At 38.1% G+C, this 55721-nt stretch overlaps 3 protein-coding genes across 5 annotated transcripts; 2 read left to right on the top strand and 1 right to left on the bottom strand.

Annotated features, from left to right (window-relative positions):
- Positions 1-8125: 8125 nt before the first annotated feature.
- mau2 (MAU2 sister chromatid cohesion factor) lies at positions 8126-18157 on the bottom strand. 2 transcript variants are annotated; one of them, XM_041804360.1, is made up of 19 exons: positions 17835-18157; positions 17648-17665; positions 17449-17520; positions 17178-17273; positions 16784-16878; positions 15588-15615; positions 15262-15417; positions 14909-15055; positions 14707-14797; positions 14524-14627; positions 14323-14400; positions 14006-14071; positions 13837-13920; positions 13688-13737; positions 13527-13604; positions 13323-13434; positions 13128-13218; positions 10944-11071; positions 8126-10851 (listed from the first exon to the last, which is right to left on the bottom strand). In XM_041804360.1, exons 1-19 carry the CDS (start codon positions 18066-18068, stop codon positions 10777-10779), a joined length of 1803 nt encoding a protein of 600 aa, XP_041660294.1. In that variant the 5' UTR covers positions 18069-18157; the 3' UTR covers positions 8126-10776. The 2 variants fall into 2 exon arrangements, with proteins under 2 accessions (XP_041660294.1, XP_041660295.1); XM_041804361.1 differs by having other exon boundaries at positions 17449-17514.
- A 514-nt stretch (positions 18158-18671) lies between these two features.
- armc6 (armadillo repeat containing 6) lies at positions 18672-22117 on the top strand. 2 transcript variants are annotated; one of them, XM_041802529.1, is made up of 8 exons: positions 18672-18787; positions 19007-19136; positions 19735-19820; positions 19899-20460; positions 20552-20697; positions 20792-20923; positions 21091-21228; positions 21324-22117. In XM_041802529.1, exons 2-8 carry the CDS (start codon positions 19016-19018, stop codon positions 21534-21536), a joined length of 1398 nt encoding a protein of 465 aa, XP_041658463.1. In that variant the 5' UTR covers positions 18672-18787; positions 19007-19015; the 3' UTR covers positions 21537-22117. The 2 variants fall into 2 exon arrangements, with proteins under 2 accessions (XP_041658463.1, XP_041658464.1); XM_041802530.1 differs by lacking the exon at positions 18672-18787 and adding an exon at positions 18799-18933.
- A 478-nt stretch (positions 22118-22595) lies between these two features.
- Positions 22596-34160, top strand: LOC121520184 (mitochondrial coenzyme A transporter SLC25A42-like). Its single transcript, XM_041803541.1, has 8 exons — positions 22596-22938; positions 26765-26947; positions 28296-28407; positions 28598-28623; positions 28726-28892; positions 29073-29189; positions 30910-31061; positions 31163-34160. Exons 2-8 carry the CDS (start codon positions 26855-26857, stop codon positions 31486-31488), a joined length of 993 nt encoding a protein of 330 aa, XP_041659475.1. The 5' UTR covers positions 22596-22938; positions 26765-26854; the 3' UTR covers positions 31489-34160.
- The last annotated feature ends 21561 nt before the right edge of the window (positions 34161-55721 follow it).

The following is a 55721-nucleotide window of genomic DNA, read 5'->3' as shown; positions in this document are numbered from 1 at the left end:
GATGCATGTCTGACTAGATGAGCACATCACATTGGATGATTGTTCTATTGCCCAGGGACTATTGTGGGTGTGAAAAAATCCTGTTTTCCCCTTGTTAATTTGTTATAGGTAAATTAATTAACTGTAAATCAACCAGGGATGCAACACCATCAACACATTAGCAAATATGGATCCTGTAGTTTCCATAATCATTGTTCCTTATTGTATAATGGTGGTTGTGTCTGATTAAGATCTTAAAAACAATACCATATGTCATAAATACCACAAATAACATTGTGTAACATCAAGAACTGATTCAAAGTAGAGCCAGGTCATCTAAGTGGAGGGCACATTTGTGGCACCATAGTGTGTAAACTTACGATAGAAAATGCATTTTACATGGAGTCAACAGGTTTACAACTGGGTTACAAAAGGTCAGCAGTATCTCAAGATTATATGAACTCAGGTTAGGAACTGAGGGTCACCAGTTCAAGACCTGGCATAGACCATGTATGGAAATTTAGACTGGTTGCTTGAGAGGTGCCAGTTAAATAATTTATGATCAACATATATAATCAATAGTGCTGAGGTACCTTTGAGTAGGACAATAAATCTCAGACTGCGTGGGTTGCCAGTCCCTGTGAAGCCCCTTCACACTGATACATCTAAACTCATTTTGGGCTTCAGTGTTTTGCATGTCTCAAAGTAACAGAGAAAAAAGTTGTAATCAACACACTGAATAACATCTTGTTATATAAGTTTGGCTGTGTGCTGGTAACTTTAACATGGTCAACATGGATATGGTTAAATTACTGTGAATATGAAGTATAATGTATAGCTATTTTTGCACATGCACACCCAAAAATTTCTGGTAAATTTTTTGAGGACTGCCTGGAAATTTCAGGGTAGTCTGGGTGAAAAACTGTTGTTTGCATTCACACATCCATCCATCCAGGTAAATTCAGGACATTTACAGGAGTTTTGTGCAAGTGTGACTAGGGCTTAACCTGTAGGACGGGAATAGGGACTGTCTGAGGAGGCTGCACATGACATAATAAGAATTACGCTGAAGTGGCAGACAAAGCAACAGAGTCCAGTTGCCTTTATATAAATGCTATTGATTGACACAGTTAAAACCATTAGAAGAGCAAAAGAACGTTCTGGCAAACAGAAAACACTAGAACAAGTTCCTTACATGGACAAGACTGTTCTAGTCCATCACTGAAAAGTCTGTGGTATTTGGTCCTGGAGGTAAATGTCATCACCTCCACCTGCTCACTTGCAGCAAATTGTCCTAAATATTTCTGCCTTAGCACACCCTAACTTCACATGGAAAATACTGTTTACAAGGGAGCTTGTACTAAAAGTCTGGGGTAAATGTTGAGCTGAAAAACTCAGGACATTTTCAGGAGTTTTGTGCATATGTGAAAGGTATACAGGTACATCTCAAAAAATGAGAATATCATGAAAAAGTTCAAGATTTTTTGTCACTCATTTCAGAGACCCATACATTATATAGACTCATTGCACATAGAGAGAAATATTTCAAGCCTTTATTTCTTGAAATGTTGATGATTATGGCTTACAGATAATGAAAACCCAAAAATGTAGTGTCTCAGAAAAATTAAAATATTGTGAAAAAGTTCAATATTGGAAAGTCATGGTGTCACACCCTAATCAGCTAATTAACTCAAAACGCCTACAAAGGTTTCCTGGGCCTTTAAATGGTCTCTCAGTCTGGGTCAGTAGGCTACACAATCATGGGAAAGACTGCAGACCTGACAGATGGCCAGAGGACAGTCATTGACACCCTCCACAAGGAGGGTAAGCCACAAAAGGTCATTGCTAAAGAAGCTGGTTGTTCTCAGAGTGCTGTATCCAAGCATATTCATAGAAAGTTGAGTGGAAGGAAAAAGGGTGGTAGGAAAAGGTGCACTAGCATAAGGGATAACTGCAGCCTTGAGAGGATTGTCAAGCAAAATCCATTCAAGAATTTGGGGGAGCTTCACAAGGAGTGGACTGAGGCTGGAGTCAGCGCATCAAGAGCCACTATACACAGACCAATCCTAGACATGGGCTATAAATGTGGCATTGCTCGTGTCAAGCCACTCCTGAACCAGAGACAACGTCAGAAGCGTCTTACCTGGGCTGTGGAGAAAAAGAACTGGACTGTTGCTCAGTGGTCCAAAGTCCTCTTTTCAGATGAAGTACATTTTGCATGTCATTCAGAAATCAAGGTCCCAGAGTCTGGAGGAAGAGTGGAAAGGCACAGAATCCATGTTGCTTGAAGTCTAGTGTGGAGTTTCCACAGTCAGTGATGGTTTGGGCTGCCATGGCATCTGCTGGTGTTGGTCCACCGTGTTTTCTGAAGTCAACAGTCAACGCAGCCATCTACCAGGACATTTTAGAGCACTTCATGCTTCCTTCTGCTGACAAGCTTTATGGAGATGCTGGTTTCATTTTCCAGCAGGACTTGGCACCTGCCCACACTGCCAAAGGTACCAAAAACTGGTTCAATGACCATGGTGTTACTGTGGTTGATTGGCCAGCAAACTGGCCTGACCTGAACCCCACAGAGAATCTATGGGGTATTGTCAAGAGGAAGATGAGAGACACCAGACCCAACAATGCAGATGACCTGAAGGCCGCTATCAAAGCAACCTGGGCTTCTATTACACCTGAGCAGTGCCACAGGCTGATCGCCTCCATGCCACGCCGTATTGGTGCAGTAATTCATGCAAAAGAAGGCCCAACCTACGTAGAAATTAACATACTTTTCAGAAGCCTGATATTTCTGTTTAAAATATCCATTTTTTATTGATCTTATGTAATATTCTAATTGTCCGAGACACTGAATTTTGGGTTTTCATTATCTGTAAGCCATAATCATCAGCATTTCAAGAAATAAAGGCTTGAAATATTTCACTCTATTTGTAATGAGTCTATATAATATATTGATTTCACTTTCTGAAATGAGTGACAAAAAATATTGAACTTTTTCATGATGTTCTCATTTTTCAAGATGTACCTGTATAAGACATTTTATCCCTCAACTTACAACAGCAACCCCAGCTTTATGTTGACCCCATCAAGTTATGGTCCTGCACTGATATTCGGGTTCTACCTCCAACTTTAAAGAATCATCATTAGTTATAAATCATTGATTCACTCAAAACAATACATCATGTCTCTGGACAACTATCCTCATATGAAACAATGTGTCTCATTGTAACTCAACAAAGTAACAGTCCAGCATCCACCTTCAGAAAACAGTCTGCAAAAACCCAATTTATCCGTAACTTTAACATTTATTATCAGTATTTTTTAAGTAAACTTAGGTTAAGAGGGCTGAATTAGATTTTTATTGGATTTAGATCTTGAGTCCCATTGCCATAGCAGGGTTAACATATCAGCAGTTGCAAAAATGCTTCCATAAAGGATCCAGCTGGCTGTCTCTTTCATGACAAGACCTTCAAAGCATCCTGTGAACTGAACTAATCCTCTGCTATCCACAAACACCCAGAGAAATGCACATACACACATATGTATTTGAAACACTGTGATCTAAGAGAAGTCGTCCATAAAGATTGAACTGGGTGTACAGGCTGCTGTTCTCTAACAGCTGGGGGGGGGGGGGGGTTTTGAGTGCTTCATCAGTGTTATCCTGCTGTTCTTTAAACGACACAAAAAACTCCCTCTTGATGATGCTGTGTCATCAGGTCTGATTGTTTCCACCCTCTCATCACTACATCTCCTGAGGCTGCAGACAGTCTCGTATAAACGCAATCAAATCTGTGCCAGGGGGCCATCTTCATATAATCACCCAGCCCAGGGCAACGCTTAGACAAGATAAATGTTTTTATAGGTGGGACTTCAAAGGTAATCATGAATCTTCCTGTTAATATTGACCCTCTTCCTGTAGACCCAGGGACACGTAGATGTTACCCAGGTCTATAATAACTACTGTAGATTAATAAACTGTCAGGACCAGCTGCATCTGAGGACACAGAGGTCATGTTTCCCGTGTTTCTCTGGGGATAGTTTTGACATGATAGAAACCAATGCTAATGTTCAGCACTTGTGGCCGTGTTTAATCAGAAATACTGTTTTGGTGGATCATGTTTTAACGGCCCTGAAAGACATGAATACCATCTTGCACAATTCAGGTCAGGCCAGTTGCAACTGTTCAATGAATATGGCTAACTTCCTGTAGCACTGATGACAACCAAGATGGCTGCCAATGCCAATGACTGTTTTGTTATTGCTATAAAGGCTGGTAAACTGACTGGGCATAAGTTTACTGACAACAAGACAAGACATCACAATGGAGTATATACATGTAGGCTGCCTCATAATGTGGCTAAAATGTATCAGTTAACATATTAGGCTGCACTGAACAAAGTTACCATTCATATTCTGATGGCATGAAGTAAAAGGAATAAATGACCAATCAATAGGGTAGTACGTGTGCAGAGGAATACAATAGCCCAAATAATAAAAAAGAACCTGTTGTTTGAATAGCAGGGTATGTGAAAACTTTTGGCTGCCAGTTGTTTCATGGTTCAGTCATTTTGTTATAAAAAAAATCTTTGCTTTGGTCCTGCCAACCAGCTGGAGGCTTAAAGGTCTTTTAGTATTTTTATAGGAGTGGAACATATGACAGGAACACCTGGCTCTGATTACAGCCTTCAGTGAATATCAGGTCTTAAATCATGTAAATAGTGCTTATTTGAAATGATTGATGTTTATTGAGGCTGAACTGTGTGATGATAGCTGGAATCAGAAGTAAGGTGAGTCTCCACGCAGCCTTTCTCCCGTCTCTCTCGGTGTGGAGGAGGCTTAATGGCCGCCCTTTACAACATGACAGCTTCAACTTAATCCTCATTAAGACCTGTAACAATGCAGGAAGTAGCTGCAGTCACCATTAGACGGGCTCACTATTTGGCAGGAAGTGGCTCCTGTCAGCAGCGTCGAAGATGACACAACCGTCCCAAAAGTTTTGCTCTCTGACTTACCGTCTTGTGTGTTTTTTGGTGGGGGTGGAGGCTAGTTTCCTCACAGCAGCGGACATGAGTGACGAGATAGGACAAGTAATAACACGATGGAATAATGTCCTTTACATGTAAAGCAGTCCTCGCGGGGGGGGGGCTCCAAATAATAGCATTAGCACCACTTTATACTATCTATGCAACAGAAATTTGGCCCGTTTTTATGTATGAAATTATAAATATCTTGTGTTCTGGAGTATTGTCTTTCATTGACTGGGCTTTATAATATTTTGTTTTTCTTTATATGTTCTATTAGCCCCAAATAATATACAATAAAGGTGTGACCTAAATGGACATCTTCCAATTAAGTGTTTAAAAATAATTATTAAGACATATTAATATCAAACTGAAAGACAATGAAAACACAGATAAACACTCAGTAAAGTTGCAATTATGAGCTCTTTTAACTTCTTTGCTTCCATCAAATCCAACAGTGTAGCCTAGGATATTTTTACCTACATCTTTGCATCTACTTATTGATTTACAGTGCATTCAGACAGCATTCAGACCTTCCCTTTTTTCACGTTACAGCCTGATGATACATTTGACAAAAAATATTCTTATTAATCTACACTCAGTATCCCATAACAACAAAGTGAGAACATAATTGTAGAATTTTGTGCAAATGTATTAAAAATAAAAAAAACTTGAATGCCACATTGACAAAAGTATTCAGATCATTTGCTAAAACATTTGAAATTATGTCAGCTGCCTCCCATTTCCCTGGATCTTTGCTGAGATGTTTCACCACCTCATTTGGTCAGTTAACCTGTAGTAAATTAAACTGGTCAGTCATGATTTGTGAAAGGCACACACCTCTTTATAGAAGGCCTCATAGCTGATGATGCACATTAGAGCAAAAACCAAGCCATGAGCCATGGTGGTGGCAGCATCATGCTGTGGGGGTGTTTTTTAGCAGCACGGACTGGGAGACTGGTCAGGGTTTAGGGAAAGCTGAACGGAGCAGAGTACAGAGATACCCTCAATGTAAACCTGTTCAACTGTGCTCAAGAACTCAGAATGGCCTGAAGGTTCACCTTCCAACATGACAATGTCCCTAAGCACACAGCCATTTCTCTAACAAGTTAAGACATCACACTGTTGACACAAAGGAGGACAATAAGAAATAAGTGAAATGATTCAAAGGTGAAGTTTTAGACTGAGCAAATCAGGACTACACAGAATTTTCCCATAGCGAGAGTATTGTTTATTCATGTGTCATGGTCTACAGAAGCCCCTCATAATAAGTGTACACTTGCATCATTGTATGGCATTAATGCAGGGCAAATAATAAATGAAAACATAAATCTAATGTTATTGGTGTCCCTCTCTCCCTTTATTGCAGGACTTTGCAGGATCATCACAGTCCCAGGTGTACCATACCGACAGGCCAGCCAAAGAAATGGCCGAGTCCCTGAAAGGCCCTCTGAAATGTTCTCTAGAAAGATATGAATTGATAATATCAAGGCGTGTACATCAGATCAGCAGTGTTGGTGCTAGTCTTTTAGCTAATTTGCATCTTTTAGGACTGGAACAGATACAATTTTTGACCTGAGTGGAAAACAAGTGTCTCATCAAGCTATTGTTGTCAAATGAGTGAACCAGCTCCTTACTTTTTTTCTCCTTTTTTTTTTTTTTTTTGGCATCTTGATATTTTTGAGGTTCTGGCATGGCACTACACAGTTCAAAACTACTGCCCAAACAGTTCCGTTTGAAAGACTGGCCCAATATGTTACCTTTACAAAAACAGGATCATACCATTTTACAGAGATGGGCTGAGACAAATAGGATTTTTTGAAAGGGTTCCTGCAAATTATGGCGTAATAGTCAAGCAAATCTATCACCTTAAATGATCTTTAACATTGTACTATGGCCTGATGGCTTATCTTGTGTTCAAACAGCAAATATCTTGTTTTCCATTCAGAATATTGATGTTGAAATCAGTGGTGACAAACATAGCAAATCATCCCCTTCACTCAGCAAGTGCTCATATTTTTGCATTGTATCAGAATTTTTCAGTTATTTAAGTTCATATCAAGCTGTTTCTTACAATTTGTAAATGCTGCTTAGTAAACAAGACATTTATTTTTTCTTTGCTCTTCCAAATTTGCCCTCATTACTACCCATTTCTGCATGCTATGAACTTTATGTACAGATACTTTAAACTTTTCTTTGAATGCTACTGTCCAAACTGAAGGCACTACAGACAAGGCTAAATATTTAGTGATTGATGTAAGTGATATGAAAGAATTTAACCTGAGACTCAAAGGTTGGCCAAATATTCCTGAAATGTCCAGGAAATGTAATAAAATATTAAACCAGGGACATAAGATATAAAATGTTTCACACTGATGCAACATTTGGGGAGGGTTCTGAACTAAATGGCTAAAACAATAAAAAGTTATTGTGTCTTTTCTGGTCACTTTAAGTTATGGTTCCATTTAAAATGCAAAAGAGTACAGAACCAGCACTAACTAACCCAGAAATCCCATCTCTAACCCTTTTACTTCTGTGATTGTCATACAATTCATTAGCAGTTCTTGGTCTTGTGTTACTTCAGATACATAATTTGCACAGGTGGAAGGTATAAAATCACAATTACTCATGTTACTGCTATTGGGTAACTTTTTGTTCTTGAGTACTTTTGAGAAGTTTTTTCCTGAAAATATCTAATGGGAGTTTTTTTCCATTTTGAATAGTCTCAGTTACTGACAACAAAATAAAAACTGAAATAAAAACTAAAAAGGCAGAAAAAGAGGACAACGCTTTGCATCATCTACATACAGTGGATAATTGGATTTGAAATTTTAACCCTTCAGACATAAAACTAACCTTTGGAACTACTTTTTAAATTACAGTCAACTTATTTTACTACAACTCAAGTCAAATGTAATCAGAGTATCAATATTCCTGCTCTCTTCCTACCCCTGATAGTTTGTCATACCAAAGCAAACAGCTTCAGCACCTCCTTGTATTCTTAACCTTTGCAGCTCCTTTAAAGATCTTTAATGGTGTTGAAGTTCACTTAAGTATGTAAGAGGAACGTGTATTTTTACATTTTTATTCATAAAGTCATACATGTGTAAAAGTTTAGCACAGTTAAAACAACAAATCAAATTGTCAACTTTCACAACATCCTGTAAAATGCCACTACAATAAAAGCATTCCATATTAGTTTGAGTTGAGTTGCAAATACCAAACTTGAGAGTTTATGTAAAATGATAAAAACTATCAGAGCAGGAAGCGGTATCACAAACTGTCCTCACTAAATAAACAAAACCCAAATGTACCTTTCCCTCATTTGAATAAGGGAATCAACAGTCATGCCAGTTATCTGAACCAATGATAATGGCAAGCAACAAATGCATCTGCTACATGGCTAAGCAATATAAAATCAATATTTATTCAAAAACAGATACATACTGCCACCATCTGGAAGATATGAATAAAACAGCCACAAGGAAAAGAACAAAGAAAACAAAGTCTCTAAATTGTGTAAATAACAAAAAAGTTTTAAAAAAAAGTGTTTGATCATGAAACAGCATATGTGCAAAGGTGTAACAGTCAATCTCATCACTATCACATGTTCTAATCTTCAAGCAAATTGTTCACAATATTAACAAACACTGCAGTGAAATAGAAAGGGAAAAACAAGCCAACTAAAAAAAATGCCAGAAAACTTTTCCAGATTATATTTTTGTGCTTCACTGTCTTAAAATGTGTAAAAGAAGACTTTTCAACCTTCAGTACATTTATAAATAGCAGTAACAGTCAAACAAGCCACTGTGTCGTTGTATAAAATCATCAGCATCATCACACCTACTAAAATGTGTTTTTAATCTCAAAAAATTCTCACAGTTGTCTTTAGTGAATAAACTACAAATACAATCCCTCATTTGCACATCTAACATACACTGCACTAATTTACAGGTAAATAACATACTGTCATTTAAGTGCATTTTAAATATGTTTAGAAGATGAATACTGAGTTCATGCATAACAGCAGACTTACAAAAAATGTGAAAGTCTGTTCAGCTGGTAGATAGTTTCAAATGAATAAATACTGTTAACTTTTTTTTTTACCTTCCATTTTCAATACTGTACTCTTGAAAGAGTGGATGTGTTTGTTAATTAAAATCTCTTCTGTCAGTTATAAAGCCCTCAAATATCTGAGGACTCTAAACCAGTGGTTCACAACTGGTCGGGCATCAAGACCCGTGGTGGGTCCTTATGAGAAATCATGACCTGAAGTTTGAGAAATGTTTACTCCCTCAAACGATTTCCTGGTAAATTTTGCCATTTGGATCCTAACTTGAAGAAAACATGACTGAACGAAAAGACAGGATAAATCAAACATGTTTTCAAAGCCCATCATTACAAAGGGACGGGCATGCATGCATTCTATTTCACTCCATTTCCCAATACAGCATGAATATTTGGTAAGTTCTTGAGGAATTTTCTAATTATCTTGGGAAAATAAACTTTTTTTGTCTGGTAAAATATAAGTTGAAAAAAAATAGACTTAAAAATCTTTAAAAAAAAAGAGAGAGAACAAAATTTACTCATCAAAGGAAACCTCAAAAAATGTATGGATGCACTGTGTGTCTACTTTGGGCTTCCACACATTTTTTTTCCTCACACACCTTTGCAACCCAATGGAAATAGTACTGTAACCCACTTTTGAGTCCTGACCCACCAGCTGAGAACCACTACTCTAAACTATAGATGTTCATATAATCTATAGCATTTAGGGTGCTTAGAAAAAAAAGGGCTTCATGTCGCCACCTACTGTAGCAGAATGAAACACACTTCTGCAAAAAAATCAATTATTTCCCAGTGCTTTTATACAGGGCTAATGGATTTTTGTTCTTCCACTACAAACAACATGTTTGTTTGATCACAATAAAATTCCTCTTACACTTTGAGAAAAATTACTAATTTGCTTCATGCTGACTGCTGGTGTATAAAGTGGATTATCTGTCTCCAGTCTGTACGATAGAAAGTATTAACAGTCATGGTAACATCCGCAATTCATGAGTGAGCTTCAGTTTTCAAATCTTCACTGTGGCGTTTTGGCCTTTACCATCTTTTTATCTAAACCAGAAGTGACCATATTTGGACCAGAATCTGTATACCTATGACATCTTGATTAACAGGTCACTGTAAAAAAGCACATACCAGATGTTTCCACACCTATAACATATACAGCTCATTATTTACTTTAAATGCCACAGTAATTCACCATGTTGTATTGGAGATTCTGTCAACTTCTTTTTCACCACATAAGGTCTGTATTGCAAAATATATGAAGCTCCCACTGGCAGCTAGCTAACTTAGCATGCCACAAAGAGTAGAAATATGGTATGAGAGGAGCCTGACTGTCTAAATGCAATCAGATTTCCCTGCCAGAGTCTCTAGTGGGACAGCACAATGGTGCATTTCCAAAGATGTCTAACCTTTTCTTTCATTTGTTTTTAAAAGGTGTGATAATGTATCACATGAACTCTGAAGTGTGTAAGTGTAACCTGAAATGTGCCCTTGACTTGTTATGCTTTTAAAGAAACTGTAACTGTTTAAAATCCATTCATAATGCCCCAGTGTAGAAATGATCTGACGAAAAACTGCCAAATGCTTCACTATATTGCTTTTTCTTCATCCTACCCTCCAATCAGTTGCTTCTTTTCTCTTCATCTTTAATGTAATTTTCTCTTCTTTGCCTCTTTTTCCTCTTCTCGGTAGGATTTTGTTCTCAGAGCAGGCTGGCAAGGCTGGTTGTAGGTCCATTCTGAGGCTGAGACTGCACAGGAGGAAGGCCGTCTGTCCACTGCGACACAACACATCATACAGTAGGTCCTCTTTAAATCCAAAAAGGTTTGACTCATTGATTATAGGATTAATGATTAAAGGTGTGCTTACACTGATGAGGTTGTGTTCAGGGAGGCTGCAGGCAGCGATGTGGTCCTGCAGAAGCTGCTGGGAAAAGTTCTGGTGCATCTGGGCAGCCTCGTGGGCCTCCATGGTGTTTCCACATGCTTTGTTCAGATCTGCAAAGAAAAGACAACTGTGAATACTGATGGCCACAACTGAAGAGTTTTCTTTCACCCAAAACAAGCTCTCTTAAATCATTTTGTTGTAGTGATGTTTCTTTACTACACTCAGGAGTTCCCCCAAGTCTCATCTACTTCTAATTCAGTTGTGGCTTTGTTAAATAAAAAACTGAGTGCCTTTGCCTTCTCTTAAAGGGAATCCGTTCTGCTGGTTGATTAATGGCTGAATAGTTAAGCAGAAAAACAAGGGGATTAACATTCATGAATGCATTTTTAGGGGCTAAAAAGACATCTAATGTTTTTTTTTTGTTTTTTTTTTTTGGTATACGAATGATCTACAGAGGAAAAAAGCACACACATATAATAACAATAGCAATTTAGTGTTTAATTTAGTGTTAAATTAACACTATTAGCTAGTATACCAACAATATCAATGCAATCTTAAGTCTTTTTTTAAAGGTTATTGTGCCGCCTTCCTAGCTAACTAACATGTTCCCTTGGATTGATGACCTAAAGGAAAAAAGCCAGAGTTAGCAGTGCTGGATATCTGGATGTTAAAAAGAGGAACTTTGACTTTGTTATCTTCACAATATTCTCACTATGATTCAGACTGTTGCAGACTTATCCAGTCAATGTTATTTCTTATTCAGACTGTTTTATTACAGCCCTACAGAGCTGGCCAGCCAGTTTGCTACACAGCATGTGCAACCTTGTTAATCTTTACCTATCTATGCTATCCTTGTGCAATAATACATGCATAAACACGCCTGTACATACACTATGTGCAATTATACCAGCACTTAAAATAAACTGGCTTTTGGAAAATACGCAATTGACAATAGGACATTTATAATTATGCGCAATGCATCAGCACTTTACCATCTGCCTTATGCACTTTAACTGTAATGTTCAATGTATTCCTTGTCAGTCTTAATCACAGTAATACCTTCTGTTTTGTAATATGACTGTCTCTGTATTATACTGTACTGTTTATGGTGTTTGGTCGCTGTTTGTTGTCTAGTTTTATTCATATTTTTTAATTCTACATGATGTAAATGCTCGAAGCACACTTTAATATGTACACCATAAACCTGCTGGGGACTACGTTTGGAAATTAGCCTATGGATAAAACATGGCACATTTACATGTCCATGCTCATTAATGTGCCTTCAGTTGTGTTATAGGAAAGAGTTCAAGGAGTAACAAAGTAACGAGATAAATATCAGAGAAAATGTGACTTTGCAGTAAGGTTAAAATATTTTTGGATTTTTCAGTTTAAAAAAAATTTATGTTTTTACCTTTTGTTTTAAATTTCATTTTGGTTATGATAAGATTCAACTTTTAGTTCAGTTTTTATTAGTTTTAGAATTAATTTTAGTTTTTTTTCTGCAATATGGGATACCTGTCAGGGATGAGACATTTCACTTTTCTTTTAAATTTATACAATTTTGAAGTTTGTATACAACTCAAGACCTAAAATTACCATTGTGTGATGCCTTTTTTAATCAATTCAGGAGGCTATACTTTCTCCAGGCTTTGGTGTACATGTGTAGATAGTTTTGTTGTTTTTGTAAAGCTTAGTTTCAGTTGACTAAAATGATTTTTACATTTTAGTTTTAGATATTTAGTTAGTTTCAGTTAACTACAATAACCTTGCTATACAGATGCCCAAATAAAAATTAAACAGTCGTGGCTTGTTAATTGTACTGTGTGAATCTGCAGACATTTTCATAGCAATGTTAATGCCTCTGAAAACTAAGTCACACTCAATCTCTGTGTATGAAATCTAAAATTCTGTCACTGTCATATTAATGGTTGCAGGAGGGTTATGGTGGGCTTCAGAAGATTTTCAAGTTTCAAATTGGGCCACAGCATACTCATGTTTGGGAAAAGCTGCAATATAGGACACCCCATTAGCTTTGCAACAGCACCCCCATCAGGCTAAATTATCTCCATCATAATTAAGTGTATTCTATGAACATTATTCTCTGAAACACTAACATTAAATCGAATACTGACCTCAGTGTTAGATAGAGCAAAGTGACTACTGTACCTTTAAGAAGTGCGGAGGACCACAGCTGCACAGACATGTCAGGAATTTTACTGGCGAGCTGCATGGCAGGAACCACCATGTTGTTACTTTCCTGAAAAAATATGGAAAGAGAAAAATTTAATCACGCAGCTTTAAGATACCTACACTAGAAAAGATGATCAAATGGGGAGAATATTTAGGAAAATGTAGACTTACCCTGTGGTTTCCTAGGACAAAGAAGATGTGGCCCAGCAGGACTAAAGAGCAGGCGGTCAGCCTGTTTAGATCCTCCGCATTAGACATCTTCAGAGTCTCCCTTAGAAATCTCCTGTTGATGTAAGTTATCACATTAAGCTTTCTTGCCCAAAATGTAAGGAGAGAACTTTTTTACTTTTTAAAACTTAAGCAAGGAGTTCTTACTTGGCCTCACTGTATCGTCCCTGGAAGAAAGACAGGAGTCCTCTAATGTAAAATGCAGCTGCTCGTAGACAGTGAGAGCTAAATGAGACAAAGTTATACCAGTTTGAAAGTCAGCAAAAACATGGAACAACCTCAAAGTTTTATTAAATAACTGAAGTTACCTGACAGGAAAGTTGTGATCAGGATTAATCCTCTCTAGAAGGCTGTACAGCTGAAGAGGAAAAAGGTTAGAATAGCAAACAAATAAATAAAAACCTATAGAAATATATTTCTACATCTTCAAATGGTTAGAAAGTTCGCCTTTACACACCTCTTGATGTCTGTTGCCTTCTCGGATGTAAACGCTTGCCAGGTTGGTCACTATAAATGTCCACAGCTCTTGGTGTGTTGTCATCTAATAGGAAGAAAAATATCAACAACATAGAGTCATCCAAGATTCACAGAGCCATAGCTTTTACACCCAAACATTTCAAAGTCACCTGTAGAGCAGCAGTGAACTGCGCCTCAGCATTATCCATGCAGTTCACCGAGATACAGTAGAGACCCTGACAAAGAAAGGGAAGAAACAGATGTGAGTGGTTCATATTATGCAGGGCAGATGCAGCTTGTCAACAGTGAGCAGCTCAGCAGCTGCTGAACTAAAATACCAGTTAAACAAAACCATGACCAGAGAGAGAAAATGTCAAACAACACATGTAGATACAACGCTGAAAGGAAAATCTTGACACGTCCTATTTCTATTCTTGAAACCATGCCTTTTTTCCTCACGAACTGTTATGTGTGTGTTCTCTCTCACCAGTAGTGTGTGAAGCTGGGCAGCATGGTTTGTAAACAGTCGGGGAGACTGCTGGCAAAGCTGACAGACCTGAGAAATCTTAACACACCCACACAAGAACTTCAGAGTTAATTGGTGCAATTGAATCTGTGCTTTCATTCATAATAAGCATCTAACTCTGGTAGCATGCAGTTTACTCATTTAAATAAAGGTTGTTGGTACCTCTTGTAAAGCCGTGGCCTTGTGTCCAGTGACCAGCCGGCACATGATGATGTGTTCAAGCAGGATGACTTGAAATGTTGACAAGATGGGACTGCTGTCCAGCACTTTGAACACAAACAGAAGGATACAGAGGTGACTGTACAGTTAACAAGACTAAAAAGTAAAATCTTACAAATAACGTACTTTTTAGCTTCTCCAGCTGCATGAGAGCTTTGTCTGTGTACTTCTGCGCCTTCTCTAAGTAACCCGCCTGCATAGAGTGCATCACCGTCACCTGTGTACAAAAAAAAAAAAAAAAAAAAAAAAGGAACACCACTTTGTAATGGAATCAAATTGAAAATTCTTATTGGGAATTATGAATAATAACACTTTCATGTTTGCTCACCAAGTACACAAGCACACACATGTGCTCTTTGGGCAGCCAGTGGAAGAGAGCAGCTGGATTATTGGGAAGAATCTCATCATCATGGAGGGTGGAGATGGTCTGGATACACTGTTGAAGCTGCTTAAGACAAGGCTTCACACTCTTTACCTGTAACCAACATACAGACATACACTACATACACTTTTCAATTTACATTTTATCCATTACTTAGCAAATTTTATTACTTTTTAAATTATGATTTACAAAATTATTCTTCATTCATCTAAAATATCTAAATGTTTATGTGAAAATAATATAAAAAATAGTTTACTTTTACAGGCAGCTCTTGGTGTTTGATATGGATACTGCTGTACCTGTCCAGCATCCAGGTAGTGTGTAACCTGCAGCACCAGGAAAAAAACTCGAAGCGACTCCTTCTGAATGGGGTTTCCCTGCCAGTTTTCTACAATGGTCCCACACAGGGTCAGCAAAGGATGCACCTCACTCAACTTCCGCTCCATTAGCAGCAGCTGCAGACCACAAACGTGTACAGATGTTAGGACTGAATGGCGAGAACATGGATAGGATTGATGGGATAAATGAATGGATAGATGGTTTAGTGATCTAAGAGGACATTCAAGAACACAGCACAAATAATACATGATGTCCCACTGGGTAAGAGATAATTCTTTAAGCTTACCATTCCTTTACTTAGTAAAAACAGAGCTCTGAAAGAAAAATGCAAAAATCTCAATTAGAGATGAGGTGCAATAAAGCATCGATTGATTGCACATTTTACAGCACGATCCACATGCAGTGCCAATATAAAGTATTCACCCTTTTGGATGTTTTACCCTTTTATTGATTTTATAGATCAATCATGGTCAATACAGATTTCTACAAAGTAATGTCAATTAAATAAAAATATGTAATGTAAAATAAGTGACTGCATTAATAACCTCTTCAAGTCAGTATTTCGAAGATGCATCTTTAGCTGCAATCACAGCACTGAGTCTGTGCGGATAGGTCTGAATCAGGCTTGCACATCTGGACACTGCAATTTTATTCTATTCTTAGAGGCCTGGCAGTAATACTGTATATCCTGGTAAAATTTGGGGAAGGTTTGACGGGAGTCTCGGATCATGTGAACCATTTCAGACCATCACGCCAAAGATCTCTGTTGGAGCAGCGGTCAGATCAGTTTGTGACGTCCTACAAAAATGGTCTGATCAGACCCCAGATGTCACTGAGGGAGCAGAAAATGATTCGGACATCTCCTCTGAGAGATAAGCTTCCGTAAGCTTCCAGTCAATAGTAATAGTAGTAATAATGCGCAACTTCATCCGAAGGCACAGACCCCAGACAGATCCATCAACTCAGACACATCTGGTACTTACACCAGGTTCACTTTGGAAGCACGTGTGCTGCCTGGAAGTGACACTGGAGCACATGCAAATCATAGGACCTATACAGGGCAATGCTGAAGTGCCTTTTTCAGTGCATTTCTCCCTCACTGTGAGAAATGTGTGAAAGAAAAAGGCACTCCTGCATTGCACTGACCCTCTTAAAGTCAAAGGTGAGCATGGTGGAAGTAAATTAATAACACTTAGTTTCACTAATTTTGTGAGCATCAATTAGCTGGACCTCTGTTGAATTAGATCAGTCACTTTAAAGAAGGAATATTTATGCAGTCGCTTGTTTTGCCTTACATATTTTTGTTTAATTGACATTACTTTGTAGAAATCTGTTTACTTTGACATTAAAGAGTTTTTTTGTATTTTCTTAGTCAAAAAAGTCAAATTACATTGGCCATAATTGATTTATAGACTCAATAAAAGGATAAAACATCCAAGAGGTGAGTATTTTTTATAGGCAGTGTAAATCTGATATGTTTACCTGGTGTATTCTGAGCCCATAACTCTTGCATACTCTGCCCCGACTCCAAGGAGATCACAGGCAGATACCAGGTCCTTCTCCAGCGCATGGAGTTGCTGAGGGAAAGTAGGGCACCAATAAATAATCAATAATCATCATGAAATAATCACCTTTAAGAATAGGCATTTTTTCAAGTCATTAAAAAAGTATTTTGGATAGGTAGCAAAATATTTCAAGAAGTAAAATTTCACAAAATAGTCAAGTTTGAGAAAAAAATTCAATGTCAACAGTGTAGTCAAAAAAGGCCAAAATATGCATTTATAACGACATACAACACAATTACACAACACTTATTAAAACTATATATAACAAGCACTTATGAATATGTTTTTTAAAATAAATGATCGCTTCTTACTGCAAGCTGGAAAAGCAGTCTGCAGTGCCAGTACGGAGTCTGCTGTGAAATCTGGATGGCTTTTCTCAGGACTGGTTTAGCTGAGTCCACCAAGTTCTTGAAAACATAAAAGTAATGGAAGAATTACAACTATAACAACTCAAGCATTCAACATCTAAAAATGATATATTATTATTTGGGAGGTTGCACCTTGATGTGCATTTATCTCTGTGTAGTTACCACAACTTTTCCTGTATTCTATTAATACAAGATGAAGGGCTGCTAAGCTTACCTGTTGACAGTAGAACTCTGAGAGGATACTTGCTGCTTCAAACTTCACATCTTCAAACTGAGAGATCTGATACTAATCATTAAGGATTTTAAGTATCTCATTCATTCATAGGTTGGTGCCTAGATTAATCTGAATGAACGCATGTATAAGTTGCATTAATGCTGAGGTGACACTTTGTGTAACATTTCAAGAAGGATACTTGTTGTGACATGAACCACTGTGGAAAAAACAGATAATGTTAGTTTCATTATCACTGCGTATATGAATTTCAGAATTGATCGGTTGCAAAGAAATGCAATGCATTGCACAGTGGGGGACATGTTTGTACTAACTATTTAATCATTCATTGTACTAAAGTCTGGTGTCAGACTCTGGCTGCTGCTCACCGCTTTCTCCAGGTGAGTCTGGGCCAGCTCGCTGTTCTTAGTGTGTCGGTACAGCACCGAGCCCAGCTGCAGGTGAGTCCGGGCCTCGACTCTCGGAGGCGGCTTGAACTGAAACACCGCCTGCAGACAGTGAACGCACAAGCGGATCTTTGGAGGACTCGACGTGCGAAAATGTTCAGCGAAACCCAGCAGGGCTAAGTACCAGGGCTCCGGGGCCTCTGTGCTCGCTGCCATCTTGATAAAACTACAATATTTACAAATTTACCGGGAAACGGTCTACTAGCGCGCTCTACCAAAACATTTGTATGAATCTCACTACTACGAGCCCCAAGGCAGCGGGAGTAAATGGAACTTCCGGTTTTGTTTTTCAACGTTAAACTGCAAGCTTTAAAAACATGGCGTACTTTAGCATTTATTCAATTTCGTTTTAGTGACATAGCTGAACAAGCAATACAGTATTAACATTTATTATTTCTAAAAGTGTGCTAAACGATTCTTTCCCGCCAGACATGACATATAAATGAGAGAATGTTTTAAAGTATGTAAATATCTCCTTTATTTTGAAGGCACTGCCTAAAAATACTTTCATTTTGATATCAATTTGTCTCATACAGCGGTTACGACTAGCTTTCCCCTCTTTTTATTAAGAATAACAATAGCTTTTCATTTGCATTGTTTTTTCACATCTCCTTTCCCTAACGATAAAACAGCCGGTTTCAGTAAAACTTTTTAAGGCGGAACAGTTGTTCTGCAGTTTATGTTCCAACCGAGGATATGTGTGTGGGAACCTTTTGCGTAGTTTACTATTCACTTAAAAATGTTCCGCACAATTCACGCCCCGCGCGGACTGCAAACACCTTCACAGTTAACTACGCACACTGCGCAACTCAATAGTCTTGCTCGGTTCATTCATAACAGTGGAGCAAATTTTCTGTGACTGAGCGGTTTTCACAGTTAAGTGATTGTACTTGTTTTTATGTGATTTTGTTTATTATCAGACAAATCCTGCTTAGGAAAGCTGGACTTTGTTCATTGTATTTTTACAGCTATAGCCGTCTACAAGAGCAGTAACAGAACATCTCATAGCTAATGATAGCCAGTAAGCTGCGTGATATTACGGATAAACAACACAGCTGGTGCTTCTTTTGGTGGTTAAATTTTCTTAATTGTAGACTGGAGATATGGCGAGGCGGAGGATCACACAGGAAACCTTTGATGCTGCTGTCAGGGAAAACATGGAGGAGTTTGAGATGGATCCTGAGGAGGCTCTGAGGGAGGCTGTGGAGCAGTTTGAGTCTCAAGGTAACGGAGATTGAAATGAATAGAAACTGATGAATGTACAGTCTTGTCAACTCAGATTGATAAAGCCAAGCCAGTTACACAAATAAAAATCCAGTCATACAAGTATGTCTATTTCCTTTGCATTTATACAAATACTAAATACGTAATGGTCATAAGGCAGATGCACTACCAAAACCTTCAAAATCTTTTATCAATGAAGAGAGATGGCCAGGGTTCAACATTTTCGCTACTTTGTAAATTTTTCAATACCATGTGTTTAAGGAAGTACAATCTATGTTATTAAAATGATTTACAAATTTGTCAAGTACCAACGCTTAAAAGTACACACAGACAAGGACAAAAATATTTTTTTACTTTTCCGTTTAAACTATGAATCTGTCATTCATTCAGTCCCTAAACACTTCGGACTTTCAAACTAATGCCACAGAATAACTTTTATTTTTTTAAGGAACCTCTTTTGAAAAACTTATCCCACTCTTTACACTTATTTTTTTGTTCTCCCGTGTAAGCACATTTATCTGTTATCACATTTACCTTTTCTGTTTTTGAATTCTTTTCATTTTCAAAGCATTAACCCTTATCTTACAAATGGAAACAGGTGTGGACCTCAGTTGTATAGTAAAAGCTGTTCCAGCTGTATCGTCCGAGGACAAACAAGAGGAGATAACACATGAAGTCTTACAGGTAAATCTATAGCTCTTCTGCATAAACGTTCTCCTTTGTAAACATTATACTCTGACTCATGCTATTCTTCACTTCCAGACTTTAGATTCCCTCCGTATTGGTGAAGACACTGCAAGCGTTACAGCAGACCTAAAATGCTTCACTGAGCATTGCTCTCTTGGATTTGCTCAGCGGTATCTAGCTGCCCAAAAAGACGCCTACCCTGTCATCCTTTCTCACTGCATGAAGAGTGTGGAGGAGCGTGATGCTGTTTTGACCGCCCTGTCCGCTCTGGCTGCTCTGACAGATGGACAGCCTGACCTGCTGGATGCAGAGGGTCGACAGTTTCTTTTGGATGTCCTTAAAAAGTACCAGACAGACGCCTCTGTGTTGTGTGTAGCCATTTGCGTTGTTCGTCACTGCTGTTTGAAACATGAACAGAACAGGCAGGATTTGGTGAAAGATGGAATACTTCCTCTGCTGACCAGAGCAACTACACAACACAGTGGGCATAATGAGCTGATTAAAGAGGCCTCTGCAGCTCTCAGGGTCATGACCTTTGATGATGATGTGCGAGTTACCTTTGGGCATGCTCATGAGCATGCCAAGATGATTGTTCTGGAGCATAATGGACTAAAGGTTTTGATTGAGGCTGCAAAAGGTAAATCTAGCAGGTAACACTCTAACCTCTTTTGAATTTAAACCCCTGATTTAATTCATGGAAATCTTATTTTTGTGTTCTTCCCTCACAGCTCACCTCAATGATACTTCTGTCCTGAGTGAGCTGTGTTCCACTTTATCCCGCCTGGCTGTAAGGAATGAGTTCTGTCAAGACATCTGTGATCTGGGAGGGCTGAAACTCATGATGACACTGCTTGCAGACAGCTACGAGTCACCGGTAGAAACTTTCAATCAAAGAATTTGGCACAAATTAGTTAAATGTTCAACTCCCATGTGTTCCCATGCTCAGTAAACTGGTTCTGTCTTTGCAGGAGTTGGTTCGGCAGGTCCTGAGTGCAATACGAGCTGTAGCAGGAAATGATGATGTGAAAGATGCTGTTGTTAATGCTGGTGGAGTCCAGCTCATTGTTATTGCTATGAACAGACACATGAACAACGCAGCTGTGAGTTTAATTTCATACTTGCACATTTTTGGATGTGATTAGGTCTGATCAAAAATTCCCGAAAGCTTAAGTGCAGACATTTCCTTATACATAAATTTCTGTCAGTGAAAATACTTGAGTGATAAATATGTGCTGCATGTTTCCTAAGATTATGCTTATAACTGCAGGTGTGTGAGCAGGGCTGTGCATGTCTCTCTGTCCTTGCTTTGCGCAAACCAAATAACTGCAAAGTCATCATGGAGAATGGAGGCGCCCTGGCAGCCGTGCAGGCTATGAAAACACATACTGATGCGGTCAATGTGCAGGTAATATGAGGTTGTTAATTATTAATGGCTCACTTGAAAAAGCAGGCTGTGTGCTGACATCTTCCGATGTCTATGTTTTCTTCTTTTATAAACAGAAACAAGCGTGTATGCTGATGAGGAACCTGGTTTCACGGATGCGAAACTACAGTCAGCCAATCCTGGAGATGGGAGCAGAGGCCCTAATAGCTCAAGCGCTGCAGACCCATCATGACTGTGGCGATGTTGGTAAAGCAGCTCTGAGAGATCTGGGATGCCAGGTGGAGCTCAGAGAATTGTGGACCGGCAAACATGGCAGCCTCACACACTGAGAGTGGAGAACATCGCTGAAAAAATATACACTTACATACCATGAGTGTGCCTGAAATAAAAAAGATGGGCAGAAAAAGTGTTGTGATGACCAAGAGTGCTAGTACATGCAACTTCCTAGCTGGAGATATTTGTAAAAATGTAGCTGTTACTGAAAAGGCTGAGGAGAAAGCTGTCAGTCCCACTTAAGACCTTTTAAGAGGTTGAATAAACTCCAGACTTTTTTAATCAACACAAAAAGTCATGCTTGTTTTGCTAGCTGTTATTTCTAATACTTGTTTTCTGTGTGTGTCTTTTGGTTGTGTGCCATGGATGAATATAAATATATTTGCTGCTATGCAAGTACTTCAACTGTACCATTTTGTGCAGATTGCTTTCCCCTATTCAGTCATACAGTTAGCTAAAATTGAACATGCAGTTAATGCCTTACTCAGTATCTATTTAAATTTAAGCCATTTTCTTTCTATTTTTATATGCTTTATTACTGTGTACAGCTGGATTAAGTAATGGATGGCATACCAGTTAAAACCTTGACTTGTGTTTTCTGCATGGCTATGATAAAACTCTCCTTGCTTCACTGTTATCGTGTTTTGTGGTTGTGTGAGTTCTTATCGAATAACTGTTGTGACTGAGAAATACGTTCTTTAACACTTTACAGTCAAGACAAATTGGACAAAATACCATTTGTATAAATCCAAACTTTATTTTAAATATTTAAACACAAATCATTCGTCAAACAACTCTGAGTGCATCATACGTAGTAAAACTAAAATTACAATAGACATACAAGCAACTAACAGGAAAATAAATAAAACTTCAGAATGTGAAAGAATAATTTCAAATTGTTTAGATAATTTTTTTTTTGTTTTTATCAATTTTTGATTCTTCTGATTTAATCGTCAAAATACAACTGCCCAGTCTTTCTTTGCTCACGCCCAAATACTGTATAGAGACATACTTACGCCCCTCTAACCGACCTATCCAAACACGCCTCTTCCCGCCCGGACTTCATTTCCCACAATGCTACGCGCTCGTCCTTGTCAAACCTGACTGTGGTCAAGCTATCGTCGCTGACAGGAGTAGTAACGGCATAAACAGCACAGACGCTGTTTGTCACTGGAAGTCAGTGCAGGGCTGCTTAATTTAAGAAATTCGTATAAGACAGTACTTTCAATAACAGAAGACATATTTATATTAACACTCATGTTATTAAAATTGCAAAAACGCTGTCGACGAAAGTAACGCTAACAAAAACGTGATGTATCGGTAAGCTAACTGCTAGCTGGCTACCGTTACTTGACCTGCTGTTTGCTAACTTAGAATCAGGTCCTGAAGAGCTTGCAACAAACCGAGTTAGGAATACCAAAGCTGTGGAAATCTCAGAGTTGGTGTCATCTTCATAAGGTAAGAAATGACGTGTTTAAACCCAGTGGCAGCTAGCTGGCTTCAAAGGACGGCAAGGTTTTAAAGGGTGACAAGTTTCGACAAGATTGGAGGGTGCTCCAGCAGCTAGTCAGATAGAGGGAGTAACATGGGGATTTTTTTTTTTTTACGAATAAATGTCCTAATTTAAACTTATATAGCTAAATTAAAATACTGGTGGCGTGTATGCATTGCCAGTGTATCACAACTAGAATTAATTTAAATGGTAACATGCAAATTAAATGTAATATAGAACCATTATAAAACTACTGGCTAATATTACAAAACCAGGAGAGGAGAAAATGACTGCACCTCATTTTGCAATGCAATTCACCCCAGCAACACACAAACGTCATAACTGAATGCCCAGATGGATAGAAGATTAATTAGGCTACATTGAATTAATCACTTAAGATAAAACAATAAAATACTATTGAATTTATTAGTCAAACATAAAGGCTGAATGGAAGGATTTTTTTTATTTTCAGTGTTTTATATAAGAGCAATGTTGCCCTGAAAACTTAAATTTGAAGCATTACATCTATTTTTCCTAAAATTTTGTAACTTGAATGTTTGATAATGGTAAATGACCTCTTAATGTGTCAGGCCACTGGTTATTATATTACTTTGGATATCTCAAAATTACCACAAAGTTTTATATTGACCTAGAATTTTACTGAATGTAATTTCACACCCTTAGTTGTTAATTGAATAATATAATCTGTTTATTCATAATAAGTAAAATATTAGTTCCAGTATGCATTCAGTTGGTCCTCTGTGCACCTTCTTCAACTATTTCTTTCATTTTATTTCTTAAAAAAGATCTGGGGTACAATGTTGGTAGCCCTGCAGAAAGAACAGCAACAATTAATTGCACAGGGTTACATCCTCGATTATATATAGCATGTGCCTGACAGCAAAATTGGATATTGGATCATGAGTGGCAAGTGGGGAGAAAATCTTGCATCTGCAGCCAAGCCTGTGACACACCTAACACAGTTGGTGTTCAGGAACAAGGAACTGTAAGGTGATATGCACTAGGTTGGAAGCTGCGTGGAGGGATAAGTGACGTCTTGTTTGGAAAGACAGTGGTGAGGTGAAAGGGGGATACATAAGGGGTCTAAGTGCTCATTTGAGGATCTGGCTCGAAGCCCTGTTGTACCAATGCCAGTATTAGTTGCCCATGACTACCAAGCTTTTCAACAGACCCTCTGTTTGCTCTCCTGTCCCACTGAGCGTTTTCTCCAGCTTGTTTTGTTTGAATCTTTGCAGGGCAGCAGGGTGTCATTCAAGGGATTAATCTAGCTGAAAAATCTAGATCAACAAATGAGTAGAAGATAAATAGGTCAGGGAATTTCCTACAATTTTCTGATTAGGAACTTTTGACCAAATAAACCCATATCATTTGCTACTTCAGTTACCTTTGAGATTCACTGTTTCTCTATGCTTCATACAGTTCAAGACAGAACTGGTTTCAGCTGTTCTAAAATTTTTGCAGATTGGATAGCGGTTTCCGTTTAAGTCAGGAATGGACAACTTTGGTTACTGAGAGGGCCACATTAAAATGTATCCTCACTGCCAGAGTGCCAGATTGATACAAATTAAAGGACACTTTGAATTTAACGAAACTTTTAACCCAACTAAAAGAACAGATGCATTTTTTTATTAGAATGTATTTCACAAAAATTTACATCTTCTTTTTTTTTTTAAAGATATATTTTGGGTATATTTAGGTCTTTCTTAGCAGAGGAGAACTGTGGATGGAATAGAATAGGAAAGAGGGATGAGGGAGCGCGGTCGAGACATGCAGTAAAGGAGCCACAGGCTGGACTTGAACCCAGGCCACCTGTGCCATCTAACCACTAGGCCATCTGCACCCTAGAATGTGTATTTTCAAGCTCAAATACAAACACAAATACTTGGTTTAATGAATTAAACACAGGATTCAAGCTAATTAAGGCTATGTTTCCAAAGCAATAAACACCGTATGGACTGGTTATTTAAGTATATTTTTCTTACATTTCTATTTTTAAATGCATTTAATGTATACATTAATTATTTCATATTTCTTGCAAAGAACTGAACTATACTAGTAATCAAAGACTGTTATGGAAATATTTATATTTTGAATGCCTTTATATCAGATTTTGTCAAGTTTTCTGCATGTTGACAATTGACTGATATTTGAAATTAACTTTCAGGACCCATTAACTGATGTGGGGGGCTGCATGTGGCCGCAAGCTGGCAGTTGCCCACCTCTGATTAAAGTGAATGATAACAGGACAAAAATTAGTTCAAGTAGTTTATTACTTTTATTAGAAGAAGTCAGCAAGTCAACTGTCAACTCTTAAATGGCATGCATATTATCTTGGCCACAGTTCTGTTATCACCAGCCTGTAGCACAACTTTTGTATCACATGTATGAAAAATGCAAATATGTTTACTTGAGGGATTGCATACTGTATCTCTTCTCTTCTGGCCTGGGGCTGCCTCGGGATCCTCGAGGAGGAGCTAGAAAATGTTAGTGGAGAGAGATGTTTGGGTGAGCTTGCTTAGCTTGCTACTACTGTTGCCCTGGCAAAGATAAGGAGAAGAAAATGTATGTAAAAAAGAGCAATTGTATGGTAATGGAGTTTAAAAACACTCAGATATTTACCTCAGCATTAGTTTGAAAAATCCAGTTTACCTCTGATATAGCTATTTGCCGTGAGATGTTATTTATCACAAGCACAGCATCCTTGATAATTTTTGATTTGTTGCGAATTATCCATAAATTAAATTGTTGTCACACTGAACTGAAAGTTTATTTATCAAAAAAAGTTAGTGGGAAAAAAAAGCTAATTTACAGTATAATTGCAACATCTCCATGGAAATAAATCTCTAAATTTTCCTAAAATCAAATCACAGATTAATAAGTGAACACAGGGAACGTTTCTGTACTGTTGTTGTACAGGTTGTGTATTTGTTGCATGTAATGTAAGATTTTGTGACTGCTAAAGTTGGTTCAGACATGCTTGTCTGTGAATGTTGTCTAATTAAAAGCAGATGGTGATCCTGTTAAAGGTTGAAGGTTGCACCAATGTCTGATTTGTCCAGTAAAATCATTAGCTCTCTAAAAACATGCAGACATCATTGTGAATGTGGGCAGACCTCCCACAGATATGTCCTCCCTTAAGGTTTCCTCTCGTGTGTGTTTTTGTTAAAAAAAGAGGCAAAGATGTCCCTACAGAGATGTGGTTGTCTGATTTGTTAGTAAGGGAGAGGCTCAGACACGCACCTTTCACCTACAACACTTCAACTCTGCTGTATCTGTAGTTTTCTGTCTGTGGGTAGAAGTAGTTCTACTTGGCTCAGCATCTTTATATAGCAGTCATAGGTGCAGCAGTTGATTAAAGGTAACTAGATTATCCTCCAGGCAACTGTTTACTACAGGTCAGTGTTGTATTTATAGTTTCCTGTTTAAAGATAAACGGCCTTGGTCAGCTGACAGGACTGTGCTGAGCAAGGATAGACTTCTTTGTTCCCGAGTTTACATAACATCAGGGTTAAATGCTTTGATCAACACACAATGCCAAAATTAGAGTTGTTAAATGTGTTAAATCAAATATCAAATGTTTGCATGACTGATCCTCACAGATTCAGAGTCATTCTTGTCACTTGATCCTGACAAATTTGTCAGAGAGTAACACGAGACAAAGCTGAGCTGACTGAATGTCCTGTCAGTTGTTTTAAATTTAGGACAGATTTTACCCTCAGAATGACCTCTCTATCTCACTGTGACCTCTCTCCCTCTTTCTCTTCTCTATAGCTCTCAGCGTCTAGTGCTTCCTTCTCCCCTTCCCCCCTGGTGGTTGAATTCATGAGTGCGCTCAGTGACAGCCGTGTGTAATCCTTGGGAATGGGGAATGGAGTCCAGGAACAACGGGCATCACTCACACAGGGAGACAGGCTGCCGCTGGCCTCCTCCAGTCAGTCAGAATCCAGCTATGAGGTAAGACTCTTAGGGACTCAGACCAGGCATAGTTGCCCCACACTGTGCCGAAGCACGACCGCCCCCACCCCTCTCAGTCGCCTGCACTCACTTTTCTAGCATGGTTACCTCTTGTACACATCATATAACGATGGCATAACTGTAGTTTATACAAAGCACAGTCTCAGAGTCAGCACAATGGAAAACAACACAGATCTTAACTCACTCCCTTTGTGGTGTATTTTCAGTTGTTTTGGTCAGATGTAGCCCTCTAACCTCCTGGATAATTATTGAGTGGAACAATCACATGGATTATACCCCATGTCCATGTTGCTTATCTGTGCTTGTGCTCATGCATGAGCAGCTGTGCCAAAGCCTACCATCTCCAGCAGTACCAGGGCCAAGGAAAAGTACAGTACAAGTAGTCATACTTGTCAGACAAACTGGACTTTGGGGATTGAATGTGCTTGGGCACAGTACAAATTGCCTAGTGTGAGGTTGCCTGATAATGTACCAACTCATAATATAAAACACACAACGTCATTTTGTCTTGTCGTCGCTCCGATTGGCCCGTCATGAATGTGACAGGCAGAACGTTCTTTCAATTACTTTTTGAGAATTTTTGGAAAAGTCCAGCCCTTCCTGAAAATTTTCTGTAGGAGCTTTAACAGGTAAATGTGAAATATATTTATGCAGTGTATATATGAAACAGTCTATGTGGCATGTAAGGTTATCTATTTACTGCTGACAGTGTCTTGTCTTTTAAATTTTTGGGATCCTTCAATTCTCAACCCAGAGACATAAGGGACAGCACAATTACACACTGCACAATCACTCTGTCAAAACACATAATTCAGTCAGGCATTTCAACAGGCATCCCATATATAATGGTGGTCTGCCATATACTAGGTTTTAACCTGGTCTTGTTATCCTTTTACTGAAACTACTTTTTTCCTGTTTAGTTTTGCATGTTCATTTATCAGTCTGTGTAAGTATTCCTTTTGGTCTTATTTTACTCTTAATGTATAATTCTTGTCCATCTGTATCTATCTGTGTTCATTGGGGCATACTTTAATGTTTAAGCTGCTCTAAACCAAAAGCTTCTGATTCTATTTCAGAGTCTGCGCTCTAATTCTGTATATCAGTCAGTAACGGAGCTGATCTCTGTCTGCTGAAGCTGCCTTTTGTCTCTGGTTCATTTTAGGACAACCCGTCCCCTCTGTGTTATTCTGATGTGTTGTTGCGCAACTCTGGCTTAATGATCAACAGTATCTCAAACACAACTTTGTTCATGTAATGATGCCGTTTTTACAAGATTCTCTCTGTCCCTGTTTGTGACCTTAAATGCAGTTCTTCCATCTGTGTTTAGGGTCTCAACCAAACTCGGTCAGTCCTCACCTCGCTCTTCTCAGGGGCTTTAGCAGGAGCTGTGGCCAAGACTGCTGTTGCCCCATTGGACCGAACTAAAATAATATTTCAAGGCAAGTTGGAGACGGATGACCTAAAAATGGATTCTGCTTTTAGAATGCCCACATTGGTCCAATTAAAGATTATATGTAGTGTTTATGTTTATTGCACTTCAATTTATAGCTATGATAAAATATCTGACTGCTCACACCCACAAAACCCTGTACACATTGTTTATGTATTTTCTCATGTTTTGTTTTTCAGTGTCTTCAGCAAGATTCTCAGCCAAGGTATATTTGATCCCATATTGATGGTAGGATGTGCTTCTCATTTCAGTATGGTACAGTCTGACCATGAGAATGTTTTTGTTTTATATTCATACTGAATTATAGGAGGCCTACAGGTTAATCTACCGCACATACCTGAAAGAAGGCTTCTTCAGCCTATGGAGGGGGAATTCTGCCACCATGGTGCGAGTCATCCCATATGCTGCCATTCAATTCTGTGCACACGAGCAATTCAAGGGGCTGCTGGGAGGCTACTACGGCTTTCAGGGCAAGTAGGTATCAGATTGTAAAAGTTTAGATCTTTTACTCTGAAGAGTTTCTACTCTTCTGGCCCATCTTTAGTCTTTACAGAATATGTTTTGACATTGAGTTTCATAAGCTCACTCAATTTTTTTATCATGAAGTAGTGAAAAGGGTGAATAAACCTCTACTTGTTTGTTTCTGTCTTTCAGAGCTCTACCTCCTTTACAGAGGTTTCTGGCAGGGTCTATGGCAGGTACCACAGCTTCCATGTTGACCTATCCACTGGATATGGTGAGAGCTAGGATGGCTGTAACGCCAAAGGAAATGTAAGTTCATCTTAGTTTGAATGTTGAATAATCTTATTACTTAATGAACAAGTAATGGATTACGTTTTACCATGAAAATATACAGTACCTATGAAAATATTCACCCCCTTGAATAATTTACCCTTTTATTGGTTTTATAAATCAGTCATAATCAAATAATGTGGATTTTTGGACAAAAAACCTTGAAAAGCAATTTGTACAAAGTAATGCCCATTAAACAAAAATATGTAAGGTAGAGTAAGTGATTGCATAAATATTAACCCCCTTTAGAGGGACAGACCTAATTCAACAGAGGTCCAGCAAATTGGTGCTAGTAGTTTAGTTAAATCTGGGTCACCTGAGTGAAGTGAATGCATCTCAACTGATTTTAGTATAAAGACACCTGTGTCTGGAAGGTCCAGTCACTAGTTAGTCAGTATTTCTGGCCACCATTACACCATGAATATAGAAGAACACTCCAAGTAACTCAGAGTAAAGGTTATTGAAAAGTATAAGTCAGGGGATGGATACAAAAAAATTCAAAGGCACTCAACATTCCCAGAGTTCAGTTAAATTCATCATAAAGACATGGAAGGAATATGGTACATGTGTAAATCTGCCCAGATTAAACGAGTGACCGTGTAAAAAGGAGACTAGTGTGACTTTTGAGGCTCATCTCTGTATTTTTTGACAAATTCTAGCCTGGCCTTCCTGATTTTTTTGCAAATGAGTAGTTTGCATCGTCTGGTGTAGCCTCTGTACTTTAGTTCTGTTTGATGTCTGTTACTGAGTACACCAGTGGTTTCTTTCTTCTTCAGGACGTTCCAAATGGTTTTACTGGCAATGGGCAATTTTTATGCAATAGCTCTGATTGAGTTTACATCTTCTCCCAGCATCATAATTGCTTGTTTTCACCCATAGACAGCTTTCTGGTTTTCATGTTGGTCACACCTCTAACTATACATGCAGTCTGCACAGTCAAAACCCAAATCTGAAACTGAGCGTAGACATTCATTTGTTGTTTGAAAAACTAGTGTAATAGGAGACACCTGGTCAACAAATCACACCTGTCAGTCACATGTTCCAGTACTTTTGCTCACTTGAAAAATGGGTGGGTTCAAACAAAAGGTGCTATCTTCTACGTTGTGTATCAGATCCAGATGTAAATACCTGAAATTAAAAGCTAAAATGTTGATCTCTTGTCTCATATTCATGTTTTGATGTCAAACCCAAATGTTTTTAGTCTATAGCAGAAATAAAGGAATTGGCCTCACCGTTCCAATACTTTTGAAGGGGAATGTTCAAGTACTTGAGTAGTTGTATCCCTAGATAAAATACCGTCACAAAGAGTTATCAAATTAAACCTGTGTTTGCCGAGTGGCCAAAAATCAGTTGGCACCGCATGAGCTCATCTTTCCACACTTTTTGGAGATCCTGTTCTGAAACCATGGTCATTCATATGGAGTGAGACGTGCCTGTTGGCAATGAGAGCAGCCTCTTTCCTGGGAAATTTTTCAACATTTTGTATGTTACTTTAGGAATTCATGCCCAATTTTCCAAAGGAGCGTGCTGTGATTGTGTGTGATTGTGCTGTGTGGACTGTAGCGTTTCAGGGGAGAAATCATACTTTTAATTTCATTTTGAATATCTGTAGTGAAACCAAGAAGAAGATCCTTTCTCTGCACAACTTTACTTCCAACTTCATTCTGGTGTTTATTTACATTTTGTCTCCACTTTGTAGGTACAGTAACATTCTTCACGTGTTTGTGCGGATATCAAGAGAAGAGGGTATGAAGACTTTATATCGAGGCTTTACTCCTACCCTGATGGGTGTTGTGCCCTATGCTGGTCTCAGCTTCTTCACCTATGAGTCACTGAAGAAGGTACATGCAGGTGAGTCTAAATGTCTCTGAGGATTTATCTCTAACCCAGTCTTTTCTTCCATGTATTTACCTTTCATGTGTCTTAAGTGTTGCTTCGTTCTCCTTTGACAGAGAAAAGTGGGCGTCCACAGCCGTACTCCTATGAGCGTATGGCATTTGGAGCCTGCGCTGGTCTTATTAGCCAGTCGGCTTCTTACCCTCTGGACGTTGTGCGACGCCGGATGCAGACTGCGGGGGTCACGGGTCACACGTACGGTACGATCTTGGGCACCATTAGGGAGATTGTGTCTGAGGAGGGAGTGATCCGTGGACTCTACAAAGGTCTCAGCATGAACTGGGTTAAAGGACCCATGGCGGTGGGAATCAGCTTCACTACATTTGACCTCACACAGATTCTTCTGAAGGCGCTGGATGAGATGGGCTCTACTAACCGATAATATCGCTACTGAGGGCGACAGCACACTCCCTGAACAGAAACACAGGAGGCTGGAGAGTGACAGGTGTGTGTTGGGTAGAAGTAAACGCACACCAGCTCAGGATGCAAGGGGAATACGTTGTGTTCTCTCACTTTATTTGTGTGCAACATGGGGTGCAACACACCCTGTAGGCGTGAGGTTTTTCTGAATAATACCAAGTACCTGTACACACTGTTGTTATGTACATCTAAGTGCAATATGCCCCCTTATTTACTTGTGTACACATAAAGCTCCTGTGATAGTGGAGCAGGCCTGTGAGTGTTTTAGCCAATCAGAGGGTTTCGCACACTGAAACACACTTAGACACACACACACACACACAGCATCTCCCAACTGCCTTTGCCTAAAACTGACAAGCAATGCAAGTTGCCATGCATCAAAATTTAGGATGCATTTGATCCAATATTAGGTAGAATGCCCCTTGAGATTTGATTTTTTTTTTCTTTTTTTTTTTTTTTTTGCGTTTGTGAGTGAGGTTGTTTTTTTCTTGAGGAATTGTACCAAAGGCTAGATAATAAGCTAGTTATATATTAGATTATATAATGTTTGTATGTGAAAGCACAAAGGTTTGACTTCTGAGCAAAGATGTTGCCCGGCACAGAGACAGAAGCAGCACAACTGTGGTCAAATATTCAGTTTTTTGTTTGAGTAGGATTTACTGCAATCACTTTGAGGCTAGTATTTTTGTGGGCCAGACTTTTCATTGTTGTTTAGCTTCTGTGCAAGCAAACACATGAGCTATGTTTGACGCCAATGCCAACTGATGTTAAGTTTAAAGAGTGCCCTGATTAGCTTGTTGGTGTTCTCTGTAGTTATATGACTGGCTTTTTACCAAGATGTTGATTGTGACATATAGATTTGTTGCCTGAAGTATTAATGAAGGTGATCAAATAGTTTCACTTCAAACCCCTCTCAACAGACAGACTTGTGAAACCCTCGTAAGGCTTCTTTTAAGTTGCTTAATGCGAAAACAAACATAACTCCTCTGTAGACACACCTGTAGGATTTAATATGCAGCAGTCTGTCATCATCTTATTAAGTTAACTCTGTTGTTTCTGTGTTTGAGCTGTTGCTAACATGAGCAATCTTTTTAGTGGTTTTGGATTTTATTTTATCTAAAGGTGTTTGTGTTTTTTTTTCTGCCAGGCCCGTCATGACACTACATCCACACACAATCACATACACAGTTTACAGATATTGTCTTCCATATTGCTGATTGTGTTGCTGTTGCAGCGTGCACTTGTTGGGATTTTGACTGATCTTAGAAAAAATATCCTAATAATGAATTTTTCATTTAACACTCCTCTCTTGAGTTGTAGCATTTTATGCTAATGGACTAACTTGACTGGAAATATGCATCAGCAGATTTTTTGTTAGAGGCATCATATCACATTCTAAGTATTTTTCTTTACCTCAACACATGATCATAAGTTCATAAAGATCTAACATATCAATGTTTGTATACATGTAGGAGTTTCAAACTTGGGGCTAGTTGTTTGGTTTTTTTATTTCACTGACTGAGACAGTTCCAGCAGTATTGGTGGGGGCACACCGTCTTCACAGAGAGTCACAGTTTCTATAGTTAGAGCACACATACTGCGGGGTGGCTGAGCCAAGTAGAGCAGAGGGCAGAAACAAGAGCCACCTGTAACAAAATGAAGCAGGAAGTTTACTGTGGGAAAGATGAGACTCCAAAACACAAGCCTGTAATATTTTATCTCTTTAAGCCAAAACATCTTAGAGGACTTCACCTAATTAATCAATAATGAATTATTATAAAGATCATTATGGATTAGTCATCAGACATGTGTCTTTAATCAGACGATGTTTTGCATTAGGAATCTGTAATTAGCTATTTGTAAGTATTAAAGATAACAAAATTTAGATTGATAAATTTTCTCATCCATTAATTAATTTGACTGTTTCTGTTGTAGGATTATTTGAATTGCGGCGTGTTGTTTGGCTAGACTTGCAATACAAAAAAGTCATGATGTCGGGGTTGTGATTCAGTATTCTGTGATTTATCGTGATACTTTGAGCAAGTTGGTTTATTTTATGATGTCATAAATCTCTGATAGTTTTAATATTTTAATTTGTTGTATCCAGTCAGTAAGGCTTCATAAAAATATTCTTTGAGCAGTAAGTAAAATAACAGACATTTCTAATTTTCAGCCCCAAGAAGACTCAGAAACACAACTTTTCATATGAGAACACTACGGTGTTTATAATCTCTTACAGCAACATGTCTGATTTGGTATGATGGTACTGGAAAACCATCAACAGCTTCACACTTTCTAGAGCCTTCATTTTAAGACGCAAACGCCTTTTTCTAATTTTGTCCTATTTAATTAAAGATTACAAACATAATGTTAAAAATACTCAAACCCTGTCGACACGTAAAGCTGTGTCCAAGTAAAAAATAATGAATTTAAAGCTCCTGTGAGGAGTTTTTATCTGGTTATGAAACAGATAATAATCCTGATACCTCTTTATGTCCAACTAAAACAGAGAAGACCATCAGCAACTACACTGACTTTTGAAATGAAGTCATTTTAAATGTCTTTAACCATGATTTTTTTTGTACATTTTCCACTGAATATATTTACAGTAAAGAACAAGGCTCAGTCCCAGTACACATCTTGCTCCTACCACTTCACCCTAACCAACATTTTGCGTGTTTGTGCCTGGGGTAGGGTGTCCTGACTCTTGTTGGAACAAAGGGGTACATGGCCCTTTAAACAGAATTTTTCAGGGGCCAGAGTCATGGTAAATCTCCCAGAATGCCTTGTGAATCATAGGTAAAATTGCTGTTTAAGTATCAGAAGAAATGTACAATTATCAATAGTTTAGCTGAGAATTAGAAACTGTAACAACATATCTTAATTGAATGTTGTGTCAACAAAGTATGATCCCTTTATTTCAAACAAGCATTTAAAGAAATGGCTCATCATAGGAATGTCAGTAACATCATTGTGTCTTTTTACATACGTATCTTTGATAACTTCTGATGACGTATCAGACACTTGAAGGGTTTGTCAGTGGAGATTTTCCTACTACCTCTTGTAACTCTGTCCTTAAAAGCAAGGGGGCACTACAAAATGAGGAGTAGGAGTAAAAGTCAGGAATGAGACTGAGCCTTAGAGGTGTCACTTTATTCAAAGGGGGGCGCCAAAGTCAAGTCTTCAAGTGAAGTCAGCCCACTCTAAGTCTTTATCCCCATTCATTTCACTTTGAGCTCCCTCAGTCTGACCATGATTTTATTTGACTTGTCTGTCTGTTCATGGATGTTTATTTTTCTTTGAGTGAATCAGGAGAAGTGTAGCAGTGCTCTGGTGATTGATACATAAACATAGTATTAGATTCTTATCATTAAACAGCAAAACGTAGTGTGGTTAAAAAGGAGGAGATGATGATGAGCCTTATAATCAATCGTATAGTTTTTATCTTGATCAGGTAGCAGAAGGGAAATGCGTGTAGCTGAGGTGGTTTCACTGACATTCTGAAATCTTCACATTGTGAGCTGAAGAGTGCTGCAGAGTGAGGTGGACACATTGATGGCTAAGTAAAGGGTCATTCCTGACTCCTAAGTGCCTTAGGGGTAGTAATGTTTTTACTGTGACTGAGCTACTTCTAATAACCTATTTGAAGGTTACTTCCATTTTCTAGCCTTGCTTCAGTCATGAAGTTGTGAATATTTACAGGATAACAGGTGGTTGAAGTCTGGGTCTGAATGTACAAATCCTGGTTCAGCTTTCTATTGAATTTTTTACAACTAAAACTGCCTTGCAGGGTTTTGCTGTGTAGGGCAATGCATGCTCCTTGGCTCCCTGACAGACTTTACTGATTCATTCCAACCAGACAAGGGGAAAACTGAAGAATGTGGAGAAATTACTGAAGCTAAATTTTATCTAGTTTGGTATTGTACCCTAGTTTGAATTGGAAATTTTTAAAAAAAATCCAAGGACATTGGTGAGTAAATGATGAAGCACATGGTCAAATGGAGAGTCAACAAAAACCCAGGCAATCGTAAAATGCCAAACAATTGTATGCTTTATTCTGAAATAGATATTTTTGTTGAGAACCTGACAGTGGCTTAACAAGGAGAGAAACTTTAACATGATGACAACAAACTCTGGTAAAAATGTGATTTTTTTTCATTTGCTCTTACAAAAGCAAATAGAGTTGTTTTAACCCATGTTTTTGGGTGATTCTACATAAATGTGCAGACATTTAATGCTACTGTGTTTGCATGTTACTACAGTCTTCTTGTTCAGTGCAGCAGTGAAAAGACGGCTGTTAAGTAAATCAGAGTGATTTGTGCCAACTGAATGTAAATGTATCGACTAATATTCACACCTTGTTTCCTGTCTCTAGTGATGATGGTGTATCTGTAGGAACATTTGAAATATCAAATTCTCTAATAAAACTGGATGTTGATAACATGTTGAAGTTTGTGTCACTTTTCTCCTCCTAATAGATGCCTATTTGTATCATTCAAGTTGTAGACATGCAGTGCATTCAGACAGTATTGCGACTCCCTCCACGTTCTCAAATTTGTTATGTTGCAGCAGTAGTTTTAATTTAATTTCTCTAATTAATCTGCTCTTAGTACCTCATTGGACATAGTTAACACAGAATTTTGGAAGTTTTTGCAAATTTGTTGGACATAAATGATCCTGTGTGGAGATGGGACAAAGTTTCTGAAAGACAACCATCACTGCAGCTCTCCACCAATCTCGACTTTAAGGCTGCATGGCTAGATGAAAGCCTCTCCTCCAATACCATCCCAACAGTGAAGCATGGTGGTGCAGCATCATGCTGTGGGGGTGTTTTTCAGCAGCACAGACTGGGAGACTGGTCAGCAAAGTACAGAGACATCAACTTATTCCAAGGCGCTCAAGATCTCAGATCTCGCCATCCAACATGACAATGACCCTAAACGCACAACCAAGACAACACAGGAGTGACTTTGAGACAACTCTGTGAATGTCCTAATGTGGCATATCACTTCACTCTTCTCCAAGCAGCTGGGACCCTTGTGTAAATGCTTAGTTTATGCCATTAATAAAGTATTGAATACAATTATTCTTTGCCGTATAATAAATAATACTAAATCTCAATTAGGAAAAAAGTTGTAAAAAAGATACAAAACATAGATTTGATCATGATTTAGAATCTGAAGTGGTATGTAAATTAAGTAAAAGAAAATAGTAAAAATGTATCTCTCATCCGTCCATCATCTTCGAGGCTTGTCCCATTCAGGGTTGCGGGGCCTGTAGCCAATCCCAGCTGTCAGTTGGTGAGAGGCCAGGTACATCCTGAACTGATCGTCAGTCACTGAGACCACGGCATGATTACACTTACATACAATAGGGTGAACATACGATCTCCACACAGAAGGCCATGTCTGAGCTTCTTGCTGTGAGGCAACAGAGCTAAACACTGTACCATACACACAGTCATTACCCAATGTTACTATCAACTGAAGCAAATTGAAAATAAGAAATATGATAGATGAGCAACGACTCATTAATGGTACTTTGTGACCCCACAAACACTTTCTGAAGAATTCAAGAATTCACAGTGAAATTCCCTATTCCTCAAATAAAAAAGAGGCAATACAAAAATAAATATTTGAGTAGAAGTAAACAGAAATGAACAAACATGAATGTAGGCCTTAACATTAATGTATAAATAGAATAAGACTGAGCAAAAAATAATCAACCTATAGTTAGGAATAAATAAAAAATTCCAATATAGAACCAATATTTTTTAAAGGACACATTTCCCAAATGTATCATAGTGTACCCGTTTATGTAGTTATTTATTTCCTTTGTCCATTCTGGGCCTCCATACTAAACAAGCTGTCCGGTTAAGACACATTGAGTGTAATGACATATTGTGGCCACTAGAGGGAGTCCCATCCTCATAAACGGCTGAAAGCTACGTTGATAATAACCCAGTGACAGTAGTTACATAGATGGCCGGTAGGTGGCGGTGCATCCCAGTGCTGTGAGCTGCAGGAGGGTGAGCCGGGTCAGCTGGAGCTGCGTCTCTGTCCGAGGCCTCGCTGGAGCATTTGAACTTGACCGTGAACGCAACACAGAGGCATAAAACCCCCAAAGGAGCAGAAACAGAGCGAAGTAAAATCAGCACTTAATTTATTCAATACTGAGTTCTTAAGAAGCACAGAAATATTTTTTTAAACACATTCAATTTCACAGAGACTTTGTAAAGAGAAATACATTTATTTTCAGATTTTTCTCCATTTGTTTTCTTTTTAAATTATGGTAAATATTTTGGTTTTTTTAAACTGGGTCAGATCTAAGACAAGGACAGATTTTTGGGAAAATGGGGGGAAAGTAGCAGCAGAAGAAAAGAGCTGGAGTGAAGACTGAAGGAGCACTAATTAGTGGGAGAAACAGAGAGGGATGGAGGCTGTCACAGGATGCGGTTGCTATAGATACTTGGCAAAATGCCAGGTGGAGGCAACAACGATTTGCATTTATTCAGATGGTGTTTCTCTCTCTTTGTCTAAATAAAAGCAGTTAAAATCTTCCTTTTGGCTTTTTTCTGATTTTATCAATTTCATAATGATTTTAATGCCAAAACCAGTACATATTAGAAAACTAGTTTAACTCATTAAGCTGGATTAAAGAAGTATGCCCTTTACGACTAAATTACAGTTGCTTTATTTTGAAGGTCACTGATGTTTAGTCAGGTTTTTGCTCCTTTATATTACAGGGATATCTAACAGTTTTTTCTATACAATACTATTCCAAGAAATAGATTCAGTAAGTGAAAAAGGCCTGTGACTAGTTTCACCTCGGCCTTGTTTTGTTCAGGTGGAGGAGAGAAGAAAATACGATTTTAAAAAAAAAATCTCCAAAATTTTAAAGATCTTACATAAATATTTAGCAGAGTTAAAAAAAATTGTCTAATAGTTTAATACCTGCTTGAGTCTCACAGCAAACAGTATTAATTAACCTTCTTGGAGGACTCTGGCCTATGCAGTGGATTAATAAGCTGCTGGTAGGCCTTTTAACTAATGCACTAACTATGTCTTTTTTTCTTTTTTAAATGCCAAATTACCACAAACTTTAATTATCAGATAGTTGGATAAAATTTTGGGGAAAATAAACATTAAAAATGTTTAATAGTACCTATTTCTGCATACTCTAAATATGATTTTACTTATAACTTCCATTTTTAAATGAAACCCCATGAAACATTCATTAATTTTAGAAGTAACTCAAGTTAACCTCTAAAACAGTAAACAGATGAAAATGTTGTCTACTTAGAATTTCAATTTGAGCCTTGTGTCTAAACTTTAAGTGAGGACGCATTTTATCTAAAAACTCACAAAAAAAAAAAAAAAAAAAAAAAATCCAGAGCAAAAAAATCTCAGTCAAATTTTTTCTTTAATTCAACACACAAATAATAAAAAACAACAAAGTCAAAGTAACAAATTAAATGATAGTAATTTGGGGAATATCTAAATATTTTTTCAGCATTTAAACTTGACATCCAAACAAAGTCTAGCTTTTACTTAAGAAAAAACTTTTTAAAATATATTTTTGTATTAACTCCCACTCTTTTCAAAGCAGGCAGCACGATTAAATACAGCAGCTTCACAAAAACAATAAAAAAGCATTTATTACTCTGAAAATGTGGTATCTGATAATATAAAACATTTATTTTTCTCTTAGCATTTTACATTTTCATTTATCAGTACTTGAAAAATATCACATTTTCTCTAAAAATGAAAAGAAGGCACAGCATGTTGAAAAATAGTTTTATTGTGATATTTTGTCTTTTTTGATTTCAGTCCAGACTCTGGGGTTCTGCTTCATATTTGTGATAACACTCTGATCCAGAGTACTGATGTTGTGATATTAAGATTTTAAATGTACGTCCAAAAAATCAACAAAATCATAAATCCAGGTCGGTTTGAATCCTCTTCAGTGCGATGGATGTCGTTAAGCCTATCGGGTATTTTTCTGCTGGATCGTTGAATCTGTAGAGACAAAATGATTGAGGAAATGAGTGGGTGCAGAAACATAAATAAATAAAACATTCTTTTCAGCCTAGAGAAGGTAGATTTACAGACATGTTTCATGATGGAGAAATGTAAGAGTGACGTGCCACAGTGTGACACAGAACATTTAGACACAGACAAAAAGGGGGACGTGTTTTTTCAAAGAGGAATGAAGGCCAAGATAGAGGAGGGAGTCCCTCGTCATGACTATATATGTCTCTGTGTTTGAGGCCACACTTGGCCACCTCTGACCTCTCAAGTCTGGAGCGATGACAGGACACAGCCAGCGGGGAACCCCACCATTACGCCCAAGGGACACAGACGTATACACACTAACAGTGGACACACTGCTGCTGTCTGGTTTTGCACCGTCATGACTGAACAAGATAAGAATCTGACCAGCAGAGATTAGACAGCTAATCCTAATTTGTCCAGACTTCAATCACAACCAGAATAAAAACCATCAGCATCAGCATTGTTCTTATTTTTTAAACCAGACCCCAAAACCAGCAGCTTTTCATGTTAAAATGTCTCTCATAGGGCTTTGTTAATGTACCAGAAGCTCTAAACTAATGGACAGTAAGAATCAGGTGCATGTGGGTTTTGAGGAGGCGGTTGTGATTGAGCAGCAGGCGCAGACGATGGTCCCTGGATAGCTGCAGTGTTTCAGACATTGGTCATTATAAGGGGCCTTCTTCAGCCAGCAGGACTCTCCAGGGCTCCTCTTCTTTTGCCCACGCTGTCCCACTGACTGACTAATACAGGCAGAGGGTACAGCGCTGTCCTGAATACACACACAATACTACACACACAATCACAGACAGACACTACCTGGATTAAAGTGAGAAGAAATGTCTTCATGTTGAGATTACTTCAATGAAAAGCCAGAATCAAGGCAGAAGTCTCAACAAGAAACTTTGTTTCCAAAATTAAATTAGAAATGCGGGAGTTCAGAGGAAGAGTTTGGACAATTTGTAACATCACTTTGACAACTGCCTGTCTCTCTGAATATCATATAAAAAGTAGAAAACTAAAGAATAAACCCCACAGTTGCCTTGAAGTTGATGTATGGAGAAAACAACGCAGACAGTCCAAGCTCTGATAAAAGCTAAACTAAATTAAAACACCTCTGCACCTCCTCTGCTTTCATTTAGAAACATTTCTGCCCTATTTATCAATAAAGGCTAAAACATAAAAATACAGTAGATATCTAAAGACATAATCCTGCAGAGCTCAAGAGAAAACAAAAGTACATTAACCATGATTTACTGAATGACATGTGCCTCATATTCTACTGATGTCTTGTATTAATTTTAAATGTCCTAAAAAAATTAAGGCTGTAGATTTAAGGCTCTTTAGCGGTTTCATTTACAGAATGCATGCTTCCTTAGAGGCTTGGCTTGAGTTTAAACATCTAAACAGCCAGGGCTGACATGACAGAAGTGTTTAAACTTCAATACTAGAAGTCCTTTGCATCCAATATTGGGGAAAAAAAACTTTTTTGAAATTATGAGTGAAGAGGAAGAACATATTAACAAATTTCAGTCTGTAAAACATACTTTCAAGTGCAAGGAAAGATGATGGATAAAGAAAAAGACCTTCAGCTGACGTAGGTCTGCTGGTGAAGCCTAAAACTCCACTAACTTATCTGTCTGTACGGACGATATTTACAGCTGATACAGGCAGATTCATACAGCCAAAATATCGGTTGTAAATATCAGCAGAAATGTTCATATCTGCCAAGTGGATAGAACCAGACACAAGGATGAGAGAATTGGGGAGAGACATGTGGGAAAGTGCCACAGGCCAGATTCGAACCCAGGCCAACCACATACATGGGCGTGCCTTAAACCACTAGGCCACCTGTGCCCCTAACCTCCACTATCATTAAAGGCATAAAAGGAAAATAAATCTAAAAACAAGCTTGGTCAGATGAACTGAATACAGGACTTAAGAATAAGATCTGGGGTTAACATTTAAAGAGTATAAATGATTGTGTCAGATATTATCTCATACAGTTGAAAACACTCCACTCAATGGAAAAACAGCTTAGGTTTTCCCTGATATTTCTCCTCTCTGTAACAGATGTAAATCTACTATTAATTATCTTACACCGTCCCCTTGGAGACCTGATGCTCTTCTTTTAGGTTTGCTGGCTCATTAAAACTAATCTTGAGAGGGTGGAAGTTGGACTTTGTGTCCACATGTGATTTATGCATGAAAGAATGGCAAACACTTTACATGTTCTGAGATTTTACAGTGAAGAGAGAGGAAGAGCGCTTGAGAAGCTCTGGGATCCTTTACTGAAATTTTGAATGGTGAAAAGATTATGTTTGTTATAAACCATTTAACTGCATATTTTGACCTTGTTTCAACTTTTAAATGTCCCTCTTTTGATAAACATCTGCTCTGACCTGACCTGATCTTAAGTATAATTTGCCTGCATTTATCTCAGATGTGCTGATTTATTTTTTTCCCTCTTCTGTAAAGGGTGTGCGAGGGCGGTGGTGGGGGTCTTTTTCCTTTTGTGTGGGTTGACTGTATTTGTTTATTTAAAAAAAAAGCATTAAATACATAATCTAAAAAAAAAAAAAAAATGTGTTTTTGACAGCAGTTCCCAAAACTTTAGTTGTAGTAAAAACAGAAAAAGGTTTTTAGATCTTAAAAGATGAAGATCCCTGCTGATCCCTTCTCTCAAAAAAGGTTTAAAAAGTTTCTCACATCAAGGCAAGAACTTGAAAGTTGATTTCTAAGTCCTTTAACTCACTCCAAAATGCTCTGATTCTACTTTTGTAACTTTCATCAAATGCTTTCTGAAACTTTCTAAAGTACCATATGATCCAGTCTGTTACTGTATCAATTGGTAGCATTAAAAAGTACCAAAACTTAAAAAAATCTATTTTATAAAATAGGTTTAAAGGAGTCAGATGAATCCATAGAAAAAAACTCCTGTACACTGTCTAAATGCAACATTCCCATAAAGACGTTTGCAAGAAGTTGCAATTAAAAATAAAATGAAGTGAATGAAGTGAAAAACATCTTGTATATGGCAACCCTAACCTGGGATAAAGATGATTTTTTTTTTTATGCTGACTTACAAAGTTATTTTGACTCTGCAGATCAGAGCTAAAAGATCAAGAACATGTAAATGTTTGTAAAAAGGTCAGGAAAGTAAGAGGTGTAAAAAGACACGCACACATACAATGTTCAGCTGACACTGTGTCCGTCCAACAAAGACGTCCCCGCAGCCCCCTCATTATAAATGCATGTCATTGGATCACAGCTCGTCTGAATCCCTGAGTCTTCTGCGCTCTAAGTGGCCGTGACTGAGCCCTGAATGGGTGGCCGAGCGACCGCTTTACCAATAGAGCCGGCAGAGTGAGAGAAAGAGAGAGAGAGAGAGAGAGAGGACCACAGCCCCCCAGGCCTATGGGAATGAAAGCTTCCCAATGGGACAGGAGCAGAGGTCAGACTGTCTGTTACTTAGACACACAACCACACACACACACACACACCTACACACACACACACACACACACAGAGTAGAAATTCAACAAAAATTTTAAAAAGCTGAAATGATGATTTTCAGAGTTGCCTGCTGTATGTGTGAAGGAGATTCACTGAAATCTGGGGCAATAAGTTTCTGCTGCCTCGACAACAAAGACACACAAATCTAGACCAGGCTCACTTAGCAGGAGGGAGCGAGGTGTGTGCGTGTGTTAAAAAGGACTATCTGGTTTTGCAGGGTAAACACGAAAGTGTCTCTATCCCTGTGGAACCACAAACCAGGCCACGGTGTTGTACTCTCATTCCTCTCTCTCTCCTAATGTTTCTATTTCTGAGTGAGAGTGTGCAGTTATCTGCGGGTAAAACAAACTTTTCCTCACCCTACTTTCATCATTTCTCCTTCTGCAGTGACACAACACAGACACAACTGGAGATCAATGGTAAAAAAATAATCTCCAGCTTTGGGCTGCACAGCTATGCATAAGTTCAAACGTAGCCTAATTTGAATGTATATTCAAACTTAAAACAGAGTTCACGCTCTACTAACATTTAAGCTGTTGTACCTGCTGAGGTAGTTTGAACGTAGGCTTAAGTAACTTCAATTTTACACCTACTTCCTACTAGGTGTAAAACCCTCTGTAAAATATGGCTGTCACAGTGACAGTTTTAAAGGTGGGATAACTTGGAAGGTGACAAGGGGTAAAGCTGTGTGGAATTGTTTTCCATGAGCAGAGATCATTTCTGCCATCAGCCTACTAACTTTGAAATGCTTTGCCATATTTTACGTACACTTTATGGCTGTTTGAGGGTTAACAGCAATAAGCATAGGTTATTTTCAGCCATTAGCCTTCAGAGAAACTTAGACACAAGAGGCAGCACTGTAAAAAACACTGCAAAAAAATGCTTTTCAGGGCCGGCTGCTGAGAAGCATCCCAGCAGTATGGCGCTGCCACCACCACCCTTCACTGTGGAGATGGTGTGTTTTTGGTGATGTGCAGAGTTGGGGGTCTGCCAAACACAGTGTCTTGTCTGAGGGCCAGAAAGCATTTTGGTCTCATCATGTCTATACTTTTCAATGACCTTTTCACTTGCAGTGTTTTTTTGTTTTCATGGTATAATGGTAGCCATAAATACTCATTAACCAGTAACTATACCTTCCAGACACAGGTGCCTTTATACTACGATCACTTGAGACAGATTCACTAAGATGGTCCTCATTTCACTAACTGTGGAACTACTAGCAACAATTGGCTGGACCACTGTTAAGTTAGGTAAGTAAGTTTAAAGGGGATGAATATTTATGCAATTATTTTACCTTACATATTTTTGTTTAATTTACATCACTTTCTAGAAATCTGTTTCACTTTGACATTAAAGAGGGTTTTTTTGGTCAAAAAAGCCAAGTTATATTGAGCATGATTGGTCTATAAAATCAATAAAAGGGCAAAAAAAATCCAAGGGGGAAAAAGTTTTAATAGGCACTGTAGATAAAATAGCCAAATAGATTACATTTTTTTCTCTCTGATGGTCTGCTTGCTCTTGCACGTCCTTTAAGACACTAGTATTAATTTCAGTCTCTTTCACAAGCAGCTAAAATGTTCTCAGAATCTTCAGATATTCACACTAAAAAACTACCATACAAATGAGAAGCTCCTGAATTATTCTGCACCAGTAAAGACACGTGCTGATTGTAATCAGGTGCACGATGTGGTGTTGTATTCTCAGGCTCTGTGATTATTTCATGCTTGTGTGTCATGAAGCGACAGTCTGATACAAGCTGGGCTCATTAATGCAGCACCACAACAATAAGCAGAGCTCACACTCACACGATGGCGGCTGCTCATGCTAATCATTCATGCTAGCACCTTTCCTCATGTATGTCTCCTCCCCCTCACTAGACGAGGACCCAGAGTAGCTGCCTAAGCACAGTGCCTGATGTGAAACACCACGGTCGGACTCAGGAGGAATATGCACTCAAATATTTCCGATTCATCAGGATGATATTCAGTTTATTCACAGATTTCTTTTTAGCGCGCTTACTGTCAGAAAAGGGTTAATCTGGTCATGATTGAAGGATGATCCTAACAAAAGGGCGGCCCAATGTTATTTAAATTGTATTTACTTTGGGCTTTTTTCTGCGTCTTTATTCAGGTAGAACAGTGGACAGAGTTGGAAACTGAGGAAATAACCACCAGGCTACCAGCACCCAATTAATTCAATAAAGACTTATTTCTTAATTGATCTAATATTTTTATTGACAATGCAAAATACTTTTGTTATGTACTGAATTTTAATGATTTAATACATTTTAATTATTTCATGAAATTTCAACAAATTATATTGTTTTTTATCCTGTTATGAAAGTGCTTGTATTTTAATCGGAGCTGTTAAAAGATTAAAATTTTTAATCGTAATTGATCTTAGAATTTCTGTAGTTAATCGTGAATAATCACACCCTTTGTGTTGAAGGGATTCTGCTATTTCCCATTTAAAAATGTTTTTGTGTCATTTTTGATTTTTCCATTGAAACTATGGCTTATAGACATCCTGTTTGGATACAGATCTGCCTTTACAGGTAGAACAAAGATCTTAACATGAACTTAACCATGGAAAAAGGAACTCGTTATGGACTGAGAAGGGCATGAGGGAGTGGTTAAAAGGTAAAAAAGACAAGGTGCAGTTGAGTTTTGACTTGTCCACCAAGCTGTCTGAGAGTTTTTGTTAAACAGAAATTAGATATTAAGGAGCAGTGGTGGACTTGTTTACATCACTGTGGCTGCAAGAAGATGGTTTAACCAAAGTCTGTTGAAAGGGAATAAAGGGATGTGATTGGGCGCGATTAAGAAAAAGTTTGATGCATCCAACTTTGGATCATAGTAAATTAAGATTAATGTCATTAATCTTGACAGCCCTAATTATAATGTCTTATTTTTGCTCTGTGCCATGATTTTGATGCATCTGATTTCATAAACACCTTGTCTTTGGTTCTGTAGAGCACTTTGAAATGCTGTACTGTTGAAGGGTGCTCTATAAACTAGAAAAGCATTCAGAGAGTGCAGACCTCCGCCATTAGCCCTATCTCCCAATAGTAAAGAATCCTTTAAAAAATTCCTGGATCCAGACGGTGATCCAGATCACTCCCAAAATCTAATTATTTCTTTCTTATGCCATTTCTGACATATCCTGAAAATGTCATCAAAATCCGTCCATAACTTTTTGAGTTATGTTGCTAACAAACTAACAAACAAACTAACTAACAAACCCTACCGATCACATAATCTCCTTGGCGGAGGTAATGAAAGTATCTTGCATTGCCTTGCTTTGCTCCAGGACTGTATTATCTAATCAAATCTGGTAAAACAGATCTGGCTGCTACAAAAAGTAACAGTAACAGTCCTGTTCAACAGTCCTGAGCCACCACTTGTTTTACATAGAATTCTGGGTAAAATGAGTGAAAAATGCCTCTCCAGGAATAGCCAAATTAAACTGAATGCTGTTTGAACCATTCCATGTCGAACTTTTACTTCTGCTCAGAATCTGTATATCGTGTTCTTAATTTGCAATTCAATGCTTGTTGCGATCACTTGTTTTTGACAGTGAAGCACATTGTGTTGCCTTGTGTATGAAATGTGCCACATAAATAAAGTTTGATTTGATTTGATTTGGTGTACTGGCACAGACAAGATGTCTTTAGAAAGGTAACATACTTAAATTTCCTCTCAAACTGTCAGACTCACTGTAGCTGCCACATGTTTTCCCGTCTGAATTAGTATCGTTGCCTATAGATGACAGAAGCTGGGAGGCATTAAGTGAAAAATTCACCTGGACTAAAGCATCAAGCCTTAGCTAGTGCAGGTCCAAAGCAGATAAATATTTAACAAAAGATGATGATTTTACACCTGTTATTATTAGGAAAGAGATATTATTATTATTAAAAAGATATTACAGCAAATACAGTAGACCATTGAGAAGAGCAACAGTAGTTCTGAAATTTGAAATGATATAAAACCAGTCTATGGATCTTTATGGATGAAGTTGTGTTTTTGGACTAAAATTTAGATTGTGGGAACACTCTCTGATGCAGCAGGACTGTTTTTGGTAGATTTTTATGACCAGGAGAGTACAGGAGTGCTGTAATAGTAAGCTGTGTTACACTGATTGTTTTTTTTTTTTTTTTTTTTTTTTTTTTATCCTGACAAATGCATTAATTGTGGCTGCTGCTGTGCTTTTATGGTTAACATGATCAGAATCGGGAGAATCTGAGCTTTCTGGTGGTGTATAGCATGTCGTATACTTATGAACAGTATACTTTTGTAAAGAATTCTGATTTTTTAAGGAGTTAATGACTATCTACTGTATATTCACTACTAAGTCTTTTTATAAGATTCAGGCAGAAAATACTGGAAATGTATGTGCTAGATTAAAAACACAGTAGCCTCTGTAGTAAAAAGCCAACATGGAGCTTGGATTGCTTTAACTCTGACAGGGAAGACTTCCTTGAAGTGTCTTTAAGCGATCTTCCTGTTTATTATACCAGACATGTTATGGCACCACACACAGCTCTTCTTTGGTTGATTCATCTCTGACCATATATTAACCCTATAATATTTAGCCCTGACCATCAGTGTTATCAGCTGTTTTTTTCTCTCTAAATATCATTTCACAGTAACAGTGTGGAAATGTTATCAAACAGAAAAATAAACAAGTTCTCCATCAGGTGCACTCCATATTACCAACATATCAAATCTAATGGTGGCTAAGACCTGGACACAGCTTCTATAGGGAGCTTCTTATCTAACATCATAACAGCAGGACATTTTCTTCATTACTGAAGCCATAAGAGGACAATTATTCATATGCTTTATTTTATAACATTTTCAACTTACAACAGGTAATTTTGTTGTTTTCTCAAAATCTCCAGTTATTTCTGTTATCTTGAGATAACGACACTGGTTTTCCTCTGAGTTTTATTCGCAATAAAACCTTTTGCACAAAATGACTGAATGAACATGTTTTAGAGAATCAAAAGAGGTCAGCAAACCAGGAAGCTCCTGTTTAAGGATTAATGTAGCAAAAACAAGTGAGCCAACATGCTCCTCCTTAAACTTGAGTCCTTAAACTGGTGCTTTCTGGTGTGCAGACCTTTTTAGCTTCTGTATGATTGTTTGGTTTGGATCCAACCCCCAGTAAGGGATGTGCATGTCTTATTTTGACTTTCTTAAAATTAAGATGCTATCATGAGAAATGCAAACAACTCCATGTTAAACCGAATCAATTAAGATATTCTGCTGAGTCAGTAGTTTTGGGAATGATCAGAAAATACAAATTAACAACAGTTAAAATGAAATGGGGTCTAAAAACCTATTTTGCTGGAAGGAGACTAAAGTATGAGTGAAGTCAAATACTCCTCTGAGCACCCTGGACTGCGAGGGATCTGAGAAATACAAGAGAAAAGGAAACTGCCCAAAAAAAACCACAATAAGTTAAAAAGTGAAATGGAGAATAATGGAGAGAAGTGACAGAAAACAACAGAACCAGGGACAAAGATGTGGGTTTCAAAAAAGGGGTCAAAGCTGAGCTTCCTTTAAGCATGAGTGAGAAACTATGAAGCCAGGAGGTGAGTGAATGGTTCGAGAGCACACACACAAACACGTATGCACACACCCTCCCCGCAGAGCCAAGCCTGTGCCGGTGAGACAGGTCTCTGGGTCTATTGAGGGGACGGGGAGCGAGCTGTCCTTTTCTGTGGAGCTAATGAAGCCTGCACCCACAGACAGAAAGGAGAGAGAGAGTTAGCACCACGCTCCTTCACCCATTCACTTACTTCCTGTCTTTACATGGCTTCTGATGAGGTAATGCTTTCACTCTTAAAGGGATACTATCAGTGGAGCACCTTTACGACTACAGGAGGTGTCAAAAATACTGATCTCTTACTGGCGCGATCCTATTTCAACAATTTGCTGTCATTATTTGACAGGAAACAGACACAGTTGTCTCTAGCCTGGCACAAAAGCTGTTTGAGCTCTGAATATTTAAAGTACACATCTCACATCACTGCACATTTGCCATATGGCCAAGAAATCCTTTTTTGGGTCTTTATTTTGATGGGACAACTTAAAAGAGACTGAGCTAAACCAATACCCAAGAAATCCCATTAAAAACACAAACTTTGAGTGCATTATTGTTACCGCTCTATTATACTGAGTGAAGTGGAATGTTTTCTTACATTTCTGTACATTTAAATATTATATTAGTTACAAAAACAGAAGAGATGTATTCTTTAACAGACAACTGACAGCTGTATGTGAGTATTGACATTTTAAGAACAAGTGATGTAAGCCAAGGACCTCTGAATTAGGACGGTTGATTGTAACAAGAGATTCAACTCATGGTGCCTGTCTTAATATAAATACAAATGTTACAGGACAAGAGGATGTTCGCTCTGTAACCTTTATCAACCTCTAAAATGACTTTCTAATAAATATCCTGCATATTGGCAACAAGTGTCTTATTTTTGCACTACAGCATTGGTGTTGTCAGCAGGATAATTCAAATCTTTAAGAATGATTTAAAGGTTTGATTTCCCAAGAATTCAAAACTGAATTCAAAACTTAAAAAATCAGGGTCTGTTACTTTTTTTCTTGGATTATTTTCAGCTGCTGATGATACATATTCAGCCTAAGAGGTATTTACTTCAACTATACAGAGCATTTTCTGACTTAAAATAAACCATAGTAGCCAGGATTATCACAGCGAATTAATCATTTTTAAAGGGGGGATATAAGCTTCGAAATGATTATGATTAGCACTGGGCACCAGTTTAGCTCAGTGGGTAGAGCGGGCATCCATATACAAAGACTATCCACCTTATTCCTGGGACCGCTACTGTAAATCAGAAAATGGGCAAAACTTCCAGTGCTAAGGCAGAAGTACATAATTACATGTAATTTAATACAGCAGCTAACGATAGATGCTAACTACGAACCACAGTTGTTTGATAGAAATTCACCTCAAATTTGTAAATATTGATAAATGTTTGAAATCACATGTTCACATTGTTTGTTTTGTAAGCTGTAAGTAAATAAGGTGGATACTACATTATTCCTGGGGGGTCTACTGCTATAAACGTGGTTGGAACTTCCCGTACAGTAGCAATAATAGCAAAACACAATTCTTCCAAGGGATTACTAAAGTAATTTAGTGTCAACAGTGGTTGTTCTGATATAAATATTTGCTGCAATAAATATTGCTTCATTTTTGTTAATAACATTAAGTGAGCTGAATGTTCAAATAATATTTTCTGTAATGCTCAGTACCTGTTGCTTCGGTTGTGGTGCTAATTACGTGAAATATATGTCTTTAACAGTGTTTTAAACATGCTGTCCACTGTTTAAATGCATTTGGGATGTAATTTTTTCAGTATTAATTCATCATTAATTCAAAACTTAAAATTTACCAAACTGAAGAGCTGACAACTTCAGTCATGGATAATTTTATTTAATATAATTCCCACATTTTAAGAGGGATTAGTTGGTGGAATAAGGATTTCAGCAACCCCACAAACTAGAAATGTTATCTAAAGGTGGTGTAACTCATTTAACAAGATGTGATCATTTATTTCTATAGCTAATTAGCTAAATATGCTTGTCTACGTTATCTGAGGTAATGTCATCACTTTGTACTCTTTAGTAGAGGGCAGAAAAATAATAATATTGTCCAGATTGAGGTGAAGCAGTCAAAAGTTACATATTTTAATGTCCAAAATGCTCTAAAAATCGCGTTTCACATCTCGTATTCAATGCAAAGTCCCATTTAGATAGAAGGGACTGGAAGTTGCGCCCATATTTCACGCAAAGAATCATGGGGACTAGGAATGAGGTGGATAGTCCTTGACACTCTGGTTGTTGGATCGTATCCTGATCTTTGGACATGTTTGGAGCATGACTTCCCCTACTCTCTCTTCCCATATTACCTGTCTCTCTTCAGCCGTCCTATCAAAATGAGGCAAAAAGCCCCCAAAAGAATGTTTAAAATAATAATAATAACAACCCTGCACTGAATTTGTTCTTTTTCTAGGTAACAGTTGACATTACAATGATTCAAAACAGGACAATGTTTATACTTAAATTTTTGAAGGGATGTCTAATTTGAAAAGGTTTTCAAGGTTAAATCTTATAGATGCAATCTTCTATTAGAGTACATGTTTACCAATAGGGACAGTGCTTAAACAGTTTAATATCTGGGGATTGGCCCAATCTTTGGAGGGAACAAAGAAAGCAAAAAGGAGCACACTTTAACACTAAAACTTCTAAAGGTGCACGACAAAAAAAAAAAAAAAAAAAACCCCAACAAAACTGAGGAGTCAGCATTCAGCAACGTCCTTCTAAGTAGTTTATTTCTACGCAAGGCAGCGAAGTCGAAACATGTCTGTTGTGGCCACTGCTCTGCCTAGAAATAAAATTACTAGTTCTGACTACAAATTAAACATCATTTGGGCAAATATGATACAGTTTCACTTAACTAAACACTCTTTAAGCCAATATAATTTTAGTATCTAATTGTTCTTACAGTGTGCTCATCGTTGAAAAACCAACATGCTAAAGATCATTAATTTGCACTTCTGCCTCCTTAAAGAGCAGTAAGTGTTTAATTTCATTTTCTTGAAGGTATACAACATAGGTATGGTAGGAATTAAGTCTAAAAGTTTAAGACTGGCATTATTAGTTTGAAAGAAAAACATGGAAATCAGCATGCCTCTGGATATAAAAATGCTGAAAAAGTTCATATGAAGTACACTGTTAAGTAGTCTTTCTAGAGCAGTAATAATTTTTGCAGCCATTTTAAATTTAGTCTTAATTTTGAGATTAAAACGTTCTGTACTTCAAGTTACATTTTACTTATTCATGAAAATATTGGTATATCTTATATGTCATGGGGAGAAATATTAAGGATTTTGAATGTCCAATAGTTCTGCACTTCAGCGTTTTTATTGGCAAAGATCTTTTTTAGCTCGTCTAGTCTTATTTCCTTCATTGAAAAAGGATTTTCAGAAAATATGCTTGACTTACCCTTCTTAAAGGTGCAGTGTGTAAATTTGGGACTGTCAACATCTAACAGTCAATTCTGGAGTGTGATGCACATTTCTCTGGTGATAACTGTGGGAACCAGTGAAGTCTAAAAATCAATACATGCTTAACTGTTATTTGGTTCCTTCTATGGTGCCATAGAAACAGGCAAAATGCAAAAATCCAAGATGGCAGCGTCCTTAGAGGGGACCCTCCCTATGTATGAATAAAAGGCTTATTCTGAGTTACTTTAAAACATAAATTTAAAAAATGTGTTATCAGATGTCAACACTAATTTAGATCAATCTACTTATAAATGTTATGTTTCATTTTAACCAAGCTTGTTTTGCCAAATGCTACTAGGCTAAATATTACACACTGCACCTTTAAACCACCCCTAGCTCAACCTATGTTCTCAAGCAGTGTGATTTTGTCCACTTCTTCCAATCACTGAAATATGGGGTTGGGTTTCAAATGCAGTTTTCACAATGACCTCTGTTTCTATATGTTTCAAAACTATATGTTTAAAAAGATACAATCTCTGAAATGTTAATAATACAGTATATCAAAAGGTAATACCAAAGCTACAAAAACTCCGTCCATATAATAAGACAGGTCTGTAAGAGGGGAATAACTACTTTAAAATGCTGGAAGACTCCTTCAAACTCTAAATTGCAAAAAAAAAAAAAAAAAAATACAGCAATGTTTTTATTTATTTATTATTTGGATAAAGCAGGAATTTATCTGCAATTCTGCAATTGAAAACAAGAAACTGCCTGCTACTAGGTGCCTTGGACATTTTTTAAAATTCCCAGTGGTATCAAAATATATCAGTATAAAATGATTTCTATCAGAATCATATCAAAGTTTGAATTTCTAGTATTGTAACAACCCTGGTTATAAAATGCCCTCAATCCTGGTAGAAACAAAGAGCAGTACCTCACTGCAGAGCGGTACCTACGTGTCACTCAGAAAAAAAAGAAAAATGCCACAGAAAGTGAAGGGAAAAAAAGGTTCTAGACAACACAATCAGAGTTTCAGCAGGGGAGGTCTGACTTCAGGCTGCCTGTTGATGTGCCTGTCTGCTGTTCGGCTGCAACTAAGAGATGATGAAGGAGCTCTTGTCTGAGTCTCTACACCCAGTCTAGTCCCTCTGTGAAGCACCAGACTGAGCTAACAATACACAGCAGTGCTTATCAAACAGCCGGGGCTACTTCATTAGCATCCTGCACGACCCTGACGAAGGCAAGAGTGGCCTTACACACACAAACCAGACAGCCCCTGCACTGGCCTTGACCCCTGAACTCTAGGCTCCTCTTTTCACCTGCTACGACAGCATTCATGCTAGCTGGGCCGTCTCGCCAGTGGCTGACTGTTCTGCATATGTTCCCCTCACATTCCCACGCTCCGCTCAGACCTCAGCTCCGAGACGATTGTGGTTTAAACATGTCAGTATTCATACACCGCATTATGGAGATGTGTATTGTGTCTGTGTCTGGATGTCTGCATGTTTAAGGCCTCGTGACAACCACCACATCTTCATGACTTTATTTCTATTCATTGACAAGGAGGCTTTTATTTCCTTTATTCATTCTTTAAACTGAGACCATTGGATTGGGCTTTTGTAAACCTGGAGAAAAATTCTACTTCTTTTAAGATCTTTTATAAGATCAAAACTTAGCAACGCTATTATTCCTACAAATAAAAAACAATGCTTTTGTCTATGTAAGACATTAGCATGTCAATATGTATAATACTTGAAGGACTTTGAAAACTAAACGTTAGATTAGCAACCCTGGAAACAAGTACGTTATCTAATTAATGTTTGACACTATGAATATGATAGAGTGGTCTGTTCTGGTTTGTTTTGTGTCCTTTTATTTTCTTTTTTAAAATAAAGATCATCTGTTATGTGATCTTATACGGTACTCATTTCTTTTCTGTCTGGACCTGAGGATGAATAGTAGTTGCAGCAATAAATTAAGAGGACCCCACTCAAGGAAAAATACTTAACATCAGACTGACAAGAAAATGTAATGCAAATTTATGATTGTTGCCTCAAAATCAATGATTTCTTTCCTGATTATGAGTTTGACAGCTGTATTATTTTGGCTTGGCAATTTATCACAAAATTAAGCTTTTATTTATTCTCTTCTTTGCTTCCTGCTCCCTATAGAAAGATTTTGTTGGCTTTCTCTCAACAAGATAAATAGACCTGAACTTGAGGAGCTTTTTCTAGTCTTCTGAATACAAAAGAGTCAAATTTGTGACTCTCCTTGTCTTGATGACAAGTTCTTTCAATATCAGAAAGCCTTTCTTTACCTTCTCACCCTTTAGACTGATTAATAGCTATTCTACTGTCTCACACCTTCCTGGTGCACAAAGAAAATGGTACATAGTCATCATCATTTTGCCTCTAATACTGTCCTTTATTCTCATATTTATAGAGTTATCTTGGCAGAATATTGCTCTCTTTCTGTCCCTCCCTCTGCTCTCTCCTCCTTGTAGACACGTTTTGTTGATTCCCCTCACTCTCCTCTCTTTTCCTTCCTCTTCCTGCTTCTTAACCGTCCGTCATTGGCTGAAAGCAGCCACACGTCTCCTCACTGGCTGGTGTAAAGGACAGAAACAGTGATGCTGCAAACACAAGTGTAGCAGGAGTGTTTTAGAGTAATTGTGACAAACATGGTGCTGCATGTTCTTCATAATGTGGATGAGGGGTACATGCAGCGTTTGGTGGAGACCCCGCAGAAGACGTGCCTCGCCACGGAGCATATGGACACCCTCGTCGCTTTATGCAAATGTCCGAGACGCAGACACATGTTCACAATTGCAGACAAACTGCCCCCTCCTCTCCTCTTCACTTCTTCATTAATTGTTCCTCCTAAAACCAGACACCCCCCTCCAACAACCTCCTCTTGTCAAATAATAACCTCTCCTCAAACACCCCCCCCACTCCATCTTCCCATCATGAGTGAACCCCCCCACCCCACAGTCTAGACCCTGCAACCTTCTCTCTCTCGACCCAGACGCCCCCAAAACCCACCCCCTCCTCCTCCTCCCCTCCTCTCTCCTCAGCTCCCACGACCAGCAGACAGACCCTGTGATTTGCGTGACCGCCATTTTGCTGCCCATAGTAGACATAACTGTACAACACGGCAGCTGCCCCGATGGGCGAATGCAAATACGAGCGATGCATTGTTACTTAGACGCCTCTCGCCACATGAATTAAAATCCGACAAAAAACAAGAGCTGCTCGATCTAATACGACATTGAAAACAACACAGTGGTGAAAAATGCTGGCATGTGAAATGATTCAGTCTGTGACTGAAAAGACTGCTTAAAGCCTTTTTACGCCAAAGTATGAGGACTGTATGTTCAATATGTGAAGATTATTCTCAAGCAGATCTTTCATTTTTTTCTCACGGGTCTATTCTTTTCAAATTACACTGATGTGATTCATCAGATGTATTTGCCACATATTTATGGTTCCTTTTATAGTTTTTTCTGTAGCTAACTCAATCACCCTCACCTTTTATGAGCGCAAAAGTAAGCAGACACCAATGTGCATGAAAATGAGACTA

This window comes from Cheilinus undulatus, linkage group 13, assembly GCF_018320785.1.
Source record: "Cheilinus undulatus linkage group 13, ASM1832078v1, whole genome shotgun sequence".
In the NCBI taxonomy this organism is placed as follows: domain Eukaryota; kingdom Metazoa; phylum Chordata; class Actinopteri; order Labriformes; family Labridae; genus Cheilinus; species Cheilinus undulatus.
Note: the sequence above shows the minus strand (reverse complement) of the source record. Positions and strands in the feature narration are given on the sequence as shown.

Coding starts and splice junctions, on each gene's coding strand:
- armc6 (XM_041802529.1), top strand. CDS start 19,016: ATGGCGAGGCGGAGGATCACACAGGAAACCTTTGATGCTGCTGTCAGG. Junction 19,137..19,734: donor GGAGCAGTTTGAGTCTCAAG/GTAACGGAGATT, acceptor AAATGGAAACAG/GTGTGGACCTCAGTTGTATA. Junction 19,821..19,898: donor TAACACATGAAGTCTTACAG/GTAAATCTATAG, acceptor CTTCACTTCCAG/ACTTTAGATTCCCTCCGTAT.
- mau2 (XM_041804360.1), bottom strand. CDS start 18,068: ATGGCAGCGAGCACAGAGGCCCCGGAGCCCTGGTACTTAGCCCTGCTG. Junction 15,616..16,783: donor ATGGGCTCAGAATACACCAG/GTAAACATATCA, acceptor TTTTTCTTTCAG/AGCTCTGTTTTTACTAAGTA. Junction 15,056..15,261: donor ACTACCTGGATGCTGGACAG/GTACAGCAGTAT, acceptor TGTTGGTTACAG/GTAAAGAGTGTGAAGCCTTG.
- LOC121520184 (XM_041803541.1), top strand. CDS start 26,855: ATGGGGAATGGAGTCCAGGAACAACGGGCATCACTCACACAGGGAGAC. Junction 26,948..28,295: donor AGTCAGAATCCAGCTATGAG/GTAAGACTCTTA, acceptor ATCTGTGTTTAG/GGTCTCAACCAAACTCGGTC. Junction 28,624..28,725: donor CAGCAAGATTCTCAGCCAAG/GTATATTTGATC, acceptor ACTGAATTATAG/GAGGCCTACAGGTTAATCTA.